Source organism: Canis lupus, chromosome 14 (genome assembly GCF_011100685.1).
Source record: "Canis lupus familiaris isolate Mischka breed German Shepherd chromosome 14, alternate assembly UU_Cfam_GSD_1.0, whole genome shotgun sequence".
In the NCBI taxonomy this organism is placed as follows: Eukaryota; Metazoa; Chordata; class Mammalia; order Carnivora; family Canidae; genus Canis; species Canis lupus.
This window is the reverse complement of record NC_049235.1, coordinates 19,693,187-19,765,275: the sequence shown is the minus strand read 5'-3', so window position 1 is coordinate 19,765,275 and position 72,089 is coordinate 19,693,187. Positions and strand designations below refer to the sequence as shown.

The 72,089-nt window shown below is 38.6% G+C and overlaps 1 long non-coding RNA gene across 3 annotated transcripts; it reads right to left on the bottom strand.

The window, feature by feature from the left end:
* Positions 1-35,483: 35,483 nt before the first annotated feature.
* On the bottom strand, positions 35,484-63,508 carry LOC111098759. 3 transcript variants are annotated; one of them, XR_005369384.1, is made up of 3 exons: positions 63,398-63,508; positions 62,800-62,973; positions 35,484-35,556 (listed from the first exon to the last, which is right to left on the bottom strand). It is a non-coding gene; the product is annotated as an uncharacterized LOC111098759 (long non-coding RNA). The 3 variants fall into 3 exon arrangements; XR_005369386.1 differs by lacking the exon at positions 35,484-35,556 and adding an exon at positions 47,471-47,624; XR_005369385.1 differs by lacking the exon at positions 35,484-35,556 and adding an exon at positions 59,862-60,036.
* Between the last annotated feature and the right edge of the window lie 8,581 nt (positions 63,509-72,089).

Sequence of the window (72,089 nt, the reverse complement as noted above, 5' to 3'; positions counted from 1 at the left end):
TCAGAGTAATTATGGTGTAATTTCTCTCATTAAAAAAATAATGAAAGGAAAGAAGGGAAGGAATGAGGGAAAGAAACGCCTCTCTTGACTCCACTGTATCCTAAATTGCAGTAAATGGCAACTCTATCTCTCCATTGCTCAGGCCAAGAACCTTGGGATCTTCTTTCTTTCTTTCTCTCACTGTCCCCGGTCCCGCCTCCCCCACTTCCATACTTTGCACCAATCTATCCATTGAATCTTGGCAGCTCTATCTTCAAGGTACATCATTACCTATTACCACTTTTTTTTTTTACCACTGCTATCTTAATCTATTCTACACAAAGCAGCCAGATGATCTTTTAAAATAGTTAAGGTTATGCCTCTTTTTTGTCAGAGCCATCTAAAATCTTCCCATCTTATCTAGAGCAAAATCCAAAGTCCATTTATTTGGTGACAGGCTGTGGGATGTGCCCTGTCTCCACTTTGGCCTTCTTACCTCATACTTCTCCACCACCGCCCCCACCCCTTCAATTACGCTGCTCTAAGCCTCACAGGTCCTCTAGCCTCACAGGTCCTCTAGCCTCTATGTTCCTGAAACATACCAGACATAGCTCAGGACCTTTGCACTTGCTGTTCTCTCTGCCTGAGATAGTCTTCCTCTAGTTATTCACATGACTCATTCATTCACTCCCTTCATGTCTCTGCTCAAATATCATTGCTGTGAGAGCTTTTAAAACTAACTTATTTAAAGGAAGAGCTCCTACCCTCTTAGCACGTATCACCATCTGCCATACTAGTTACCTGTTTATTTCTCTCTTCTGTCTTCTTCCACTAGAAGATAAGTTTAAGGACGGCAGTACTTTGTCTTCTTCTTTGCCATGTCTTCAGAATCCACACAGTGCCTCGAATATTATAAGCATTGATGAATGAATATATAAAAGCATAGAGGATAGACAGAGAAATATACTACATTTTATGAGGAAGATACCACACCTGTCACCTGGCTCTATTCTCTAGCTTTGGATATAACCCTGTGACACCCTTGACACTGGTGAGGACCAGCAAAACCTATAAACTCTCAGGGGCAGTCACTGCCATTTCATTCTGACCCCCTCCCTCTCTACCTTGAACCAAATGTACTCACTTATAATTCTAGATCAAGCATTTTCCTTTTCATTTTTGAAAGGTTGAGAATAGTCTTTGATTTGTTTTCTTAATTTACTTCTGAGAAAAAACATGAAACAGTTAATACTGATGAAAAAGAATATCTTAATCCATGAAATGTCCTGATTTCAAGTAAATGTCTCTAAGTCTTGGTGGTTGTTTGATTAAGATTATGAAAACTGAACTCCAAGTTCTGAATTTTAGGCGGAAAAATCTAGACTTCTGAAACACATTGATTTATATCTAGTAGGAGATGTGCATTGAATACTTTGGTTGTGTTTGAGTGATTATTCCTGAATTATTCTGATATCCATTAGGGCTAGGGGTGTGTGCCAAAGTGACTGTGCTCTCTACTCACACCCCTACCTTCCCCCTCTGGGATGCACAGTGAGAAGTCGGGAATGAAAGGGTGCAGGGAGAGAGAAAGCAAGAAAGAGCAATAACAGAGAAGAAAAGTATGCCTGAAGGCGGGGAGAGAGGTTGAAAAAAAGGCACTGGAAAAAATCTGAGAGGCCAGCTTTAGGGGTAGAGAACAGCTGTACTGCATATTGCTTTCTGACAAATCAGTTGAAATGCTTCATAAAAGTCCTCAACCCTTTCAGCAAATAGAGGATTTTTTTTTTCTTTTGAACAGCATATAATGCAGTTGAGAAGGCAATGTTTAATTAAGGGGAAAACAGTTCAGTTTCTGTGAGTAAATTAATATCTACCTTTAGGCAACTTGGTAGAGTGTTTCATAAGCCAAATGGAAGACTCTTGAAAATAAAAAAGAGTTCAAGTAGCTGATCCTACAAAAACAGATTAAGGTCTAAGATTTTTAGAGGAATAGACAAGAACATTTTCAAAAGGTCCTTGTAGGAAACCTGTTTTGTATTGATTAGGCAAACCAAATCAGACAAATGGACACATTTGGTCAATTCAATTTTCAGAATCACATCCCATAGTTGTATAGGTATGGTGGTGATCTGGAGACCCAGGGTGAGGAGGATTTCTGGGAATCCAGCTCGATATGATGATTCAAGTTGCTCATTTTACTTGACAGGTCTGTGTGGTTGAGACCTTAAGTTTGGCTTTGTTTATATTGCAATGATATCTGTATGTACTAAAGAAAACTCCATGTTAGCAGATCATAGAGGATTATTGAAAAAAATTTAAGTTGTTGCTCTGGTGCTTTCTGTCTTGCTCATTGTAAGGTGGTGGAGGAATTAGCATTTTTTTTTTAAACATGGGGGTTATGCCAAGTATAGTTGAGAGGGGCATGACTATGACAAAGAATAGGACAGAGAAAATGTCTCCTATTGAGAGGTATAAGAAATATAAGCAGCCACAATGGAGGACATACATCAACCCTCTATATATGAAATTCCAGTTGGAAGAATTGAAACAGATGGCAGTATTTGTTAGACTTTGGAGGATGAGCAGAATTGAAATGGGCAGGGTGTAGGGGATAGAGAAGCATTCCAGGAAAAGGAAATAGCATGATAAAAGCTATGGGACATAAGAGATAGATCCAAGTTCATAAGGATATTAATAAAAGAAAAAAGAGAAAGGAAAAGAAGGAAGGAAGAAGGGTGGGAAGGAGGGAAGGAGGAAGGAAGGGATGAAGAAAGAAAGAAAGAAAGAAAGAAAGAAAGAAAGAAAGAAAGAAAGAAGAAAGAAAGAAGAAAGAAGAAAGAAAAAAAAGAGAAAGAAAAGAAAGAAAGAGAGAGAGAAAGAGAGAAGGAAGGAAGGAAGGAAGGAAGGAAGGAAGGAAGGAAGGAAGGAAGGAAGGAAGGAAAATAATCAGATTATTAAAAGGCTCTGGATTCCAGGCTAAAGAATTGGTTGGAGAAAGGAAACCCATGGGAATCTCTTCAGGAGGGAAAGAAAATCAATAGTACATTGCAATGGTTTCTGACTCTTTTCACATTATTATCTAATATATTTGATCAGTGGATAAATTTGTTGCTACGCTAACAAGATTAACTAAAGAAGGTTGTGCTGTTACAAAAAAAAAAAAACCTAAGTTGTTAAAAGTTGCATCTTCTCGGATTGCATTTTTAGATTAAGACTAAATTATTAGCAGATCTTTAATCTCCACTTTAGTGTTTCAAACTTAAATCAAAATACCATTACAGAACAAGAACCAAGCAAATATCAGCATCAGTTTATAAGCTAGTACTGCACTCAACTATTGCAAAGGAGAGTTTAAGTAAACTGTAATTTCTGCTTTTAGGAAAAAGTTTTCCTTATATAAATCATCTATCCCATTCCTCAATTTGGATGTAAAATATGCTCCTACTTCACTTAATCTGTGCTGACATCAAATGGGTCTTTGTACTTTTAAAAAAGTCGTTTCCTTTTGGTTTCTTCCTGATACCATAATGCACATTTGAACAAACAGGACAGGACCATTTATAAACAAAAGTCTGTCATGGTTTCCCCAGCCAGGGTAGGGGTGGTGAGCTGGATTCCAGGGACCCCCTGGCTGGTGGCTTGGGTGAATATGGCCCAGGCAACTGCACTACTTCTCTGTAGGGGCTCAGGAGGGAGCCGGGTAGCTCCAGGTGCTATGGAGTTCTTCCTAAGAGCAGCCTTCACAGGCAACTCCTCCGTGGCCCAGGTTTACAGCCGCCATCCAAGACTCAGGAAGTTTCTAGTGTGTCCACGTACTGAGTTTTGTGGGCCTCACTAGCATGTCTTTAAAACTTGCTCTTGCGAATGTTAGCAAGGTTGAAAGCTGCCAAAAAAAATCTGCAAGTGTGGGAGGAAGGGAGAAGAAACTTTGTTTTGATTGTTCTTTCAGTTTATCATCTCGCTGCCTCTCCAGCTCCCTCGTCCTTGTCCCTCCCCACTTGCTTTCCCCCTCCTCTTTCCCTCCTCTTCCTCCTCCTCCTTCTCCTCAACTATCTCTAAATCTTTTCATCCAAGTTGTTAAAAGTTACTGCTTTTAGATTGCAACTCTCATCCTTCCCCTCTTCTTCCCCCCCCCCCCCACATTTTGGGGTAAGATCTGTAGTCTCTCACAGAATTTCTCTTTCATCCCTTTCTTGAAGCATTGTGTGTGTGTGTGTGTGTGTGTGTGTGTGTGTGTGTGTAGTGTAGGTACTATGGAAAGACTGAAAAGAAAGTTGGCTGTGGTTCTACTCCCTCAGCTCTGAATCTGGCATTAGCCCATTTCTATATTTTCCGCAGGTGGTCCTAGATGACAAGGGGAGAAAAGGTTTTGCTTGTGTCATGAATTACACTTTTTAATTTTCACAGGCTTGGAGGACATTCTGGCCCTCTCGGTAAAGAATACTCTGCGCTTGGAGGTCGGGTCGGAGGGGGGAAATATTCCCCTCAGGCCCTCTGATGTCTTTTCGCCCCGCAGAATGCTCTGGGCTCTCGCAGGGGGAGATTCCATTTGTCTGAGCCTGCGGAGTCTGACTCACTGGCCGCCCAGGGCAGAGTTCAGCCCCGAGCTGGAAGCAGACCCCCCCCCCCGCCCCCCCGCCTTAAAGGCACAGCACGGGGACTCTGGATTAAGGGAGAAGAGTGCTAAGGAGTAACTGGGCTGCCTGATGTGGCCATGACTGATAAACACAAATTCCCTCAAAAAGGTAATCGTTGACTTAAAATCTTCTTCACCTTGGGAATGGAAAAATACATATTGGATTTTACATGCCCTGGTGATTTGAGATCACCTTCACCAACCACATGAAGAATAAGAATATTTATTGTATGATTAAGGTTCTGATCCATAGGGGGAGGAAAATCATTTGCATGTCACGATTTATCCGCCTCCTTAATTCTCAGCCCACTCACTTCATAAATTAACAACAGGTAGCATCAATCTCCCTTCAAAATATGTAAGACACATGTAACTGGGGGGTTCAGGCTTTGGGAGCTGGTGGAAATAGGTGTTGTCATTAATTCGAACACCCACATCTTAAAGCTCAAGACCCCACTTGCTTATCTGCAAGAAGCTCAGTGTTTTAGAGAATCCTCTTGCAAGTGCATTTCCGCAGGGTAAGCACATGTATTTATGAATCGCCACTTGTCCTTTCCAGCTGAGATGACCAATAAGCTAGAACTCACCAGTCTCAAGCCTTGACACTTTCAGAAATGGCTTTTGAATCTGGCATTCTAACCATGTGCTGGGCACCGCCACTTGGGTTGGGACGTGCTGCAGCCCTGCTGTGATCCCTGCTAGAAGGCCCGAATGCAGTGACACTCCCACACAGCTGGAATTATGATGCTGCCACTCTGCTCTGGGGCCACTCCTGGGAGGTGGAAAGATGCCAATTACTTCTGTGATCTGTTCAGTTAATGGGTGGGGGTGAGACAGATTATTTTCCCTTGTACTTGACAGGTTTTAGATGTGTATGAAGAAGTAACTTATATTTAACATTTTTATTTGAGAAACTTTGATGTGTACTTCAATTTACTAGCTATCACCTTTAAAACTCTTTGACACGCAGAAATTATCTGGTTGATTTATCATTGTCTTTTGAAGGTTGACTCATTTAGGAATGACATGACATTTGCATTTGAAATCAGTACTGTATTTATTTCATTGTTCTGAGCCTTACTAAATAAATCTGTGGGGTTTTTTTTTTTTTGGATAATTGTGAGAAAAATAATAATGTAACAACCATTTTGGAATATATGGGTTATCCATAGTTCACAGCTCTTTCAACTTCAATCTTCACAAACTTTGCTCAGAATAGCAAAATGACCACGTTCCACCACAGGGAAAATTATGTTCCGGTACTGTGGCTGGAGCAAGAGTAACAATAGTAACAATAAAAACCTTAAGAACAAGCAATGTGATTTTGTCAATGTTTCTTCATTTCTAAAGAGAAAGAAACATTTCTTCACTCCTTAAAGAAGAAAGTAATAAAACTGATCTTAAAGGTAGGGAAATCAAAATCTTACGCATGAGGGTAAGATAGAAAAGTCAAGACTGGCTGAAATTGGTTGAAGTCCGTTGATTTGTGGCTTAGGATCAGCATAAGAACACATAATACACTGTGCTTTTTAGAAGATGCTATTAGTCATATTCTTGATAAATTGGATGGATATTATATCTAGGGCTTTTAAGAAAACAACTATTTTCCTTATACTTGACACCCAGTTAGTTATATTGCTATGTCATTGATCAGAAAAAGTTTGAAAAAAAACCCTGGAATTCTGTTCAAAAGTCCCAAATAGCAGTTACTTTTACTTATCTAAATTTAAAGTATGGGAATAAAAAAAATAAAATTAAATATGGGAATAAAAGGCAGTCATATAGTGAACTTTTATTGAGTGCCTACTCTTCTTTATCCCACATTTTTCTGATTCTTTACATGAATGGAGCCACTTGCTCATCCCAACAACTCCCTGAGATAGTACTATTATTACTTCCATTTTCAAGATAAAGAAACAGGCTTAGGGAGATTGAGGAGCCTCTCCCCAAACCCAGGGCTAGTTAGTAGAAGGGCTGGGATACAAACCCAAGCAGTGGGCTTGGAGCCAGCATACTGAATCACTACGGGGTGCCTTTTTGATGTGAAATATGCCAGAGATGATGAAAATTCAGCAGAGAAAAGAACTGGAGGTCACAATAATCTCCTGACTGAGAAAGAGTAACTTAGAGAACCAAAGTCTTTGTACTACAAACACTTTGTTTTACAGATGAAGAAACTAGCTAAAGCAATTCAGATGACTTGCTGGAGGTTACTTACAGCTTTTTGTGGCAGAGTTGAAACTGGAAACTAAGTAGGTTTTCCTGCCTTTCATTAATTCAACCAATGTTTGTTGTACCAAGCATATTTTAAAGTATTGAAGATACAGAACAACACAACATGAGGTCCCTGACTGTAGGAAGATTACATTATGACCGAGCAGAGATTTGACATTTGACTGGATTATCAAGGAAGACTGTGAGAATACTCTTGTGAAAACATTAGAAAAGTGAAGACAGACCATATCGGAGAGGGGTGGGCTTACTATCAGTTCCACCTCATTTTATAGATGAACTTACTAAGACTCATACACGGTATTACATCAGAGTCCTAAGTGTCAGAGGCAAGCATGATCCAAACCCATCTCAAAAAAAAAAAAAAAAAAAAAAAAAAACCCAAAAAACAAAAGCAAAAACCCATCTCGATTCCCCTTCACAATAAAGAGGGGGAGATAGAGAGAGAGAAGGAGAGAGAGAGAGGGAGAGAGATGGAGAGAGAGTGTGTATCTCTGTGCCTACGTGTATGTAAAAAAGACATTACAGCCTCCTGGTTAGAGTAGCACTTTACACTTTACACGAATCAGTAAAGCTGGTTAGAACAAGACACCTGTAGTCCAATTGCCTGGAACCAATGAGATCCATTTTTCTTGCAGAACCCACACAGTCTAACAAAGCCTCACCTTTTTTTCTTCACACTTAATTTCATTAGAAATTCAAACTTGGGGTGCCTGGTGGCTCAGTCAGTTAAGCATCCAACTCTTGGTTTTGGCTCCAGTCATGATCTCAGGGTCATGAGACTGAACCAATGTTGGGCTCTGTGCTTAACATGGAGTCTGCTTGTTCCCTCCCACCCCATGCTCTCTCTCTCTCTCTCTCTCTCTCAAGTAAATAAAATCTTAAAGAAAATTCAAGCTCACTGATGTTTACTGGTTCAAGATCTCTGAACTTTGCAGCCTGATAGCTGCAAAGGAGATGGCTTAAACACTGGAGCAGGGGACAGGCATGCTATCTCCCAAAATTAAAAAAGAAAGAAAGGAAGAAAGAAGAAAGAAAGAAAAGAAAGAGGAAGGAAGAAAGAAGGAGGAAGAAAGGAAGGAAAGGAGGAAGGAAGGAAAAAAGGAAGAAAGGAAGGAAAGAATGAAAGGAAGGAAGAAAGAAAAAGGAATTCTGTCTGGATGGGGTTGCTCAGGGCTTAGATAGGTGGGTCACAGCCTTGCAAACAGTCTTCGTGCCTCAAACTTTTTGAGACGCTCAGATGGGAGTGAAGTCTGAAGAACTCACTTAGTTGTTACTGTTCTACAGGGGGCAGGGGTAGGAACTAGCCGGTGGGCGCTTTTTGCCAGGCAGTTACTGTTGATCTTGTGGTGGGTTTCTCAGCGTGGGAGACCCCATCACTCTGGCCTTCCTGAACCCACAGCTCACCCACCTCTCTGTCAGAGCTAACGTGGCAGAGGTGGCTGGGCAGTGGTTACTGGCTCAGGGCCCTGAAACGCTGAGTAATTCCTAGGATGGCTAGCACTGAAGGCACCATTCCAGACACTTCCACGTTGTCTAAAAGTATAAAAAAAAAACCCTACCACTATACAGCCCAAACTGTTGGAGGCAGATCCCTTGGCTCTGACACAAGACCCATCCCTTTTATGAAAGGACATTGCTGGAAAGTTCCATAATGTAGGAAAGCCAGAGTTCTTTTTCTATTTTTTTTTTTTTCAGAGCAGTGTGCAACCAAATCAGGAGTAAGAAATGAAGAGGGACGGCTGAAGGGGATCACAGCGATTTCCAGAAATTTTTGAATTTGCATGATCACTCTTGGCTTGTGAAAACAAAGACCTAAGAGCTTCCTTTCAGATCTCCTGTGAAAGAGCTGACCACTTTTCTGAAGCCCCCCACCCCCATGCCATGGACTTATTGAGGAATCAAAAAGCATGGAGTTTCTGATTTCAGAAGAAACGAGATATATTGCACATCAAATCCTATAAATGACAACCTGGCACGACAAACAAAAGTAGGCCTGTGCGGCTGCGCTCTAGCTGAGTGTTTATTTATTGGAGAAGAGGAAGGTACAATCAAGAAAAAGGGGAATCGTGTCAAGATGTTATTGGAGTCAAGCAGATTGACTGCCTGGAGTGACATCCCCAGCTGTGTAGAGCAGGGAGGCCAGCGGTTGGGTCAGAGACACGAGGACAGTTGAGACATGGACTCAGAGCCCCCAAATCGATTTTAAATTGAATTCCAGGTTTTAGCGCAATTAAAAGCCACTGCTAAGTTTTGAGAAGAGAAATGGTAGGGTCAAATTATTAGAGCAGTATAGTTTTTATTTTAATTAGAACAAACCACAGGGATGGGGGGTGGGGGAGGCAAGAGGATTAGCAAGTAGTTCACTAACTAGATCGGTGTGGGAGCTGACAAGGTCTTTCTTCCTGAAACGATAGATTAAAGCTACAGAGTGACACTATAGACAAGAAGGGTGTTTTTCCCCTTTAATTTTATCTGATTCAGTTACTGCGTTAGTTCTGACAGACTTAGATCACCAGCTTGATTAGTTCTCTTATGCATCCATAAACACTAAAATTATACTGTTTCATTCGTTTATGTCTTTATTCAGATCCACAATTTAGGCGAAGTGAAGAGGAAAAATGTCCAGATTAAGGATGACTGAATTATTTCTCTATCCTATTTTGAAAAAAAAAAAAAAAAAGGAATTCATGATTTTCTTACTTTGTCATTATCAGCCCTACTCCTTTTGGAGATTTATTTAGTTTGAAATCTGAATGTGTTTACCAGCTGGGAAAAATTTGACATTTACTTGATTTTGTCCCTTGGAAGTAAAAAAAAAAAAAAAAAAAAAAAAAAATTGGCAGCCTTATTAAACAACAAGTCTGCTTATTTATTCCTTCAATCCCTCTCCAGGTTTCAAGTTCTTTTCAAAGCTCCGACAGACCTCTAACCAGTTTTCTAAAGGTAATTTCTTAAAGTGCTGCCTCTAGCCATAGAAAATGCCACGTAGTTTTCTGCGTTTCTAAAGGCTGAGAAAGTCATTTTGGTTACATTTGCAGCTTTTTGTGTGGTTCTGGGTGGTAACACCCTACTGCCAACATTATTCTTTCCCTCTTCTGGGAAGAGCCATAATTGTACTTGGCTTGGTTAACACAAAGGCCTCTGAAAAATATGAAGCTGATCCCTCTAGTGTTCTTTTGTGAAGACTACAGTACAGGACGCAGAAAAGAGGAAAACAGCAGCAAAATGGCACAGACAATAGCTCCTGAAGTCAATCCGTTTTTCAAATGACATTAGTAAAATGACTTGCCGTGACAATTCTGTGTGCCGTGTGAGAGTATTTATAAAAGAAAACGCTGGCATTTTTCTGCAATCTATCTATGTGGTGCAAGGATGCACAGTCCCGAGAATTATCTGAACGAATAGTAAACAATTTAAATAACACCGGTCAGAGTTATCAGGGGTGCAGAGACAATATAAACTTGCCTCGTTTTCAGAAATGAATTTACCACACTGGTTAGGATTATCTGACTCTATTCACAGACTTTTTGGGTCATACAAAGAGGAGAAGAGATCTCCTGCATCTTTTTTTTTTTTTTACATTCTTTTCCTGATGCTCCCTGATGTTCAATAAAAGGAGTATGCTATCCTCATGTTTTTCTTTGACATTTTCTTCTACATTCAGACATTTATTAAACAACTATTCTATTCCAGTCACTGAAGATAACAAAAATGATAAGATAGAGTCACTTTCCTCAATAAACTGCGTAATCTCACTAGTAGACAGCCTCTTAAACAACAACAGTAAGGATGTAGACAAAGCACCTGAGACTCATGGAAAGCGGTATTAATTATTAGTAGTAGTAAGGAGGATGAGATATTTAAACTGAGTTTTGAAGAAGGAGCAGGATTTAGGATCCTCACATTGCAAGCAGTTCATGGTTCATTGGTCTTTGATTGACCCCCCCAATTCACTCGTGATTTACAAGGAAAGCCACAGCACACTAGGCAGCTAGTCCTTGGAGCTGTGCAATCATAGTTTCTTGTGCAAATCGCCTCTAGGTTAGTCCAGTTTCTGTTCTGGTGGCTCCCATTCTTCCCATTAAACAAAAAGAGCTATGCCACAGGAATGCTAGCTATCAATTTAAAGAACAAGAAATACAATTTGAAGCATCAAAAGGGTAGGTATTCGGACTGCTGCTATTGCTCTGGATTCTTTTTTTTTTAAGATTTTTAAATTTATTTATGATAGACATAGACATAGAGAGAGAGAGAGAGAGAGGCAGAGAGAGAAGCAGGCCCGTGCTGGGAGCCTGACGTGGGACTGGATCCCGGGCCTCCAGGATGGCGCCCCTAGACCAAAGGCAGGCGCCAAACCGCTGAGCCACCCAGGGATCCCTATCTCTGGATTCTGAGCAGGAAGAGGTACTGCAGAAGCAGAGCCAAGTGAAATACTGAGGGTAGGACCAGATCCATTGTGTGTCTAGAAACAGGTCCCAATTGAGGAAGTTTGGCTATACTAGATGATCTCTAAGAGCCTTTCCCGTTGTAAGAGCCCATGAATCAATTTTCAGAATTATTATCAAAAGGGCTGATTGCCCCAGAGAGTCTAGGTAACCGCATAGCCACTCGAGGCCCTACTACAATGATATTTGCATCAGACATTGTCTAACAAGTTCTTCTGTAAAAGGGCCCCCAACTGACAAGATGGTATTAACAGTGATGTTGATAAGAAAGTTCACTGGCTGGAAAATACTGAGGTAGTTTTCAAACATTTTTGACTTTCTTGGCTTGTAGAGATCATTTGATTCACTACATAGAACATATGATCTGCAGTCATTGTATTTACATTTTATGTATACAGTTAAAATGAAATCATAGTCATAGAGCTAAAGGCATATTGAGGGTCTTAAGAAATTGTACAATGCAAAATTGTGCTGTAATTCAATATGAATGTCACTATAGTAAGCAAATTGTATTTTACAAGCAGTTAAAGTAACAGTATTATTATTTTGTAAAGAATGAACTCTAGTATTTCAGTAGTTCCCTAATATTATAACAACACTATGGTGTCAGAGTATGCATGTGTGTGTGTTTATATATATATATATATAATATTTTTAATATATATGTGTATATATATATATATATATATATATATATATAATAAAATTACTCAATTGTAAAATGCCATGAGAGGCAGTGTTGAACCACAAACTAAATAGGAGAATTGAAAACTATAGATTTAAGCCAGGCATGCTTATTTCTAGTAGTCCTTAGAACATAGAGTGTTTCTTTTTTTTTTTTTTAGGATCGTATTTATTTATTCATGAGAGACACACAGAGAGAGAGAGAGGCAGAGACATAGGCAGAGGGAGAAGCAGGCTCCCTGATAGGAACCCTATGTGGAATTCAATCCCAGGACCCCAGGATCATGATCTGAGCCAAAGGTAGACACTCAACCACTGAGCCACCCAGGCACCCAGTGTGTTTCTCTTATAAAACCTTTTTTCTAGATTCTGAGTTGACATTGGTATATTGAGATTATCCCTATGTCTTCAGCCTTTTTATTCCTGCATTTATCACAATGCACATTGTTCCATTCATCCTGCCAGTGTAAGATAATTTTCATATGTGCTCTCAGAAGAAATGGAGTCCCAAATTAATTTGGGAACCAAAACTCAAATATTTAGGAAGAAATATGTGTTTTGTAGTGAACAAATCCATTAATTACAGAAGGGGTGTGGCAAATGGAGAACACAATTACTAAATTGGGCACAAATATATTAGGCCCTTGAAATCTAAGAATATCTAAACACCTGACATTCCCTGGGCTCTATAACACTTTGCAGATGAATGAGGTCATATCAGTGGTCATGGCTCAAATTTCATAGGTTCATTTTATTTATATGAGTGATACTGGATTCGAGCAGTTCAGTATGTTCATTCTTCTACCAAATATTTGAAAAGTATCTCAAAGGGATTTTTCGTATGTGTGCAGGGATACGCAACTTCCCTTGAAGCTGCTACACTTCTGTACACCACAGCCTCTGTTTTGCCTGGCATTACATTTCCCCATCCAGAGATGCTTATGTTATCCCAGGTGCATTAGCTACTGTGTCTGGCGTGGCTAATTTTTAGTGGGCACTGACACAGGTTCTAGGCATGCCAAATTTGGGTAGGGAAGGAAGGGAGGGAGGGAGGATGAAAGGAAGGAAGACAACATTTTTCTCTCTGATTTTGTTTTAGGGTTAAAAGTGCTGCTTCCACCTCGGTGTGTCACAAAGCAAAGCAGCCATTGAAGAAGGCTTTAGTTAGAGCTCTTTCTCCTTGAGATTCAGGCATATCTATATACATAGGGGAAAAGATCCACAGGTAGGAAATCTGGGAGTCTAAGTTATTTTTTCTTCCCAATACTTGATATTTTTCTTTAAAAAAATTGGATAGGTGTTAATTTTACTTAAGAAAGAAAGAGAAACATCTATAACTCAGGGTTCTAGGCTTTAGCATTATGTCCAAAGACTGCAATGCAGCAAGGAAAACCGGAGTTCACAATTTTATCAATTATTTATTGATTCATATCCCGTTTATGTATAAAGAAGATTTGATGGCACCTCAGATAATTAGAGAAAAGCCAAGGTTAAAAATGAAAGACTAAATCCAAAGAAAAAGATGGTAGAGAGAGTGCTTGGAGAAGAAATGAAGGAAATTTACTCTGATAAAAAGGAATTTAAAAAGACTAATTGAAAAAGACCTTGCCACTGAGGAGAATAAGGAGGGAGGGACTGTTTATATCAATAGGTAGTTCTCTGTCTTTATTTTCCATGGCACTAGACTGTTAAATCCTGCTAGCTCTTTGATAGCTCACCTCGAGGGCTAAACTAAGAAATCCAATTACTTTTCTAGAATCTGTAGTGATGACCAACTAAACTGTGGCCCTTGGGGACAGTATTTGTATCCTTTGACAGCAATTAATGAAACCAATAAATCAATTAGTTAAATTAAATTAAGGTCCACCCAGCTGTTTCCACAGCCCATCCATGTGTAACTAAATGTGATTATAAGGGTGCCCTTGACGTGAAACGGATACAATTCAAGTGATCTTTGCTGTCTTTATGTCCTTAACGTCTCCCCTTTACAAAATTATAGTTATTCTACCTTTGTCTTGACTCTATATTGGATGAACTTTGCTTGGGGGAGAGTTCTTGATAGAAGCAACGGAAATACTCTTTGTACTGCTGAGTGAAAATGAATAACACTGGGGACTGCAGTTCTTTCTATTTATTCTTTTCTTGGATTTAAGAAATCTCATTTTTCTTCCAAAATAATCGTTCTATCCAGACCCATTTCCTATTTCTCTTTCTTGACAATTCTAACCCCTCCAACTTCCGCCTTCTTCTGTAGGACCATTCTGATTTCACTTCTTGCCTTACTGGACTAGACTGTTCCTTGCGGTCAACCTCATCTCATTTTCCTACTACCCAAAGAAGTAAACTGTTTCTCTGTCTTCTGCTTCATTCCCTCCTCCTCACATAGCAGCATTTTAACCTCTCTAGCCACTCTTCTTCACATTATGAATATATCATAACAATTGCATCATTATTGAATTCAATGAGGTTTCCCCACCCTTGATTCTTTTTCTTTCTTTCTTTCTTCTTTCTTTCTTTCTTTCTTTCTTTCTTTCTTTCTTTCTTTCTTTCTTTCTTTCTTTCTTCTTTCTTTCTTCCTTTTCTTTCTTTCTTTCTTTTTTTTCTTCACTTCTGTCCAGTCTTGGATACTGTTGACCAAATCCTCCTTCTTGGAATGTTTTGAGATTAACCATGTTACATACCAGGTCCTCTCTATACCTCTCACCCAATGTCTTCTTTATTGTTTTCAGTAATTCTTACATTCACCAAATCCTCTGCATATTAATTAAATATTTACCAAGTATCCACTTTTGGAAGGCACTGTGTTAGGTCCTAAATATTAAGATAAAGAAATAAGACATAATCTTGAGTAGCTTATAGAATAGAAGGGAAGTAGAGGTGAGCAAATAGCTATACTGTGTTGAAATGTAATAGAAGGCTCTGCTGCAAGAAAACAGGATGGAGAGAGCAGTTTTGCCTGGATAGAGCAGGGAAGGACAACAGATGATACCTATGTTGAATGATCAGAGTAAAAAGAAAAAAAATATATCATTTCAAACAAAGAGGGCAATGTGTGTAAAGACCTGGAGTCCAAGACATGATCTGAAATGGAGTCTGGTCACTTTGAGTGTATTATCTGTGATTGATAATGTTGGAAAGGTAGATTGTGGTCAGACTCTGAAAAGCTTTGAATGCTGGACTGGAGAGTTTAGATTTTTTCACTAGAAATGTGTGCGCTATGAGTTTTGAGCTGATGCATATGATCTTATACAAGTTGCAAATGATGCTTGTCAGCCATGTGAGGAATGGATTAGAGGCTGAAGTTAGCTCATTTCAGTGGTCATGAGAAGAACGATTAAGACCTGAATGGCTTCAGTGGGAATGGCTTCAGTGGGAATGGATACTAGACATCCTGGGCAGATAAAATGGATAAATTTTGATTTAATGTCGAAGACTAGAGATAGAGAAAAAAATGTAAAGACAACTCTGATGTTTCTGAAATAAATTTTAGATAACGTCATGTTTCTGTGCAAACATTTCAAGACTTTCGCACTGCCTCATTTCAGTGTTTGAAATACAGTTTCTATATCAAGGTTCTTTCAGTTACAATGAATGAAATCAACTCTGGCTAGCCAATCAAAAAAAAGACAAAAAAGGGTATTGTAAGGATACTGAGGTTTATCTCACAGAATTCAAGAAAAATTTGAACAATTTAGTGCCATGAAAAGCAGAAATCAAAGTAGTGATAGATACCTGAAAATAAGGAATTCATGAATATTTTGTCTAGAGTTCTAATTCCCATACCCCTGCCTCTGGTTTTCTCAGTTCACATCTGTATACTCTTCCGATCTGATTGTGTCAGCCTGGATCAGTTGTTTGCCTAGCTTCCTTCAACTGTGACCATTGTGGCAAGGTCAGATTATATAGCTCTGGCCACTAGAGGCCATATCCTTGTATGTCAAGGTCAGTATCCAGAAAAAGAGAAGACTTTGTAAGCTGGGCAGATACCCTAATAGAGATGTCTTCTCTATGTTCTCAGTTGTTTTGAGCTATGGATTCACTTGAGAATCCGATTTAACAAACAAACAAACAAACAAACACCAAAACACCAAGAAAACTAATGCCTCTCTTCATACACACAAAAAGCACAAACAGCGTGATACAAATGGAGTTTTGTGGGCCTCCTTAAAAGTTATGCACAAACCCAGATTTAAGAACTTTTGTTTGTAAAACAAAGTCTACACCTCTTAGCCTGACTTTCCAAGGCCTCCATGATTTGGTTTCTAAGAGCCTCTCACCAGTCAGACATCCTACTCCTTCTCTCCTCAAGCACTCACAGTAAAAACAAATTATTTTCCCAACTCTGAACCTTTAATCATGTCATTTCTTCTTTCTATGAAGAATGCCCAAATCCTTTTATTGAAATCCTACTCATCCTTTAAGGGTCAAACTGAAAATCTGTCCCTCTTATGAGGTCTTCCTTGATATATCCATCAACACAGGTACAACTCCCCTTCTTCTTGTCATGTGTAATACTTGATACCCATTTCTGTCACAACATTTATTACTTTCTTCTCTACATTATAATTTCCATATGGTGTATTTCTGCTCTTAGATATGAAGATTCCTGGAAAACGGACCTGGTGCCATTCAGCTCTGTGCCTGTACTTCTAGTGCTCTCTGTAAGTGCAAGGCGCTCAAGAAAAGCTTGTCAAATGACTGAAAGGCTACTTACTGGGTGAGAAAGGGTCCCTGTATAATTTTATCCTGCTTGTATTTTTACAAGCACTTCTTTTCGGCGGAACGAGTCCTTTCCTTATTTTCCTTTTTATTATACTCATTTTCTTAGGCTTTATGTTCTATCTCTGCTTCCCTCCTGGCACATTCCATCTCCTTTTTCTTTTTTTTCATTTTCCCTTGGAGATAGATTTTCCCCTTCAGCTTTTTATTATTATTGTTGTTGTTAATTTGAATGACTGTCTTGTTTCCATTTGTTCTCAGCCCCTAGTCTTTACTTTGGCCTCATTATTCACCAGAGGAAAAGTTCTGATCAAGTCAAGAAGCACCCTCCCTTCATTGAGATGCATTGTTTTCAGATTCACTAATGGGAGCTAGAAATTCACAGAAGAGAAAACAGTGGCTGATATTTATATTTTAGGCAGCCGCATTTACTTCATTTCCACTTCCCTCCATTATTTTCATTTTCTTACGAATGACAGATATAGAAATCACCGCTAAAATATTTAAATTAACTTTAGCAGAGTGAAAGATTCTCTTCTCTTTGTTTGAAGTGCAAAACCACAGTTACAAAATGGCAGGCTAGGAATCTCTTCCTGTGTGGAAGGTTTTCCAGATGGAATTGGGATGAAGAATGGGGGGGCTTGCTTTGTATGGAAGAACAGCATCCTCTACTGGTGAGAGGGCCTCTGAGGCTTAAGAAGCCTTCTGAGTGTCGATAGCCAATGAAGCTTTGGAAAATTCTTGGCTGGGATATTCACTAAAGATTGAGAATCGATTCAAGATTTCTCATACTCATCACTCATGATGTAACTGAAACTTACTTAACTTCATACCTTTGAAAATCAGCACTAAATCTTCTATTCCTTCTCTCCCTTCTCCCATAGGACTCTTCTAACTATTAAGAATTGCTCTTATTCTTATTTCCTTGAAAATGATTATGCAAAGTTCTTATTATGGTTCCATAACAATGTATGTTGGTTCAAATGGCAATACTTGATGTCATCATTATTGTCAAATATTTCACTAGAAGCCAGCTCTGGTGGTGTTCTTGGGGTCTCTGTGTGGCTGCTTTATTAGTGAGGCCATCATATACAATAATGTCTTCTTGGTATTTACAAGCCCTTGGCCAGGGTCCACAACCAGCCATCATGAAATGAAATTTCCATCTGCAGCAAATATGTGTGAAAATGAATATGTCTTGTGTTTACTTTAAAAACATGGTACTTGACATTTTCTTCTATCTAAGAAAGATCATGTTGGCTCAGTCTGTCCTCTTCCACCTTGGATGCCTAATGGTGAGCTAATTCACCCCAAGTTATCAGCTTTCTCATGCTATTCATAGAATTTTTACAAAATGGTATCTTTCTGGGACAGAAGGAAGAGTAAGGTGAGAGTTCAAGACAAATAATCACTGGACAAGTATGCTGACTTTTTATAATAAGATTTATGAATTGCAAAATCTCACCTATCCATCTCCATAATTATTAAGCACATATATTTCATTGTCCTCATAAGACTGACAAGTTCCCTAGAGCTTGTAGGAATAGACATGAAAAGAGGAGAGTGCTTTAGGAGTCTTTTCAATAGAAATGCCCTCCAGGAAGTTGCATTTGTAGGTAGTTTTATATGATCTTGATGGAGGGGCAGTTTATTTCATTAGTGGACTTAAAGAATTATGGTCCTTTCTCTAGCCCACTTGAAATTAAAGAAGGTTTCAATATCTCATCAAGACATTCCCGAAATCTCAAATCAGTCTCAGTGTTAATATATTTAGTTTCAAGAATGATTTTTTCCTCAGGAGACCTAAAGCAGATCTGAACCAAGTCTGGATTCACCAAAATTTTTCTTTGCTCCAGTTTCCTGGAGAAGGCTAATATCTAGTAACTAATATCCATATACATTCTTTTGCATTACAATCATAAGTATATTCACTTAGAGTTCTATATTCTCATTTCTTTATGATGGAGTAATTAGCATTAAACTATCCTCGAGGTTATTATGATTACAATGACTACTATAATCACAGTTAGTCATAACTATAATTATCATCACAAATATAGTGGCTATTAAACTAAATTTTAATAACTCGCTCTATTATTAATGTAATTTTTATTGTTAACTTCATGCCCTCTTAGAAGCTGTGTAATAATGAATAATTGACAGAGAAGTGGAAATACAAATCACAAAGAACAGAACAAGAATTCCTATTTCCTGTGTTAATGGATGAAATACTGAAGTTTACTTATAAATGTGTAGTTTGAAACTCAACACATTTTTCTCAATACTGATAGTTTTATGAATGATGCTGTTTTCCAACTAGCTTCTGCCTCCAAATCTCTTTAAACCATAATATAGCTGAATACAAAACTAATAGGACAAGCAAGAATTGGAGGTTCAGGGCAGAATTGATGCATGCGGTGCAAGAGGGGAGATAGTGAGTTTTCTTTTCTTTCTTGAAAGACAGGCTGATTACAGAGAAAATTTAGTAATAATGAAGTTTTCTCTCACCTCCAACCTTTGGCATAATGCTTATACTATCTTCAACTAAGTCCTCTGTGGTGGAATCCCACCTAAAAGTAATGCCAGGATGATGGGAAAATGGCTATTTGATGACCACATGGGATCACTGGGCAGAGGAGATGAATGTAAATGTTGTGAACATGCTTCTACTCAAATGTCTGCAGCCTGTCCCTGCCTATAGGTGGCCTCTTCCTCATCTGTCTCACAGTATCTGAGACTGCCAGGAGCTTGCGATGTACTTCTTCCAGTTGTTTTAAAAAACTTCAGGGTGTCAGAGAAGAAATCTGGAGGTTAGTAACCTTTTGTGCTTCTGTTGATGCTTCTTCACCTACTTGCCATCAACAATTCTGTTTCTACAGCCCCTCCTATAGCTTCCCTCTACTGGCCATTCTTAGTACCACAGTTTAGCACATGCTCTCTACCGAACTAGTGCCACGGATTCCCATACTTCCATACTTTCCCCTTGACCTTCCCAGTCTGTCACCCATATTGATTTTGCTTTTGTTTTCCCGGACACATTTATTAATCATATACTGTATCTCCATCATTGTGTTTACAGCTTTCTTTTGTCCATAAAATAAATTCCAAGCTTCTTAACAAGAATCTACAAGATCCAGCCTTAAACTACTCTGCCAGGATCATCTCCCACTGTGCTTCATCATTTACCCTGCACCTCACTGACATAGTTCTGGTTCTGTAAACATAACACACATTTCCACATCTTTTTATATTTGCTTATGCTGTTCCCTCTGCTAAGAATGTTTCCCTGTTATTTTTCTGTCGAATTCTTACTAATCCTTCAAAACCAAATTAAAATTTTTTCTCATGAAGTAATTAATGAAGAATTGCCCCCACCCCCATCTTAAATTTGGGATTAGTGACCCTTTTCAATGTCCTTTATGTATAACTCTATAGCAGTACCTCACTCTGCATGCATTTGTCAGTTCCCCTCTATATGCCAGGCACTGTTGTAGATGTGCAAGGTAAACTGTACAAAGACCCTGCCCCCAAGGAGCTTATACACTTACCTTTTGGCCTGAGTAACTAGAATAACAGATTTGCCATTTACTGGACAATGACAGTGAGATGAGTAAGTTTGAGAATAAAATCAATAATTTGGTTTTGGATTTGTTGGGTTTGAAACACTATTGGATATATACATGGAGGCATGTTGTAAGTAAATGAATATATGAGTCTAATATACAGAGGGAAATGTATATATTGGAAATTGCCACCTTAAATTAAGACACCTTAAATTCCTTAATATGGAGTGAGACCAGAAAAGGGAAGAGGTTTAAGAACTGACCCCTGGGGATACTTGATGTTGCAGAGATGAGAAACTAGCACATGAGACTGGAGGAGCAACCAGTGAGAGGGAAGGAAACCCAAAAGTCAGAGCTAAATGAATAGGATGTTTCAGGAAGGAAGGTATTATCCAACTATGCCAATGTTGCAGACTAAGAATTTGCCTTTGGATCAGCAATGATCTGATCACTGGAGACTCCACCACTGGTGGATTCATGGGTTCAAAAGCATGACAGGAGTGAGATGAATGAGAGGAGAAGAATTGGAGGCAGCAAATACAGACAAATTTTTCTAATGTCGTAGGATATGGAGAGGCAGAGAACTCAGAAAGTGGCAAGAAGAGATGTGAGTGGGCGTTTCGTGATGATGCACTGACCCAGTAGAGACAGAAACCATGATGTCACATATGAGAAAGAGGACAACTACAGTAGTGGTGTCGTCAACAGGTAAGAGGGGGCTGGTCTTAGATAGGACCATTTATCCACTGTAATGGGAAGAAAGTCAGAGTAGATGGGCCCAGATGCCAGTATCTTGGTAGATGGTGATAAAAAGGTGGCGGTGTTAGTGCTTGTGGAAATTTGATTCTCATTTCCTGTTATTTTTTCCACCTGAATGAAATGAGAAGTTAGTTCAGTTGAGAGTGAGAGATTGGGAAGGTAGGTAGAGAGTTGAGGAAAAGGCAGAAAGAATGAAATAGTGATCTAGGAAAAAAGAAGGAATTCTTCTTGCTTCTATTCTTCTATTGGTTTTTGTTGATCTTTTCCAAATGAACTCCTTTCATTGACCTTCCAGCAGGAGGTCTTCCCCAGAGAAAGGGCTTGAAAAATGTTGGCCTCATTAATTGACTGGAAACTCTTTTCTTTATAGCCTTGGCAAAGGAGGTCATGGCTCAAGGCCATTTCAGAGGTTTTAACTAATGAGACTACTCTCCCTTTTCAAATTTACCCACAACCCCTTCCATTTCTCTGTATTTTAAACTAGGAATTCAGCATACTTGCACATGAGCCACATTCTGCAAAAATATGTTTCTGTTGACATCAGATAAAAGTTGAGTTGTGAAATACATCTCTTTAGAGGATTAACCAAGCTTCCAAAAAGGCTCTTTGTTGTGGGATTTGCTACCAGATGGGAAACTCTAGGCTCTGGATGTTAACAGTATTCCGGTGATTGCAGAAAAATAGCTTCATTTTGTGTAAGCAAAATGAACATATATATGTAAAACACGATGACATTGTAAGTAGATATGCAAATAAGAGTGGAAAAACATAGTTAAATTGCTTATGGTTTAGAGAAATGGAAATGGAAAAAGATTGCTTGTTAATTAACCACAGCATACCTAGAAAATACTCTCTACTACTTACTTTTGTCAAATGGTTTTGGGCACTGGGCTGGCACGTATAAGAATATTTGATGCAGACCCAACTCTCAAAGATGTTAGTCTTGAAGAGAAGTAGTCTTTGTTTTAAAGCATTGGAAAACTGCTAAGTGAATAAGGTGTGGCAACAAGAAGGAAAGCAATACAAACCCAGTTTGGACTAGATCAGTTAGGGAAGGCTTGCTGGAGGAGGCAAGCCTTGTACTCCAGAGAATTCATTTCTCTGAGTGTGACTTTTGCTTTGAGGGCTTAGATTAAGTGGGGAGGCTCTGGTTTTCAACTCCTTTCACGCTGGGCTGGCTCTCCAGTTGATTTTATATGTGTGTTAATCATGTCTATGTGTGTAAATAATTGACTAGAAGCTCTTTTCTTTATAGCCTTGGCCAAGGGGGTCGTGGTTCAAGGCCATTTCAAAGGCTTTAACTAATGAGACTACTTTCCCTTTGGTTGACCTTGCCTAATGATTTCAGTCAAGATTCTGGTGGGTAAAAGTAGGCAAGCAATATCCTTAAAGAACTCTACCTTACAAAGTGTTATTTCTGTCTGGGTTCTACATTCTATCTTCCAGGTTTGAGCAATTGACCTATTTCTATTCCAACGGAGAGGAATAATCTGGTTCAGAATATTTTTATTTTAATGTCTAACTCTAGTATGTCTGAATGAATTAATGCAGACCCACTGTGGAATTGCTTGGGGAAAAGGTACTGGCATTTTGAAGCTGTGAGACTCAGATTTTGTTTAAACGAAGCATTGTTCAGACATTCATCATATGACAATATGAGGAATGATTGCTGCAGCCTCTGCTGTCAGGTGGCCTGATTCCTGATTCACTGAGATATGAAGGGGGGTGGGGAAGGCTACACCTATGCGGAAAGAATTGAACTATGAATGCACTGGTTTCTCTAGAATCAGGTGAAAAAATGAACTCTGATTTTGTGTTTATTCAGTCACTGAGAAAGAAGACAGCTGTAACATAATCCATTAGAGATAGACATTTGACTTGAATACTTTCTCACTTCTGTGAGCTGTGACTCGAAGGGAGGACTTCTCTCTGGTCTGTCTCCTTGCCCCAGGCCTCTTTCCCTTTGGAGGTGGGGGGGGGTCAATTGACTGGCAGGTGCCCAGGCTTTCACCAGCAGAGATGGGAGAGGAACAGAGCCCAGGAGAAGACGGTGGTCTGCTTTAAAAGTATGTGAGAGGAAACAAATTGCAATTCATCTTTCAATTATCCTATTGACAGGAAAAATTGCTACATTAGAAAATCACCTGTTTGTAAATACCAAGATGAATGTAAAATAACTTATGAAGACAAGCAGAGCTTCTGTTTCAGTGCAGGTAAATAGCTACGCAGAGAACACAGATATCGTCAACTGTAACTCTTTCGCCTGCATATTATAAAGATGAGAACAGCCATTTAATCAGCTCTAGGAAAAAACTACAACAACAAACAATAATAGAAGCCACAGGATCTGATTCTTTCTTTCTTTCTTTCTTTCTTTCTTTCTTTCTTTCTTTCTTTCTTTCTTTCTTTCTTCTTTCTTTCTTTCTTTTTCTTTCTTTCTTTCTTTTTCTTTCTTTCTCTTTTTTTCTTTCTTTTTGAGTGAAAGCTCTTCAGCTTCTCACTACTCTTGCCAAATGGTGTTTAAGCTTAAATGAAAGTTTTGTCATTATCATAGCTCAATTTTTGTTAACCCTAGGGCCTTCCCTCCTCATCTATTGCTGTAGATTACTGTACTATCTGATATGGTAGCCAGTGGCCACATGTGGCTATTTAAATTTAAATTAATTAAAATTTAATAGAATTAAAAATTCATTTGCTTTTAACACTATCCCCATTGTAAGTGCACTAGAGCCCCAAATGGCTACTGGCTATTGTACTGAACAAGGCAGATACAGAATATTTCTGTTATCACTAAAAATTTTATTGGAGTGGCACTGCTTGAGAAACTAAGGGCATATGTTGGAAGGAAGTGTAATATAGAAGACTTTTTCAATGTTTTTTTTTTTTTAGCAAAAAAATAATTTCTTAAACCAAGCTATGTATGAAATGTCAATATATACAAATGATCGTTGTATAGAGCTGTTCTTGCTGAAGCTAGAGTGGAAGGTTCTAGATCCCTACTCATTTGCCATTTCCATCTCCACCCCAATACCTTGCAGGTGACCACAGAGCACAGGTTGAAAATCATTAGTACAGAATGTTAACCTTGATGGTGAGCTGAACTGAATTTTGAATTTTGCCCTCCCCCCCCCCCCCCCCCCCGTTTTTTACTAGCTTTGTGAACTTTGCAGTTCTTGGAACTTTCTGAGAGTTAAATGTTCTTGTCTGTAACATATACTGACTATCTCAGAAGGTTGTGAGAGTAGGTTTAGTTTTCTCATTTTCTGATGGGGAACTGCAACTTGGCAAGGCCACATGCCCACTAGGCGGCTACTCTACCAGCAAAGACCAGACCCAGAGCAAACTCAGTCCCTTCTCAGTGATATTTTACTCTACTGCTGTATAATTTCCTGTCCAGATTGAAAGTTTTCAAGCCAAACCACTTTTTAAAAACCAGTTATCTAGATGTCACTTGTGATTTTTTATTTCTTGGATCAATATGTGTGAATACTTCTGAAAGCATTTAAGCAGAAGTGGCCACCCTTGAACTAGCAAACACTGTTTGAGTAAGTGAGATCTCCTATGATGCCCTTCATACTTCTTTATATGCTTCATGCTCTTCTCTCTGCAGAGGGTGGAAAGTAAAACTAGCAGCCAAATAAAACTCCTTAAGTTTTCACACTCACTAAAAAGAGAAGGGATATTTTTCAAAAATCCTCATTTTTGGTGGTGGAATTAGGAACCAACCTGAATAAAAGTTTGGAGAACAGGCTCCTGTTTCCTAGGGTGGAGAACAAACTGAGGCTGTCTGTGACCTCAACCATCCCTAACCACGGATATCTACGTAGAGGAAGTTTTGACAGATACAGCCTAAAGGTTAGTGGCTTGCTTTCTTTCTTTCTTTCTTTCTTTCTTTCTTTCTTTCTTTCTTTCTTTCTTTTTTTTTTTTTTGTTAGTGGCTTTCAATATTGAAATGATTATGACATGATTTTAGCATAGGATATCCAGGAATTGCAGGAACTTCACGTTATCAGAAAAATCTGTGTAGTAACTGAGACACTGATGGACTACCGCTTGATACCCTTGAGTTCCTCCTTCCCTTATCTGAAGGTGAGAATCTCTGTCCCAAAAGGACGTTAGAAACTTTTGTCACTGGAAAAGTGCAACTTGCTGGCAGGAAGAAGCTCTGGGTGGAAGCCTGAAAATGGCCCTCAAGGGAAGCCAGGAGGCTTAGGCTTCTTGTTCTTTGCATTGTGTGACTTTGGACAAGGCTTTCTATATCTCAGTGACTCAGTTACCTCCTCTGTACTTTGAGGACAATGGCTCAAATAATTGCTTAGGTCTTTCACTTACCATTTTGTCCTTTTGTTCATTATGATCCAATTATGTCACTGTGAGCAGAAATTGGTAAATAGTAAAAAAAAAAAAAAAAAAAAAAAAAAAAAAAAGCTTCTCTGTTGGAGCTGAGATCTTCACATTTCCCATGTGTCTCCTGGGCCTGCTTGGCAATACTTTTGAGGTCTACCTGTTTCTGAGGCAGACCAAGCAAAAATAAGTGCGGGAAACAGAGATAGTAGGAGTAGCAAATACCGGAAGAACACAGATTCAGAGAGATGCCTATATCACACTCATTTCTGCTGTACTCCATAACCACCAATCTGTTCAGGGTTCCATGCTATCTTTGAACCAGGTGGAGAGGGCAGAGGCAAAGCTAACTTGTCTTCCTACTTCCATGCTCCTAAATACAACTCATTTTGTACTCCACTCCTGGATACCTTCCCTAGATTATAACTCTTGGTGATAAACTCTTCTCAACCAAGCCTTCAGCTATTCGCCTGTGACCACAAAATGAAGCTCCAACTGTGTTGTATACATTTAACATGCATTCTACTTTGCTTATGCTTTAAATGCCTAGAATTCTTTGGCTTTTCCTCAATGTGGAAAAAGTCTGTGTTCCTTGCCACATTTCCCCCTCCAAGTCTTCAAGAAGAGGAGGCTAGAATTATAGCCTTCTTTAATTTGATCCAATGCTCCTTTCTCTATACCCTCAGCCTCCAAACAACAACTGTTTTTGAATCAATTAAATAAGTATAAATCTTTACCACCTTAGTATAAAATATTTTATTAAATTATATAGCCTGGCCCCAAAATGTCTCAGGATAGGAGACGGGAACAAGAATCTTTGACAGGGCACTGCCAAGAAGTGTACAGCCAGCAAGACACTTGCGTAGATGGATCCTGTGTGTCCCAGGTATGTGCATATAGTTGGAGGACAGGATGTGGCACTCAATATGAGTAGAATAGTTCAGGAAGGAAAGAAAGGACACAAGCTATGTTTCCTTATGAGATTTTTCTCCTATGTGGAACACTGCATGCCCAAGACATTTTAAATGTTGCTGTTTTGCTGAGTATAGCTAGAAAAGGGAATTTCCAGGTACAGAAGCAGAAGAATTGGGGAAAGTCCTTGCAATCATATATATAAGACAATTTTGATGCAGTGTCATCTGCTGGGGTCCTAAAGGAAAAGAAGTGTCTGTTTCCATGATTAAAATCAAATGAGTCTTTATAAGTTTCTCAGAAGCTTATGTTGGTTCAAAATCTAGAAAGAACAAAGAGCTAGAACTTTCCCAGGACTGAGCAGAGAAATGGGTGCATGGAGTTGCGAGTTATTCTGGGAAAAGATTAGGGAAGTTTACTCTTCTAAAACATAAGGATTATTTAACTTCTTTTTCTATCAGCTGGCTGTGTAGATATTACACATTATATGGAGGGTTATTCTTTATTTTTTTAAGATTTATTTATTTTAGAGATAGAAAAGAGAGAGCACAAGCCAGAGAGGGAGAGAAAATCCCAAGCAAACTCTGCACTGAGCACAGAGCTTGATGCAGGGCTTGATTCCACATCCCCAAGATCACAACCTGAGCCTAAGCCAAGAGTCGGATGCTTAACCAATTGTGCCACCCAGAGATACTTCCCAGTATGGATAGAAGGAGTAAATACTTTTAAAGTCTTTGTTATCTCTGTCATGAGGACTACTCAGGTATAAAAAGGAATTCTTCACAATGTGAATTAGGGGACTTGGGCTTCACAGTATAAGCAAAACAAAAATCAAAGTTCTACCATGAACAAATTGTCCTACCAGTGGGTGGCACCATTATCCACATCCTTTGTTAAGTGATGGGGTTCAGGGCAGTTCATCCTAGAATGTGCCACTTTGGTATGTGGATTATTTTGAGCTGAGGATGATCAAGGCCCAAGAGACTCAAGAAGAGTTTTTTTATCTCCCCATTAACTGCCTAAAAGAATTTAGATGAGGAGACTATATCAGGAAGAGAGCTACTACCAGAAATAACTTTTTTTTTTTTTTAACATAAGAAAGACTCTTCCCTTGGCATAGCAAACATTTGTTTACCAAACATTTACTCTTCCCATCTTCCTATAAATTGGAAGCCCCAGACGACTACCCCCTTCTGTTTCACTCAAGATGCCATATGGACCTCAATTGACTGACTGTCAGGAGCCTCTCATGTCTTTGTGGGGCACATGTACATAGGTAATTAAATTGGCTTTTCTCTCATTAATCTGTTTTATAAAAAATTAATTATTAGGCCAGGCAAAGAACCTAGAAGAGAAGGGAAAATTTGCTTCCCATATATCTCTAGGGCAATATTGATAATAATGCAAAATTTAGTGAAATTTGGTGAAAGTGAATATTTTGGGGCTTTTTAAAAAATATTTATTCATTTGAAACAGAGAGTACATGTGCACAAATGAGTGCATACAAGTGAGGGTGATGGGGGGGCAGAGGGAAAGCAAGACAAGTAGACTCCCTGCTGAATGGGGAGCCTGACATAGAGCTCAATCCCAGGACCCCAAGATCATGACCTGAGCCAAAATCTAGAGTTGGATGTGTAACTGACTGAGCCACTGAGGCCCTCACCCTGTTTTGGGGCTCTTTATAAACTACTCTTACCCTTTAGTTTGTTTTTAGGTCGTAGTAGTCATATAGAGCTTTAAAGCTAAAGAGTTCTTGTCTTCTTACATAATTATTTCCAGTAGTGGTAGTAGTAGTTATCATAGTGGTGGCAGTACTGATAGCAATAACTACTCTTGTACTTCTGCTGTGACTCTACTAAATCTACTATTGCCACTTCCTTCCACTGCTAGTTTTGTTATATCATTGATTGTGCTGGTATGGTATACCAGAGGCTTTAGATACGTACATATGCTTACAAAAATTCCATAAGGTCAGTCTCATTTTGTAGAAGAGGAAACCAGAGCTCAGAAAAGTTTATACACCCAAGCTAGTGAGTTCCTGACTTGAAATTTGATCTTAGATGAATCTGTCTCCAAAACCCACACTTCTGCATCATTCTTTGTCCCTCATTTACTACTCACAGTATGGCCATAGCTCCACAATGCCTACCTATATAGAATATACATTAAGATATGCATAGCGCAGGGAGTGTGAACTTCAAAAAGCTACACAGGAAGTCCAGATGGTTGCCCAAAAATGGTCTGTTTCCTTTGTGTTCACTGACTCTGGCTTGTCTCAAATGCTTCAAAGTTATCTTAATGTCATTTCAAAGGCAATTGAGGGAGCATCCATGGAGATAAATTGCGTCTGCAGCCTGTTGCTGAATGCATATTAAGTTCTATTCATGGATTTCCTAGCAACCAGAGCCTGATGACGCACGGAGTCAGTGAGCTTGCGTTATACTCATCTAGAGAAATTAAATCACTTGGATTTTATTATTAATATTTTTAGAAAGCTTCACTAGATTAGCTGTTTGAAACACATTGTTATCTGAGTTACTATCAGCAGCTGGTCCCAGTCACATCGGAAGTCACTGAGGACTCTGTAATTTTCACAAATGCTCCAGTGAGAGATTATCTCCATTTTAATATTTTTGACAATTAAGAATTTAGTTGGGGAAAGAAGGAAATTAAAAAGAGAAAGGTTGTTCTAGCAGCTTGTGATCTTGGCAAAGTTCTCAAACTCGAGACAAACATATTAGAAATAAGCAGTAGGCCTCCTGGTGAGAAGAGACAAGAGGCTACGTAGTCAGGCTCATTTGCATGAAAGGGACATATTGAAACCAAAGAACATAATTTTAACAAACTTGGCTCTCCACAAGACATTCTATAAGGTTAAGGGCATAATATTTTCATATTAGGGTTCCCTGAATACACTGTTTTGTAGACTCAAGGAACATTTGGGTTTGTTTTTCATAGTTCTAAACAGCCTGGAGTGATGAAGGCTTCCCACAATTTTTTTTTCAAGTTTTAATTTGTGCTCATTGGACCTACAAATCAAATATATATGTGATCTGCTGTAGTGTTGAGAGCATGGCATGCAAAATCATGGTTAGGTTAGATATCCAAATGAGCATGATATATTTTAAAGGAGTCAACGTGAGAGAATAGATACTTAATCCAATGATTCTGTTTTGCTTAGAAATTTTTTTTTCACTAAGACTGTTTTCTAGGGCAGTTTAGGTTCACAGCAAAATGAAGAAAAGGTCCCATATATCACATATTTCCCCCACACATGCATAGCCTCCCCATTATAAACATCCCCTACCAGAGTGGTAGATTTGTTATGATCAATGAACCTACACTGACATATGACAATCACTCAAAGCCCATATTTTACAGTATGCACTATTCTATGGGTTTGGATAAATGAATAATGATGTATACCCATCATTATGGGATCACACAGAGTATTTTCAAAGCCCTGAAGATCCTCTGTGCTCAGCCTATTCATCCTACCCCACTCTCTGAACCCTAGCAACTATTGACTTTTTATTGTCTCCATAGTTTTGCCTTTTCCAGAATGTCATATAGTCATACTCATATAGTATATACCCTTTTAGAGTGGTTTCCTTCACTTAGTAATATGTATTTAAGGCCCCTCCATGTCTTTTCATAGCTCAATAGTTCATTTCTTTTTAGTGCTAAATAATATTCCATTGCCTGGATGCACCACAGTTTATCCATTTCCCTACTGAAGGACATCTTGGTTACTTCCAAGTTTTGGAAATTACAAATAAAGCTGCCATAAAAATCTGTGTGTAGGTTTTTGTGTAGACATAAGTTTTCAACTCCTTTCGATAAATAGCAAGGAGTATGATTGTTAGATTATGAGTAGGTTTAGTTTTGTAAGAGTCTGCCAACCTGTCTTCCAGAGTGGCTGTACCATTTTGCATTTCTGCCAGCAATGAATGAGAGTTCCTGTGGCCCCAGGTCCTCATTAGCATTTGGTGTTGTCAGTGTTCCAGATTTTGGCCATTCTAATAGGTGTATAGTAGTATCTCATTGTTGTTTTAATGTGCATTTCCTTGATGGCATAAGTGGTGGAACATTTTTTCATAGGCTTATTTGTCATCTGCGTATCTCATCTGATGAGGTGTCTGTCTTTGGCCCATTTTTAAAACAGGTTCTTTGTTTTCTTATTGTTGAGTTTCAAGAGTTCTGTGTATATTTTACATAATAGCCCTTGATAAAAATAAGGCATAATGCAAACCAGAATTCAACGAAGGCATAGATCTAAATTCTTCAGGATAATCCCTGATTTCAACTTGTGCCCCTACCCATTTTCAGTTTGAATCATGGTTGGCTAAATATGCTAGATACTTGGACTCATGATGTGTGTAAGAGATGAAGCCACTGTTCATTAGAGCTTTTCTCTCCTATTGAGTTGAGGGTATGAGCTGCCTCCTGCCTAATTTTCCTTGCTACCATATTTAGAAGCCTAGTGAGCCCATAAGGTTTTGTCAGAAGAGTGTCTAATAAAATGTGCCCCAGAGAGCATCCACTAGGGCTACCATCATTGTGGTGGACCATCACAGTGCTTACTCTGCTTTTAACCAGAAGGATTCCAATTCTACATATCACTTTTCCAGGTGATTTAAGTGCTACAAAAGCAAAAAGTTTGTAAACCACTTCATTATAGCTGATGCCTATGGTCATTTTCTGTTTTTGAAGAGTTTGGAATGAAGGCTTGCTTGTTTAAAGCAATGAGCAGTTTTCATACTTTCAAGCACTCCTGCACTCTCCAAAATCACTGATTATGCATGGATTTCATTTCAGTGTTAGTATAACATTTCATATTAATGGCCACCTGTTGCCAGATGGGAAAGCAATGATGATGCCCAATGAAGTATGCCTTTACCAGTGCAGCACATGGCTCATAGGGTTGCTTTGGGAAAACAGACCTCTGAGTGTTTTCAGCAAAAATTAATTATTTTGGAATGAATCTGCCAGTTTTCCTCCAAGTGGCTAAATGTCAATAAACTTAAAATAACTTCTTCTATGGACTTTGATTATTAGTGCAAATCCACATGTATGTTTGTGTGTGTGTGCGTGTAAAATTAGGTTTACATATACAGATTTATATTAGATTTGTATATGTTTATGTATATACTTTCTTTGAGGCTAAAACAAATTATCAAGAATATTAGCCCCTTTCTGGCAATGTGCCAATTCAAAGGAACTTAAAAAAAAAACTCAATGAGAGACTGATCTCACATAAAATGTAATTCTGGATCTGAGCCATCATAGGGGCTATCTCTACAGCTGTCCTGTGGCTTTTATCTGGCAGTATGTATGGGAATAACTAGAATCATGATTCATTGCTGAAAGAAGGAAATCTAGGAGATGGAGTCCACGTGGTCTTGCTGATGGCAAGAGAAACTTGACCAGTGTTTGCTACCCAAAGCTAATGAAAAACTCTAGGGGAAATGGTAAAATCCAGTGTTTATTTGACTTCTAAAAATATATCTAGACATTTTGAAAAATATTTCTGAGTTTCAAAAAATCCTTTAGAATAACTCAGAACTTCAGATCTTAATCTAGACCTTACAAAACTTATTATCATCTTTTCTCTTTATATGTAATACTACCATTCATTTGAATATATAGATTGTTTTATAATTTCCATCCTCTAATCTTCATATTATTGACATACTGAAATTATTTCATTGCTTGTTTTAGCTTGTGAATATACAGAATTATGAGCTCTTAAAAACTTGTCAAGTAAATAATTTAATTAAACATCTAATATTCACACACTGTTATTCTTTTATATCACTAATCCCTTCAATAATCTTTGATAATCCCTACATCTCTATTTAAAATTGTAATTAGGTTATTGTGTTTTGCCATTTCCACCTTATGTTAGTTTTTATAACTCTTTGAATCATTTTGACCCATACATATGAGATTAAAATATCTATAGAGTGTATGTTCAGGTTCAGAAATCTTATTTGCTCAGCCATAATGAGGTTTTCTTAAAACGAGGATTAAATGGTAATATTCATAAAGGGCTGAGTATTTTATCTCTCACAGTAGTGCTAAACAAACATTTATTAATAGATAAACCATCTTATTGTTAATATTTTTTGTTGTTTAATATTTTTGTATTATAAATAGTACTTCACTGCCTTTAAATATTAACGTTAGAGTTAATACTCTAGAATACTTCCTTGGGTTATGATTCTCCCCAAAGAAATACCAGGCAACAGATTTTGGTTGTTTTGACAGTTTCTGCTGGGCATGTTACCTATTTTATAGCAAATTCATAGTGCAATTAGTAATGTCCCTGTTCATAGTCCCATCAACTGTGGGTTATATAATATTTTCTTATTTTGTTAACTTATCAGGCATGTTTTGGGACTATCAAGCAATTTTTCTCAAAACACGGGACATGAAGCTTCTGCATCAGAATCACTTGGGATGCCTGTTAAATATTTCAGAAATCTAGCTTTCTTGCAGATCTTCTCAAAGTGTCTCTTGAGATGGGATCTGGAAATCCCCATGTTGAACAAACTTCCAAGGCAATTCTTAAGCACTCTAAAGCTTCAGAACTACTGCCTTATAATTATCTTAATTTGTATTTCTTTAACTGAGAATAAGGCTGAGCATAATATCCTAGACCTGCAGGTATTGTAGCAGCTGGCAGGTTTTCCTAGCAGTAAACAAATCTCTTAAATCCTTTCTTGCTCCTGCTCTCTGATTTGTTGGTTGTGGTCTGAAACGCAATTTTGAAGAGGGCTGCATGTTAGACAAGTCTAAATGTTAATATTTTAGGGAACACACAGATTGCAGTTGTACCTGCTGTAGCTGTTACAGTCTTCCTGTTATTATGACACTTGCATAAGCTAATGTTGGAAAAGGAAATGGATGGTGTGGTCATGAGTTTGAAAGAACTGATTGGCTGTCTTGGCAGAAGGAATAGTAGTTTCCTGAGAAAGAAAACAGGAACCTACTACCCCAGATAAATAAAGTAACTAAGACAATGAAATTAACAAAAGGCTTCTCATGTTTTTATGTACAATGGTATATTTAACCACTTTGTCCATTTCAATTTGCTTACCTTTAAAATTTACTCTATCTCTGAAACTTTAATTTTTTATTAAGAGATCAGTTAAGGGACACCTCGTTGGCTCAGTGGTTGAGCATATCTCCCTTTGGTGCAGGTTGTGATCCCAGGGTCCTGGGATCAAGTCCCACATCAGGCTTCCTGTGGGGAACCTGCTTCTCCCTCTGCCTATGTCTCTGATTCTCTGTGTCTCTCATGAATAAGTAAATAAAGTCTTTAAAAAAGAGAGTGAGAGATCAGTTAAAAAATTAAAAAGAAAGAAAAATAAAAACAAAGTATAGAAGGACTGAAGACTAAGTGTGTGTATGGGTAAGGGGGAAGTGTTAGAAATACAGTTTAGCAATAAGAAGTAGATTATCAGTGGACTCATAAAAATGCTTAATGACTTCAAGAAATATAGATGAAAAAGTGAGTTATAAAATTAATATATTGAGTAAACCTATTATAGGCACAGCTAAAAAGCAGTGCTTTCCTTCATATCTCATACACTCTTTCTCCCAAAATGTGTCCAGATAGTATATTTGTATTGTTAAACCAAAACAGAGTTAGATAGGCATGGAGTAATAAATTATTGTTTTCTATTTTTAGCCTCTACCATCAGAAGGTAAGTGGATTTATCTGGAAGTCTTCTTCAGAAAGCCATTTTGAGAAAAGAGATTAAATTATGGAGCAAGAATGCAGGATTCCTTTTTTTTTTTTTTTTTTGGCCTACTAAGTAGAGCCTCACACAGACAGAGAGCGGAAGGGAACTAGCTCTCCTTCAACACTTAGTGTGGACAGGCACTGGGCTGGAGGCATTAGTATGTATTTTCTCACTTAGTTTTCTCAGAAAATTGTTGAGCAAGCAATAACTCACATTTACAGCTTTCAAACAAGAAGAATTAGGGAACTCTGCACCTGTAGAGACACACTTACCTAAATCTGTTAGCCTGACCCTCAGAGTTTTTAATGTATTTTCAATTCCTTACTATATCCTCTACCTGATTGAGTCTTTGTGTCCTTCTATCTCAGAAAATGCCATTATTACTAATGTCTGGACTGAGTGTGCATGTGCCTGTGTGTGTGTCCATAATGGATATGTAATATGTTCATTTTGCAACAGTTTTCATCAGTATCTTTATATCTAATTAAAAGTTTTCTACTACATCATTTTAATGAGCCTATTGTATTCCAATGCAGGTACCATAACTTGTTTAACCAGGAGAATTTTAAATGTAGAATTAGTTGAAAATCAGTGGAAGAGCATATTCATGAAATGGGCTTAGGCCTCTCTTTTTCTAAGGCCTCTCTTTTTCTTAGGTCCTCCACCACTGACCTTTGCTGGACTGGGGACTGGTCACACAGAATTTCAGTTTGCCCATCTCTAAAACATCTGTTGACTACTCATCTCCCTCTGAGATATACAACAATGTTTCATATCCATATTCTCAGGCAAGAAAGAAACATTCAGAATGTATAAATAACAGTGACATAACTTATACAATATTAGGCACAGAATCGATTTGAAAAATGATCTAGGCTACCACCTTATTTTCAAGAAAAGATGACAGAGGCCCAGGAAATTTATGTGCTTCGTCTAGGATTAGAATGGTAAAACCAAGATTAGAACTGGTTCTCAGATCTGAGTCTGATGCTCACTCTACTTTGTTACTACTGCTTTCCTAAGAGACTACGTTTTGGACAGTGAAATAGTAGCATTTGTACCTAGCATTTGTATTGTATTTTCACACTCACTATCTTCTCTGAATTTTTTTTACCCCTCTCAGGTAAACCTCATGACCTCCCTTTCTTCCACTGGAAGCCAGGGTAAAGAGGGATAAGAAATGCGTTGAGGCAACATAGATAGAGGTGGGGCAACTCACGGGAGTAGTATCTTTGATGCCAATACTGTGCCACGTCTTTTATGTGCATTACCTCATCCTTTCCTCACCTCAGTGAGATACTGTTACCAAACCCGTTTTACAGATAAGGAAAAGAAATTTCAGTGAGATTGTGGTCACTCACTAGGATATGACCTAACTGGGATTTGAATCTGTGTTGCCTGACCACAAAGCCCACACTCTTAATCGCTTTATCAGGTTGAATTCATATGTTCAGTCTTTTCAGTCAATTTTTTATTTGCTCACCAAACAATTGTGAAGGTCCAGTTTATGTCAGCCTCTGTGTCAGGTGCTAAAAAGAAAAACAACAACAAATGAGACATGTTCTAGGGCCTGGGGGAGAGAATTTTATATGTAAAAATATAATACTATGTTGCAGGAAGTTTGATAGAAAAATGTCCAAGGTCAAGGTGGTAGGGGTAATTCAATTTGTACCACTGCTTCTTTAGCATTGAATGCCTTTCCAGAAATCTATGACTCATAAAGGATGAGTTTGAGTGAGCCTAAAGAAACAAACTTTAACCCCCAAGTTGAAGTCTGTAGTTGGCTGAGTGGCTAATCTGGCATAGTATCATGATATTTCAATAGCCCTGTCTGCATCAAGTTTCTTTACAAAAAGGAGGTGAGACTCTTGACATGTTACTTGTGACACTGGTAAAGACTAATAATGACAATGACCAGTAAACATTTGCTAAATGTAAAAATAAAACACAGTCCTAATCATCTCATCAATAATGGACTAAATACAATTTAGATTTTAAATTAAAATTGTTGGCGCATGGCTGTTATAACAAAATACCATAGACTGGAAGGCATAAGCAACAGACATTTATTTCCTCATGATTCTGGAGGCTGGAAAGTCCAAGATCAAGGTTCGGCCAGTTGGATCCTGGTAAGAGTTCTATTCCTGGCTTGCAGGTGGCAGCCTATTTCCTGTGTCCTCACATGGTGGAGAGAGAGTAGTATCTTTCTCTTCTCATAAAGCCACTAATTGCATCATGAAGATCTGACCCTCATGACCTTATCTAACTGTCTCTCGAAGGCCCCACCCTCAAATGTCACCACAATGGGGGCTAGGGCTTGGACACATGAATTTTTAGGGAACACAGTTCAATTTACATCACTGGGATTCTGCATTCAACACTATAAAACAAATAGTATGAGCGCACATTTATTATTCACTGTATGCCTGAGGAAACCACATTACCTTCCATGTATATGTCTTACACCTTGATGGATTCTTATTTTTACTCTGATATTTCTAAGGGGTTTGAATGAAAAATTCAGTTATTTGTTTATGAGCTAAAATGAGTGATGTGGAGAAAGTGGCAACAATAAAAAAGTAAAGAATCATGTCCCTTTGGTTTGAGTTGCGAATGAGAAATTTCTGCTCTTGGAAACAAATTAAGAATTTGCATGAAAAGTTAAATACCAAAGTCATGCCTTAAAGCTGCTAGTAACACTCAACAATGTTGGTGTAATTTTGGGAAATGTTTGCAGCTAGAGTTCATGTTTCATTACAGTGAGTGGAATACTAATAAAAATTATCAGAAAAAGAGACTGGTAAAGAGGGACGCCTGGGTGTCTCAGTGGTTGAGCATCTGCCTCAGCTCAGGGTGTGATCCTGGAGTCCCGGGGCTCGAGTTCCACATCAGGCTCCCTGCAGGGAGCCAGCTTCTTCTTCTGCCTGTCTCTGCCTCTCTGTCTCTCTGTGACTCTCGTGAATGAATAAATAAAATCTTAAAAAAAAAAAAGACTGGTGGAGAAATGAATACAAATGTTATAAGTGAACAACAATTTGGAGATCACAGATAATAATATCATGATTTTCTAGAAAATGGAAAATTTTATTTTATATACTAGGCAGAGCAAAAGTCATTTTGAGTAATAAAGGATGGTGGATTTAAAGACTCTGGGTTATTCCTGCAGCCCAGTATGCCTTGACAAATCTCCAACTCCTCTGAATTTTCTCATATGTAAAATGAACCTTTGTCTCTCTCCTTTTTTTAATGATTTTATTTATTCATGGGAGACACAGAGAGAGGGGTAGAGACACAGGCAGAGGGAGAAGCAGGCTCCCTGTGGGGAGCCTGATATGGGGCTTGATCCCAGGACCCCGGGATCATGACCTGAGCCAAAGGCAGATGCTCAACCACTGAGCCACCCAGATGCCTCTCTTCCTTTTCTGCCAATGAGTATACTTATTAAGACTCTATTATATACCCACTGAGGGCACCTAAGCTAAGGGAAAACTCTCAAAGCTAAAACAAAAAACAAAAAACCTTTCTCATAAGATAGGTTTAAATAAGACTTTGTATGAGAAAGGCCTGTAAAAATGTTCAACATTTTAAGTATATTAAGTACTTTTCCCTTTGGAGTTGACTTCTGATTTCAGGATTAATGAGCCAGGGGAGTTTTGTTCATGCCCTTATTAAAGGAAATAAGATTAGTGACTTAGATAAGTTGAAAACCGAGTTCATTAAACCAAATAATTTTGTATAGTTCCTCAAGTCCTCTATAGTTTCAGAACAATTAAAGTAAGCAAGGTAATACTAATTATACATTCTGAATTTTAGAAAAAGTTGAAAGCTAGCTCCTTCAGCCTTATCATGTATTCTGAAAGTTAACCATAAAAATCAACTGAGCCTCAGAGGGTTTGATGATTTGGCGGGTCAATAGCAAAATGATCAAAACGACACACATTTCGTTTTCTTACTCACCAGCACCGCATCACATTAATTGCGTGCCTCCCAGGCATTGCAGTGCCAGTCACTGGACTTTTGGTTTCAGGGTACTGAGTCTTCAGGGAGGGTGTGATCACGGTGCTGCGCAAAGCCCATGTCTTTTCCAACCCTGCCCCTGTTTTTCTCCTTGCAGTTATGTGATTTAGCATATTGGATGTGAAAAGAGAGCATGATGGAATGACTGAAAGAAATCATACCTTCCAGTTTCCTCCAAGAAACCTCTTGGGAAATGGAGGGAGAGAGAGACTCTTTGCTTATTAATATGTATTTCCTATAAATGCCTTAGAAATGAATGCTGTTTCTGAATCACTGAAGCCAATTACATCAATCTATCACAAAAAAGTTCTAAAACACATCTCTTCTTCAGAAACACAAAGGGACACATCCCAAATGTATACTAGAAAAGCCTCTCCCTCATGGCAGAGTTGCTTAGAATGAAGAGCCTCATAAATTGAATTTCAAATTAAATAGGCCTACTAGTAATTGCTCAAAATGGGTTTCTAGGCTTGAGGTTGGCAATGCTATGGCATATTTACAAGGTCCGAGCTTGTCCTTGACATTTGACTACTGTTTTCTTTTAGGAGATCAAAGGGCCAAAAATATGTTATAAAATCTATGTCTATTTCATTCAGGTTTTGACAGTTCAGAGGGAACAAACATTTCTAATAGGATAGGACTACTTAGCCCAATATTCAAAATTGTAAGACTGGCTTATTTACTAATAGGGATTTGGATCATTTTTGGAACTTTGCTGGGAGAAGAGAGGCTTGAATAAACTAAGTTCAGTTTAAGTGGGAAAACTGCAAAATAAGGGTTTTGGTTTATTAGCTCTTTATATCAAGCTTTTGATTAAAGAAAACAGTTGTATAAAAGAATTCCATTTTAAGCAAACACCTTCATTATTGATAGCAGTCTCAGGAGAATGAATCAGTGTGTTTCTTTGAGCAATTGGTTTGTTTTTATCTCAATGGACCCTGTATATTTTATAACTGATGTTTCCTTCTGCATTTTATCTGCTAGAAAGATTAGAGTCCAAATTCATAGCTCATTTTTTGCAAATGTATCAGACTTTATAGCAAGTACTTTGAATACAAACATCACTCCTAATTCTATCTTTTCTCCTTTTACTTTTATCTGGTTCATCCCACATACACCAAATATATTTTATCTTACTGCACGGTATCTTTTTATGAATTTTCCTAAGCATTTTTCTTGAAACAAGGCGGAGTGCACATAGATAACAATTATTCATAATAATGTTTGCAGGGTCAGTGAATGCATAGAAAATGACAAATATTAATATTCAAAACGAAGTGCCATTCTGTAATACTAGAATAAATTACTCCAAGCTGTAGTTTAGAAACAAAGTCCTGGTGATTTCAACTAATTCTAAAGTACCTATAAATTCTGGCTACACAAAGCTAGGCAAAAGGATGGAGAGTTCTATTTTTTTTTTAAACCTCCACATATAAGAGGGTGGCTTATATGTGGTTCAGCGGTTTAGCGCTGCCTTTGGCCCAGGGTGTGATCCTGGAGACCTAGGATCGAGTCCCACATGGGGCTCCCTGCATGGAGCCCGCTTCTCCTTCTGCCTGTGTCTCTGCCTCTCTCTCTTTCTCTCATGAATAAATAAATAAAATCTTAAAAAAAAAAAAACTGGACTGGATTCCCTGCAAACTCTGCTTGATAGTTGTTTATTTTCCCTGCTTACAATTGTTGCTTTTGAAGATTTTAGGGCCAGGCCAAGGTTGGTAATTATTAGTTTGCACCATTCTAACAATACTAGTTGTTAAGCTATTAAAAACTATTAAACTACTTTCCATATCTGTTGGTAAAGAGACCTTGCCCTGCTAGTTATCCTCCAATTGTTCTGGCCATTTTGGCCATCCCCTTACACAGCTGAGCCCTGCCTGTAATTCGTCAACTAAAGGGTTAATGCCAGACACAACAGGTGGCCTCTGATAAACTGCTTCATTCTGATTGGTCTGTACCCCAACATAATGATTTTAAATATTTTGAATATCATCCTTGCTCTACATGTACAAACCAAGGTAAAATCTTGTACAACTAATGAGTAAATTGGAAAGCCAAAATGGTAAAGGAAAAAACCCAGATCATCTCTGTAAAGAAGAAAGATTGGAGGTTGGAAGAAATATTTAAAATGATTTTGGATAAAACCTTCAACCAATTGATTATCTAATCAGTAAGTATTTTTGAGTTCTTACTATGTCTTTATCACTGTGCTAGGCATTTTAGAGGATATAAAGAAATTTAATACCTGGTTGAGGAGGTGACAATATGTCTTTGACAAGATAATTGCCAACCCAGGCAAGTACTATATGTTATAGACTTCAGAGGATGAAGAGAACACTGATTGAGTATAATTAAGAAGATTTGTTTGGGGGAGGTAGAACTTGAGCTGAGTCTCAAAGAACGAGAAAGATTCACAGAGGTGAAGATTAAAACTTAATTCCATTCTGCAGAATCAAAGCTAAGAATGCTGTGCCACTGTCTTTACATGTGGCTAATGTATTTCTTATCAGATTAAGAACATTAATGATTGCTTTCAGCTTGCATCCTTGTGGGACATCAGGTGTAGGTCCATGGACACAGGAGTCTCCAGACTGGTCATGGTAGCCTAATGTGTCAGTAACAACTCTTAGGGAAAGCAACAACTGCCCTCCAGTTTAGGTTGGCTTTGAATTCATAGGCTACTCATATAAGATTCCATTTTTGCTTAAATGAAGAGATGTAACTAGCAACCCACTTTTTTTTGAGAGAGAGCACATAAATGGGGATGGGGGAGTGGAGTGGGGGAAAGGAAGGGGCGCAGATAGAGGGAGAGAGAGAATCTTAAGCAGGCTCCATGCCTAGAACAGAGTCTGACATGGGGGTAAACCTCATGACCCTGAGATCACAACCTGTGCTAAAATCAAGAGATGGATACTTAACCAACTGAACCACCCAGGTGCCCCTCTAGCAACGCATATTCATAACAAATCTGTGGAGGTGCTGATTATATTCCCTCATTTTGCATTTAGCTATATTCTGCTTTTGGTATGCAGACTTGACTTCTTGACTGAGGTCTCCCAAATCAGAATGTGGTGCTCTCAGGGCGCCTGGGTGGCTTAGGTGGTCAAGCGTCTGCCTTCCACTCAGGTCATGATCCTGGGTCCAGGGATTGAGCCGTGCATCGGGCTCCCTGCTAAACGAAGAGCCTGCTTCTCCCTCTCTCTCTGCCGCTCCCCCTGCTTATGTTCTCTCTCCTTCTCTTTCTCTGTCAAATAAATAAATAAAATCTTTTTTTAAAAAGTCGCTTTTTTTTTTTCACGCTTTCTAGGCAAGTTTAAGGGAAACTCAAACCTGAAGCCCACTGTGTTAATAAGCAAAACAAAACCAAATCAAAACAAAACTTCAAAGAGCCACCATAGGCAATTATAGAGATGTAGAAGAATCTGTTTCCCAAAGATGAAGAAGCTGTGAGACTTCTTTGTAACACACAATATGTCAAGAAACAGCTGTTCAGAAGTGACAGTATAATGCTGATTCTTGGGATGGGTCTTGTTACATTTGCATTAGTAAATACTTTTTGGGTGAAAAGTATGGTTAAAATTGCACAGAGCAGGGCACCTGGGTGGCTCAGTGGTTGAGAGTTTGCCTTCTGCTCAGGGCATGATCCCGGGGTCCTGGGATCGAGTCCTGCATCAGGCTCTCCACAGGAAGCCTGTTTCTCCCTCTGTCTATATCTCTGTTTCTCTCTGTGTGTCCCTCATGAATAAATAAATAAAATAAAACAAAAATCACACAGAGCTTTATCCTTACGCTCTGGGGTTTTTCAACTTTAGCTGTTTCCCATTACACTTTTTTCCCCCATTGGCTCCTGACTGTGAAAACTGAAACTTCCCAAGAGTTTTTCAGGGGGTAGAAATGTTTCCCAAAATCAAATGAAAGGCCTATGATGAGCATATATTCTAAAAATCACAGCACTTAGAGAGGACTTTAAGGGGACGATAAGAGAAAGACAAAATGGAAAGAAGGCAAGATGTGTGACTTTTTCCTTCCCCTTGTATCTGTGTTAATTACCTACATTCAGAAACTTACCAAGAGGCAAACATATGACATACAGGTAGTCCTGAAACATTGAAAATACTGTTATTGGGGCTTTTATAACTAATTACTTTTGCTTCGAAAGCCCACTGTTACTTGGGATACTCTGAGAATTTTCTGGGCTAAGAGGAAAAAGCCAATCAAACTTGTATCATAGGACTTAAATGTTAGATTCAGAACACTGCATGGATTTGGGGAGAAGAAATGTACGGAAATGAGAAGTAAGTGTGGTATACATATACACAATGGAATGTTACTCAGCTATCATAAAGAATGAAATCTTGCCATTTACAATGACAGGGGTGGAACTAGTGGGTATTGTGCTAAAGCAAAATAAGTCAATCAGAGAAAGGCAAATACCATATGATCTCACTCATATGTGGAATTTAAGAAACAAAACAGATGGACATAGGGGAAGGAAGGGAAAAATAAAATAAGATGGAAACAGAGAGGGAGGCAAGCCATAAAAGAACTCTAGGAAACAAACTGAGGGTTGCTCGGAGGGGAGGTGGGGGGAGGGAGTAACTGGGTGATGGACATTAAGGAGGGCACTTGATGGAATTTGCACTGGGGGTTATATGCAACTGATAAATAACTAAATTCTACCCCTGAAACTAATAATACACTATATGTTAATTAAATTGAATTTAAATAAAATATTAACAAACAGAAAAGGAGCAGCATGCAGGAATACCTGCTGACTAAAAGGTCTCTGTATTTCCATTTTCACTTTTCTGTTCTATTATAAACTTGATCAGAGAGTTAGTCTCCCTCAGCTACCTTTGGATATTCCAGACTGGAAGTTTACATAAATGCAATATCGAGCAAAGAAATCTCAGAATGGTGTTAGACTAGAATATTAGGAGAATATTTTTTAAAGAATTGTGCTTCCAGTTTCCAGAGTCTTTGATATCACATATTGGCTAGTTCACCTCCCTGATGACACTCCACTATGGAAACAGTTGGTGCCTCAACCCTGCATTAATTAATTCTTAAAATTACTTACTTCTCACGTTGCTTTTGGCATATCACCTAGGAGGCCACTACATTAGTCAATTATAACTTGTATCTTTTTTCCAGGCATTTTAGAGATCAATTTCTGGGTAATCAATTTGATCTCACAGGCAATGGGGTTGGTCTCTGTTGCTTCTGGACTCTAAGATTAAACCTAGCATGAGGATGCTCCAATGCACAGCTCTCTTTTACCTTTCTATTTATTGCCAGCTGTTGCTAGAAGCATTGAATCTTGGTATTTGCAGAATACTAAATCGAATCTCTTCTACAATAGTCCTTTTTCACTAACCATCCTAGCGAAGGATTCTGCTAATTGTAAGAAAGTTCTTTGCCACGGAAAATGAAGTTCGGCTTTGCCATGCTGTCATGTTCTGGACCGCTTAGTTCTACCCTCTTGGTAACTACTAGTAGTATAGACTCTCTACCACATGGTAGCTCTTGGAAGACTCAAGACAGTTGCATTTAAGAAAATGAGATATTTCTTCCCTCATTTTCTCATTAGACTTAAAGTAATAGTCATAAGCTTTGTGCTTTAGTTTTCCTCATTCCAGTTTCTTTAGGCCACCAACTTTACCTATTTCTCCACACGTGCTCTCATTTTTACTTTGATGTCAGGGTATAGTTAGGAAAACCAAAAACACAGTAAGGCCTTCCTTCCCTTCCTTCCTTCCTTCCTTCCTTCCTTCCTTCCTTCCTTCCTTCCTTCCTTCTTTCCTTCCTTCCTTTTCTTTCTTTCTTTTTTTAAGATTTTATTTATTTATTTGAGAGAGAGACCACATGAGCCTAAGCAGAAGGAGAGGCAGAGGGAGAGAAAAAGGGAGAAGCAGGCTCCCCATTAAGCAGGGAGCAGATGTGGGGCTGGATTCTAGGACTCTGGGATCATGACCTAAGCTGAAGGCAGACATTTAACCCACTGAGCCATCCAGGGGCCCCAGGCTAAGGTATTTCACAGATAATTTAATACAGGGAACTGGTTAAACCGGAGTTGGAGGATTACAAAAAGCAAAAAGCAAACACACTGAGGTAATGACAGCAGGATGCAGCTATCATTCTAGGGCTGGTACCCTCAGGGGAATCCAGTGTTTGGGAGCTGGGATTGAAGAGAAGATGCTGTCTGGACTCCTGGTTTCTCAGGAGCCTGAAGAGGAACTTCAAGGAGTAGACCTCAGACTTCTGAAGAGAGACGCTAGGCTGCTGCTACACCTCATTGGCTCGAAAGAGCCCTGTGACGCTGGTGATCAGACAACTGGGAAGGCAGTGATGCCCACTGGTGCTGGCCTCCCTGCAGCTTGGAGGAGGGCCTCTGTTAAGCTGGGGCTCAGCGCTTGAGTTTGGGGAACTGCCTGCCTCGTGGCCTTATCCCCGAGGAGAAGGTAATAACCCTGGTTCTGAGAGTGCCAGAGGAAGTCTGAGACTGAACCCAACAGGAAGAGGAAATAACGGCTCCCCTTCTCCGGGGAAGGGGAGGAAGCCAACTGGCCAAGAAGAAATACATTTTGCAGACCTCCAGCCCCACTTTTTGCAGACAGAGCAAAGAATAAAGAAGGATGCATTTGGAAGTGAGAAACTGGCCCAGAAAAATTACTTTTAGAAACTCCTTTTTCTTAACTTTGCTTAGAAACTCAAATAAAGATGGATCAATTTCAATTACATTTTCAAAGTAGAAGTAAATTTCTAATATGAATGTTAGCCTATTTATTCATATGTAGCCATACAGGCAGAGTTGCTCCTGTCATCCCTATTTATTTTACTTGGGTTTTTTGTTGCTGTTGTTTAACTTTCTTATAAATCAAATCTTCTCTAGCTTGAAGATTATGAATTTCTTCTTTGGAGACTTCTTCATGTCTCAAATGTATTCCATCTAGTGTTTAATTTCATGGAATACAGAATATCAGAGTACAACTTAACTGCTAAAACTCAAAATTACCAAAATAGAAACTCTACAGACTAACTCACTTGGGAAGGTAAATTGAAGTAAAATTAACACCACTGACCTCATTCAAAACTTTCCTTGTCAGAGAGCTAAGGATGAAAAAAAAAAAAATATTGATGTCAAAATATAGCCTGCTCTGAAAAGTGACACATCTTCTCATGTAATAGCTTTGATTTTCTCTGTCCTGGGGGAAAGCACTAACTGTAAATTCATGCTCTGGGTGTACAAAGAAAGAGAACTTTGCCATTCTCCAAATTATTCTAAGACTTTCTGGAGTGAGGACCATGGAACCAGGTGAAAAATGAAAAAATGCTTTCATTTTTTTGGTATGAAATTAAGAGCATTGGTCTGGGAATGTGTACTATTTCTAGCCCTAGTTCTGCCATGAGAGACTGAGACCATTTATAAGCAGCTCTTTGGGCCTCAGTTTTCTCTATTTGAAAGAGGAATATGGGCAATGATCTTCAAGGTTTTTCAGTTCTAGTAGTCTGAGCAGAAGTCATTCATTCTAGAATGTTCTTAATTTTGTTTTCTCTTTTAGAAGTTGGGGTTTGGGGAAAGAGAAGGAAGGACTTCAATGCCTGATTATCAGTAGTATTACCATTTCAGTATTGGTCTTCTCTCTTCTTTCCAAGTTACAATGGACTCTGGAGTTGAAAGTCTTTGTGATGTTTTAGAGTCAGACTTTGGTTTTAATTCCAATTCTGTCTTATTAGTTGTGGTCTTCACTATTACCTGACGTTACTGAGCCAAAGTGTCCCCTCTCTGAAAGAGGGATAATAAAATCCGTCCCAAATCTTTTTGGGGAAAACATCAGATGATAAATGAAAGGTCACCAACGTCATCCTTCATACCAATACTATTAATAAATGGTTGATAGCAATGACCAACTGATTGTCTTGCCTGTGCTTCTCTGGTATACTGGCACAGTACTATCAAAGCTATTCTTTGCCTACTTATTTCCATGCTGACATGTGGCCAACTCATACAGACCGCAGGCCACAGCGTGCATAGGTGCTGCTACATTTACATCAGCCTCGACTTCTGTTCACATCTCTGTGTGCGGGCATGTGTGCACAGGTGCGTGCCCACAGTGGAGAACTGGCAAGGTGGTCTTCCCACTCTGTTGTCTTTCATCTTCTAATATGAAAGAATTTGATGACAAAACTGGTCTTTTTCTCATGTCGAACAGAAGATAAGTCCAAATGCTTCTTAAATCAGACTAGCTCTCCACATGTAAGGATAGAGGAAAAATATTATTGACATTGTCATTTTGGAGATTGGTGGGGCTATGGGATAAGTTATGGGAGTTTAAGAGTAAAAGGTTCACTCTACCTCTTGTCAATGACATCTGCAAACAACACAAAATTCTAGGATGATTTACTGATGAAGCTTCATTAGGAGGCAGCTTCTTTTTCTTTTCTTTTCTTTTTTTTTTTTAAGATTTTATTTATTTATTCATGAGAGACACAGAGAAAGAGAGAGAGAGGCAGAGAAACACAGACAGAGGGAGAAGCAGGCTCCATGCAGGGAGCCCGACGGGGGACTCGATCCCTGGACCTCGGGATCACGCCCTGGGCTGAAGGAAGATGCTCAACCACTCAGCCACCCAGGCTTCTTCTCCCCCCCCCTTTCAATTAACATCTAGAAATAGCATTACATAAATATTTAGGAAACCACGACCAAGAAAGTTGAAGTGTCCTATTCCCGGACTCTAGCGAGTTTAGGGGACACTCAGAACGGAGAGTACTTCTGGGGTTGTTTTTCAGGTCCCAAGGGCTTAACCTTTTCGAGAGCTGTGGGCTCTGTCCCAGCCACTTCTGCCCCGGGCCCCAGGCTCCCAGCCTCCTGTGTCTGGGCGCAGCAGGTGGCCCCCAACATGCGCCTTCGGGGCGCACCCCCTTCCCCTGCGGGTGCCGGGCTCCAGAAGAGTGGTGCAGCCGGGCTCCTGGTTTCCTTCAGGCGCAAGGTCTCTTGTCCCCACCCCCCATTTATTCTGAACCCTTCAGCAGCTCAGCACAGCAAGCTTGACAGGACCTGTCTTCCTCGACTGTTAATTTCACAGCCGGATGAGTAGAAAGGTAATTTATATGGGTCAGTCAGATTTAAAATGCTGCTGTGTCTCCTGACGAGGTGGAATGAGAGGATTTAAAAGAATTATTAGTGTGGTCCAGAGCGGCAGTCTGTGGTTTCTTCGACACAGTCCTATACCTTTTCCATTTGGTAAATGCCCCACGTGGCCTCCACATGTTGACTGTGGATTACAACCAAGATGAGAAGCGAGCCACTGGGGGAAGATTTTTGTTTTCATTTATTTTTAATTAATTGCAAACTTCCTCTTTCATTTGGCTTGCCACGCTCTGCAGATCCTGGTGACACAGGAGCTCTGCCAGCATTAGGAGCCACTGTGCCGAACTGTGAGCGGCTTAAAAGTACCAGCCAGCTGCTTTGCACTCAATCCTCAGGGAAGGTTTGAAATAAATTTGCATGCTTGGAATTCACCTTCAAAAATGATCCACTTGATGTTGTTGAAATCCATGCTTCTCTTTCCTTCATCCGCTCCTTAAATTATAATATTAATGATTATAAATTATTATTATTTAAACATAGTTATTAAATTTTAGGGGATAAAGGGAGTGTCTAGGAGGCACTTTAAGGCAAAAATCAGAAAGAGTTTTTCCTGCCCTTCAGATTTTTACTGAAATCCCTGGAACTAGCAGGTTTGTATAAGGAAGGGGTGATGCTTAACAACAGAAGAGCTAAAAAAAAAGCAACCCAAGGGGGGAGAAAAACCCAGGGGCTTGAGAATCAGTTACATCTCTTTTGAGGTCAGACAGATGTGAGTTGAATAACTGTGTGAACTTGGGTGAAATGATTTAACAATCCCAATCCTCAGCTCTTTCACCTGTAAAACAGTTGTTTCAAAAAGTAAATATAACGATCAAGATGAAGCATCTTGCACCCACATTGCATGTTCTATAGATGGTAGCACTTATTAATACAATCTAACAGAAAAACGGAAGCATGAGTTCTTTAAATATTGAATTCATGGTCTTAAAATGTAAATTGAAAACTTCCTGTTTCAATAAGCTGGTCAACTAGGGTAACAGACATACTCCCTTGAGTTAAACAGTTAGAAAACGGGAAGAGATAAAATAATGACAACAAAATTATTGGATATCTGAACCCCCAAAACAGAAGTGGAATTCTCCCCCCATGAGTTACAACTGAAGAAAGAACTAGAAATTTGAATGGCAACTGAAGGAGGCTAATCCTGCCTCAGGGAGGGGCCTACGAGGCCCTGGGAATCCCCATGTTTGGGTTCTAACACCTAGCTGGAGTCAGGAGAGAGGGCCTTGGGTCCAGACAAGGAAGGGAAGGTAACACTGAGAATGCTGCCTAAAGTCCAGTGCCTTGGAAAAATGAAAAGGTGGCCTTAAAAAAACTCACCCAGGCAGCATGGAGAGATAACAAGAAAATGCAGAAGCTGAGTGAAAATGAAGACATCTCCCCTGGAAATCACAAGCCCTTGCCTTTGCTTCACTGGAGCTTAGATATGACTTTACAAAATTCTGTTTGGGAAACTCCAAGCCTAGAAATTTGTATATAATTTGTCCCCCAAATGAGTAAAATGCAGTGAATAATGAAGAAAATGGGGGAAAGGAAAAAAAAATAAGGAAACAGTATTGCTGATAAAGCCAAAGAGCGGCAAAGAACCAAATTAGGAAGATTTTGATCAACAGTAATAAAGAAATAAAGAGTGTTTATAAACAGATAAATCATATTTGGAATAAAAAGGACAATTGCAGATCGAATGTGTGTATGTATGTGTACGTATGTATTCAGAAACTGTATGGAGATAAATTTGAAAGCTTTAGTCAAAAAATAAAACTTTTTAGAAAAATTACCAAATTTACCAAATGACTACAAAAAAGATGAATAATTTTATAACTGTTAAAGAAATTGAATCAAAAAAAAAGAAATTGAATCAGTAGTTACAAATAAATCCAAATGAAGTCATTCAGAGGGTTTTAAAGCCAAGTTCTCCACATTTAAGAAAGATAAGTAATTATTTTTTCATAAAACTCTTCCAGAGTAGAAAGAAGAAAATACTTTACGCATTCATTTCTTGAGTGCAGGAAAATCTGAAACTCCAACTTGTCAGAACTGTAGTACCACAAAGGAATACTGTTGGTTAATATCATTTATGACAATGATGCAAAATCATAAATAAAATACTCATAAAACAAATCCAACAGTGTATTAAAATTTATAGCATGACCAAGTGGGTTTCTTTTTAGAAATACCAAGAGGGTTTAAATTAAACAAATCTACTAATTTTATTCATTCTATAAAGAAATTGAAGATGAAAACATAATTATCCCAATAGATTAAAAAAGTGATTTGATAAAATTCAACACCCATTCAGGGTAGCAACAAAAGAAGAGCAACCCACATGTTTATGCTAAAATTAGAACAGGAGAAGAATTCCTTAATCTGCTTCAGAATATCAACCAAAATCTTAACAGCAAAATCATATTCAATGGGGAAACATTAGAGGCTCCATTTAAATCCCTTGTAAATGATGCTTGCAATCACAACTTCATTTTAATTTTGAACTGCAGATTTTAGCTAGTGCAGCAAGAGAAATTAATTAATTAAAACTTTTAAAATGTGAACAAATCAGAAAGAAAAATAAGACATGGCTGATGATATGATGGTCTCATAGAAAAATGTAGGAAAATCTATAAACTATTAGTACCAATAATAGTTCAGCTAGATCTCCAGATGCAAGACCAATGTACAAAATCAGTAGTGTATCTTAATATCCTCCATAAAATGTAGCAAATGTACCTAAAGGTAAATATAACAAAAGAAGTGTGATACTTTATGAAGATAGTCACAAAATTCTATGAAGGACCTAAAGAGTTAAATACATGGGGAGAAGGCATGTCCAAAGATTGGAAGACTTTTTTTTTTTAAAGATTTATTTATTTATCCATGATAGACAGAGAGAGAGAGAGAGAGAGACAGAGAGAGAGAGAGAGAGGCAGAGACACAGGCAGAGGGAGAAGCAGGCTCCATGCACCGGGAGCCCGACGCGGGAATCGATCCCCGGACTCCAGGATCCCGCCCTGGGCCAAAGGCAGGCGCCAAACCGCTGAGCCACCCAGGGATCCCCTGGAAGACTTAGTATTAAAAGGATGGCAATTTTCTAATTAATTTACAAGGTAAATTTAATTTCACAGGACTGTATAAGATGACCTAAATGTCATACAAAAGTAAAAAGCACTAAGGATGAACTAAAATAATTTTTTGGAAAGAGATGAAGAATAAGGCTCAGGAAGAAAAGAAGGAGAATAAAAAGCGGAGACAGATTCCACGAGGAGTAAACTTTGATATAATCATATTAAGTAAGGCAGTGTTATTGACATGGGGAGAGACAGAAAGGTCAACAGAAGAGAACAGAGAACCCAAAGACAGACCCATCTCTATGTAGGAACTTTGTGTAAAGTGGAGTGGCCTTACAAATGCATGAGGGAAAGTTGGTCTGGTCGGCAACTGGTGCTATGACATCAGGCTAATCCATAGAGAAGAGAATGGCAGACTCTTACTTATTACCATACACAAAAACAAACTGCAGATGGATTGAATACTAAGTGTAAAACTTGAAAATTTAAAAATTTCAAGAAAGAGGGATGCCTTGGTGGCTCAGCGGTTGAGCATCTGCCTCTGACTCAGGGTGTGATCCCCGGGTCCGGGATAGAGTCCCACATCAGGCTCCTGCGGGGAGCTTGCTTCTCCCTCTGCCTGTGTCTCTGCCTCTTTCTCTGTATCTCATGAATAAATAAATAAAATCTTTAAAAAAAAATCCAAGAAAGAATACGGATAATATTATATGACTTCAAGTGAGAGGTATTACCTAAAAAAAAAAAAAACAAAAAAAAGCAAAATGAAAGAAAATGCTGATCAATTTGACTTCATTAAATTAAAAACTGTGCATGCACAAAATATACCATAACAAGAGCATAAAACAAAGTAAAACAGAACAATTGACTCTGAGAAAAGATATTTTCCATCTATATAAGTGCCAGAGGAATAGTATTCAGAATACAGAAAGTCTTCTATAAATCAGTAAGGAAAAGAAAAACAACATTTTAGAAAATCGATAAAGGATATTAAAAAGCAGTTCACAGAAGGGGAGACTGAAGTATTTCATACATATATGAACATACACCCAACTTTGTTGTTATACAGGGAATGCAAATCAAAATAATAAGAGAAACCATTTCATCCTCAACAGATAAGAAAGACAAGTGTGATATCAGGAAATGTTGATGAGGATGTGGGGAAATAGGACTCAGGGAATGTTACCAGTAGAACAAATTGGCACAACCATTAATGAAATATTGAAAGCAATATTCAATATTTCAAACATTGCTTTCAATATTTCATTAATTAGGATGCATGGAAACACATATCTTAAAATTCTATCTCTAGTTATACATCTTAGAAAAACTTTCACACGTGCACAAGGGGCCATATGTCAAGATTTTCATTGTAGCACTGTTCACAACACAGTCAAAACAATGTAAGTGTCTCTTAGCAAGGGACTGGGCAGGTAAGTTGGGTTTACTTATACAGCAAGTCAAATGAATTAACTAGATCTACATATATCGATATGAAAAAACCCTCATGAATAGTATATGTAACGAGAAAAACAAGTTGCAAAAAATATAGGCACTAGTAGTATCTTTTGAATAAAATTTAAAAATATATCAAACAATAATATACATTATTTATGCATCCATGCATATGTGGTAAAAGAGAAGGCAAAAATATTTACATACTTGATCAGGGTGCTTGTTGCTCAGAAAGAAGGAAAGGAAGGCACACTGTTGCTGGATTTTTATCTGAGTCTGTACATATTACTTCTTTCAAAAGGTTAAACAATAAAGAGATGTATTAAGCAGATGTGATAGAACAATGTGTTATAAACACGGTGGGGAGGAATGTGAAGTTATGCTTTTTCTGTATTTTTTTTTTATCTTTGAAACATTTCATAACCGGAACCAACATTTTCAAAAGATAAATAGCCAAAATATCTTCCATATTTCAGATAAAGCTAGGTGCCTCGTTCTTCCTGCGGAGGGCCTGATGTGCCCCCAGGGCCTCCCCCCACCATCAGTCTTTGAGAATCACTGACATGGACAGGATGGAATTGCTACCTGCCGGTATCGTGTTACAAGTTACTACTGGTAATTCTTGCTATCAAAGCAATTGCATTTTCATTTCCCCAATTTGGAAGTATATTCTAATATTTTTTTGCTTCTTAAATCTGAACATGCCTTTTGGAAACACTTATATATGCTCTTTCCAACCCCATCTCACCTCATCCCACTGGAAATCACAGATAGAAAGAATTAGCAGTGCACGTATATTTTTCTGGAAAGCTCATTAACAGAGTCTAAGAGATAAGGGGACAAGTGTCAGAACTGGAGCCAGGAGTCCTGGCTTCTCTCTCTGTTCAGTAACTGCGGGATGGTTTTCTTAACTTTTCTGTGCTTTAGTTTCTTTATCTTTGCAGTAGAAGTGTTGACTTACCTCTAAATCCTTTCCAGCTCTAAGGTTTTGTAATTTTATGAAATATGAGAGTGAAGTCAGTTATAAAACTAAGTGGTAGGTGGAATATATGAACTGAGGAAGAGCCAAAGGGCTCCTCAGTGTCACAGTATCTCTTCCTCTGTCTTTGCCAGAGTGTCACTGTTTCAGATTAAGGTATTAAAGGCTGAAATTTAGCAGCAAATGTTTTCTGAGAAAGATATGCCACTGTTGTTCATGAAAGCCTTAGTAGAAATACATTTTAAAATAAGCATGTCAAATGGCTGGCTTCCTGAAAGATTCTGGGACACAGGGCATGTAGTTTTGTTGAAAAAATGATCCGGGATTGGGCTAGACTGTTGAAAGGACTGCCTTAGGAGAGGATCCTTGTTCCTTCAGAAGGATGCATGGGGCACCATACGCTTGGGAATAATGGACCCTAAAGAGGGGAAGGAATGGACAGAGGAGGGCACCTAGGTGGCTCAGTGGTTGAGCGTCTGTCTTTGGCTCAGGTTGTGATTCTGGAGTCCTGGGATCAAGTCCCGCATCAGGTTCCCCATAGGGACACTGCTTCTCCTTCTGCCTATGTCTCTGCCTCTCTCTGTGTGTCTCTCATGAATAAATAAATAAGATCTTAAAAAAAAAAAAAAAAGAATGGACAGACGAAGGTGGAGTAGAATTAAAGACTGAGCATTGTCACAAGTTCACAAGGGCAGTTCCCAGAATCACCTTTTAAGTTCCAGTTGATGAAAGAAGTGCTTCTTGGAGGCAGGTGGAGTTTACAAGACCACCCCCAAAAATACTGGCTTTACTGGAGTTGCAGGAGGCCCTAGCATTGGCAGGGCAGCTGGAAGAGGGGTGCCAGCTGACTGTCCAACTCCCCAAGTTCCTGCTGGATTAGCAGGCCTTGTCCAAGGGGTGGGAGGGCCACCCCAATAGGTAATGACCCCACACAGAAGAGGCAGTAGCTGCTGCGGTTGCTGCTACTGCCAGCATTGCTGGAGCCTCAACTCAATACCCACCGGGAGGAGGGACCCCACCCAGTCCTGTGGGCTGGGCAATACCAGTCCAGGCATTATGACTCCTCCACCTGGTAGGAGACCACCCATGAACCTCCCAGTTGTGTCCCCTTACTCAAAGGATGCCAATAGGCATGCCCCTCCAAGAATGAGACCCCCTCCGCCAGGAATTAGAGGTCCACCTCTCCAGGAATGCATACCCCAAGGGATGTAGGATACTGTTGATCCTTCTTAAGTCACTTTTCCTCCTACAATGTGTCTTGTGAAACTGTGTAGAGTGTACGTTTTTGTTTCCTCTTTGCTACACTAATATTAGCCAGTAAACATACAGCTGTTTAGAAAACCCAAGGTGTTTGTTTGTTTGTTTGTTTGTTTGTTTGTTTTATGTAACGAAGCAGGATGTTTTAAAATCTTTGGATCAGTGATGGGGTAGATTCTTATTTTAGGATGAAGTTGAAATGGAGTCATTATTCATCAAACTGCCAAAGGAAATGCCACAGTGGGTGTGCCTCTTCACCAGTTCAGCGATCCTGGAACCACACCTAACCACTTAATGCTCATTAGAGTTATGTTTAAGGCAGGTTAGATTTAATAAAAAGGTGGAGAAAAAGGAAATTCAAAAACTTTAACGATGAACAATCTATTCTTTTATCATATGGGAACTTCTGAATTGGTGTGGAAGTTTTCAAGGATGCTATGGGAGTGATTTAAATGTAATTTCCTGGAGTCTTAATTGCTAATTATTTTAACTAAGAGTTCTAAATTAAACTTTCTCTATTTTGAAGGCTTTAAGGAGTTTAAAGCAATTGCTGTCATTGAGAATGTGTTTAGTATCTGTTCTCAGGAGTGGAATCTAATCAGCCACGTAAGCATGGTGACCTCAGAAATACAGCCAGAAGCAGCAGCTTTAATTGTATTGAGAAATCAACATCCACTAGGGTGAGATATCACCTTTGACTGGTGGAAAGTTTTGGAACTTCATGTTCAGTGGATTCAAAAATCGCCTTAAAATTTATTTTTTTGACAGGCTGATCTGGTCTATAGATCAACTCTTAATAAAAAAAATGAGGTTAGTGATTTGGAGTTGACACAGCCACACAAGTCAATTCTTTTTTTTTTTTTTTTTTTGGCCTGATCATATCCTAAATGCCATTCTTATAGTTAGTTATGCCTCTTCTTTGCCAATCCTATATATGTATATGTATATATACATATATACATATATATATAAACTACTATTATGCTAAGCGAAATAAGTCAGTCAGAAAAAGGCAAATACCATATGATCTCACTCATATGTGGAATTTAAGAAACTAAACAGATGAACATAGGGGAAGGGAAGGAAAAATAAAATAAGATAAAAATAGGGAAGGAGGCAGACCGTAAGAGACTCTTAACTATAGGGAACAAACTGAGGGTTGCTGGAGGGTGGTGGTTGGGGGATGTGATAATTGGGTGATGGGCATTAAGGAGGACACTTGATGTAATGAGCACTGGGTGTTATATGCAACTGATGGATTACTAAATTCTACCCCTGAAACCAATCATATACTATATGTTAACTAAATTGAATTTGAATAAAAATTTAAATAAATAAATAAATAAATAAATAAAGTACTTATAATAGTCACTGCTGACTAAGTATACACGTAAAAGCATAAGCATTTCAATACTTAAGACTGTATAGCTCAATTAAATGCTCTCAGAAGGTAGATAGCTAACCCGCCCTGCCATTTTTTTTAAAGTGTACTGCTACAATTTTATATTCCCATATTCAGGACTTTTTAGTCTATAAAAAAGAATTTTATAATAAAAAATTTGAGTTATTATAACAAGAGGTTGAATGGAATTTTAATTTTTGCTCCGAGTAGCCAATCCCACATCTGTGCAGGAATGGTACCAGGTGCCCAAAATTCTGAATGCAAGGAAACAACCATTGCTGAGACCAAACAACTTTCTGCAGAAAATAAACCTTATAAATACAACTCCCTGGTACCCCCAATCTGTAGGAAAGGACTTCTGTGGGGGAGAGAAAGAGTTCCCTTTTGGGAAACTCACTGTTCCTGAAGACGGCTGCACTGCACTTAAATTTTGTTTCCCAGCTGGTCTTCTGCTTAGCCAGTAGACTTGCTACCTGCCTCTGTACTATTGCAAAGAAGGATAAGGCCATATGGGAAAGAAATGATAGAACTCCTAGGTAAAGGAAGGCCTGGGGCTAACGCACAGACACCCTAGTTTTCCCTAATTCAACATTTCCTGATTCTAAGAGTTGTCTGGAAAAAGATGAGATGGGAGCTGTAGGCTTGCCAGAACTGCTGTGCTGTAAGGGGTGAAAGGACTGGATCATGGCCAGTCTATTGGGCATCTGCCAGAAATCAGAGTCCCCCTCTGAGTTTTATGGAGAAATCGACCGGGGACTCACTGATCTTTAGTTGTGAGACACATTGGAACTACCGTGCATTCTCACGGAACCCATAGGCTACAAGCCAAAACAGCAGTCTTGGCCAAACTGGTATGAAATGCAACCTCCTCAGGCAGGTAACAGGGCATTTTCCCTCTCCCAGACATGATATCCTCCTCCTTTTCCATAGCCACTCTCCTAGTTTAATCTCTCTCTCTGTCTCGCTCACAATGCCAACAGATTTCTGATTGGTTTCTGTACATCTAGACCAGTTGTTCCATGTGTCATTCTCCAAACAGTGACTAGAATGATCTTAAGGAAGGCAAATCTAATCAAGTCACCTCCCAGATTAAAATTCTTTGATGGTTCTTGATGTCACCTTAATTGAGCTCCTGGTCTCCCCAGCATCATCTCTTAGCTATGGTGAACTTCTTTCCCTGGTTCCATATCACCAAAGTACTCTTTCACTTCTAGGCTCTCATAGTACCTTCTACTCTGCCGGAGACAGTCCTTCCTCAGACATTGTATCCTGCTTCAGACCTGCTAAATCTCATTTGACCTTCACTTGTGAGATGAAATGTTACTTCTCCACAATACACCTGTCATGAATTCTTGCATCATTTGTTGCTCTCTCCAAGGTACAGTTGAAAACCTGCCTGTCTTATTCATCAGCCTATCCTGTCCCAGAGTATATAGTTAATAGATATTTGCTGAAAAAATAAGAGTTAATTAGGGACCATTTAATCCTTGGGCACTAAAAAGAAAAAGTTAGTTACCTTAATCAGATCAAGCCTGGGGGGGAGGGGGGAAAGATCAAGCCTGGGCCTTCTGCCCACGCCATATTAACATCTGACTCTGATCAGATGCTAACATTATATCAAGGTATTAACAAGAGAATAGTGAATATAATCCATCATTTTTTTTTTAGACAATGAGCAAAAGCACAAAACATAATTCTTATAACAGTTTAGCAACTCCTTTCCTCAGGCTGTCCAGGTCTTTCCTAACCAATCACTTCATGCAAATATGTTCCCTTAAGCTCCCCAGGAATATTCATATTTATTTTATTTTTAAAAGATTTTATTTATTTATTCATGAGAGACACACACACACACAGAGAGAGAGAGAGAGAGAGAGGCAGAGACATAGGCAGAGGAAGAAGCAGGCCCCATGCAGGGAGTCCGACATGGGACTCGATCCCAGGTCTCCAGGATCAGGCCCTGGGCTGAAGGCGGCACTAAACTGCTGAGCCACCTGGAATATTCATGTTTAAAAAAGAAAAGTCAAGTTGGGTCTTTTGGTTGCCCCGTTAGTTGGCTAGGGATGTTGTGATCAATTACCACAAACTGGGTGACTTAACAACAGAAACTTATTGTCTCCGTTCTGGAAGCTGGAGGTCTGAGATCAAGATCAGCATCTTGGATTTCTTTGGCCTGCAGAAGCATCACACTGACCTTTGCCTTCATCCTCACATGGCATTCTTTCTGCATGTGTGTTTGTGTCCAAATTTCTCTATTTATAAAGATACCCAGTCATATTGGATTACGGGCATATCCTATTCCAGTCTGACCTCTTCTTTATTATTTTTAATAAAGATTTTATTTATTTACTTGAGAGAGTAAAAGAGAGAGCAGGAGTGGGAGGGGAGGGACAGAGAAAAAGGGAGAAGCAGGCTCCCCACTGAGCAGGGAGCCCATTGTGGGGCTGGGATCATGACCTGAGCCAAAGGCAGATGCTTAACTGACTGAACTACCCAGGCACCCCTGACCTCTTCTTAACTAATGATATCTACAATGATCCTATTTTCCAAATAAGAGCATACTGAGGTCCTGGGGATTATGATTTCAACATACGAGTTTTGGAGGGACATACTTCAACCTGTAACTGTTTCAAATAATGGAAACTTTTACTTAAGTGAAAAACAGAATTTACTGAAAAGGGAGCAGTTTTGAAAGGTCTCAGTGATTGGAATTGCTTGTCTCTATCCCAGTCACTGCAGCTGTGAAGAGTGGACTCTATTTTTTTCTATCTTCGGACAACTTGACTCAGGATTCAAAATCCCAGGAAAGTTCAACTGGCCAATCTTGGGTCATTGACCCACTTCTTGGCTGCATGGTATGGTGGTACAGTGATGAGAGAGTTTTGGCAGGAATCATCTCTTTGGTTTTCATAGCAGGAGAGCAGGTACTTGGGCTGCTGTTCTGCTCACAAAGAAGGCGTGAAGTTAATTCCTCTGAAGAAATCTGAGATCTGGGAATGCCAGAGGGAAAATAGATGCTAGGTAGCCAAAAAGAAAGAGAAAAAAAAAAATGCCTCCAATTTCTTTTCTTTTCTTTTCTTTTTTTTTTTTTTTTTTTTCCAAAAAGAGAAACTCAAGAGGAATGCTTCTTTCTTTCTGGTGTGAATGTTAGACTTGATAATAATCAAGTATGGGGATATTTCTAAGCAAATATGAGTTGGAGCTTTGGAAAGCATTATGATCATACTACATGGTGACTTTTTTTCTGATGATGTCCCTTTAGAACAGATTCTTTTCTATTAGAATAAGTCATCTTTAGTGGGGCTCAGGATATTTCCATCTTTTATGATAAAGATTTCCTGGAAGGGGACAAACATTAGGCTTTTGTAATTCATTTGATTTTTGCCTTTTCTTTTTTCTTTCTTTTTCTTTCTTTCTTTCTTTCTTTCTTTCTTTCTTTCTTTCTTTCTTTCTTTCTTTCTTTCTTTCTTCTTTCTTTCTTTCTTTCTTTCTTTCTTTCTTTCTTCTTTCTTTTCAAGATTTTATTTATTTATTCATGGGAGACACACACACACACACATAGAGAGAGAGAGAGAGAGAGAGAGAGAGAGAGAGAGAGGCAGAGACACAGGCAGAGGGAGAAGCAGGCTCCATGCAGGGAGCCTGATGTGGGACTTGATCCTGGGAGTCCAGGATCACACCCTGGGCTGAAGGCAGACACTAAACCACTTAGCCATCCAGGGATCCCAACTTTTGCCTTTTCATACCAATCATTGGACCTAGACAGTCTCTTGTGTGCTTATATATAGGAAGCAGAACCAATCCTAGGTAAAATGCAATCTGGTTGCCTTTCAGCCCCAGTGACTCAAGGTCTTTACTGTGACTGCTAATTTACCCACACCCTGCTCCCTGAAAGTAAAGGCTCTAGCTCATCTTCTTAAAATAGCAGTGAGATTAAGGGTACAGACTTCAGATTCCCTTGGTTCCATAGGATGGTCCAAGCTGAGTAACATATTTCTTCTCTCTGAACCTCAAAACGCTCTAGTGTGAAATGGCAATGATATCTCCCAGGGGATAATACTCTCACAGGGTTTATGTGAGATTACAGGCAGACATATTTGCCAAGTGTAACTCAATCAACCTGAGAATGTGCATTTCTGTGGTGTCAAGTCAGCGTGTGTTAACATTTATCATTAGATTTTGTTGGCTAGCTACTTGCATCTTAAAAACCACAGTACTTCACACCTTGCTTTCTTCCCTCCAAAAATCCATCCAAGTGTTTCTAGAATTCCCAGGGCAACCTCTCATATGTCCACAACAGCTGCCAGTTTCTTCTTCAAGGATATCTTTTTTTTTTTAAAGATTTTATTTATTTATTCATAGAGACACAGCTAGAGAGAGAGAGGCAGAGACACAGTTAGAGGGAGAAGCAGGCTCCATGCAGGGAGCCTGACGTGGGACTCGATCCCAGGTCTCCAGGATCACACCCTGGGCTGCAGGCGGCGCTTAACCGCTGCGCCACCGGGGCTGCCCTCTTCAAGGATATCTTGATGACATTTGTCTCTCACCTTCTTAAGAAAGACATCTCTCCCTCTGCTGCTTTTGCTGTAAAGACACTGCTTTCACCCTCTACAAATACACTGTCAGTCTGAGCCTTAGAGTCTTTGGACATCTTGAATCTGGCGAAAAGTATTAAATATTCTCCATGGGATTCTGGATTTGGAAAGTGAAATCAAATATGTGGTTACAGCCTCTTGTATTGCCATGCTGACCATGTAATGAACACTGGGGGTTGTTTGATATATCATTGGAGGAGTACCATCAACACCTATAGCTCCCCAAAATGTGACTTGGCAAGATTGGAAGGTTTATTGGATTAGCTCAAGGATCAGTAAATTCGAAAATTTACTTAGGAGATTAAATAATCTTTTATTGTGACTGCTCTTACCTTTCCACTCAAATCTTCTCTAATAAAATTTTGCAGCCAGTGAAAGTAGCAAGGAAGATTATAGTTTTGAGAGTTCTGGAAATGTGTTCACATTAGACATTCACTACACACATCAAAACTCAAGACTTGGTAAATAACAGTGAATGATTTCATGAGGCTCTTGACTTTGCCCAAACAGAAAATCTGTGCCCTCTTTCCTTGTTTGTGCTTTCCCTAACAAAGGCCTGATGAGCCCAGACATGGCCTTTCTTCTCTTTGCCCTCATACTACCATGGCCCTCTCTGCTTATTTAGGCTACCTTCCCTATGTACATACCTCTGTTCTGTACATCTCACTCCTCATCTTGTCTACCCAGTTAGTCACTTTATCTGATAATCTTTGTTAGGAGGACATTAGATGCTCCAGGATAATACTGGAAGCTCTACCCATTCTTTTTAATTTTTATTTTGAAAATCTAACCCCTCACTTCCCAATCATCCCTCATTCACCTACCACTTTCACAATTTTGTCATATCTAAGTAACGCTTGCACCATGTTTCTTTGAACCAACTGTCATTTTAAACTTGTGTCTATTTTAGCTTTTGTCCTCAGCAATAATACCTATGAAAAAATGGCTTTAACCCATAAGTTATATAATTTCTAATACATTAGAAACATTAAATGTATTAACATACATTAACATACATTAAATAACTTAATACATTAAGTTATTTAATTTCTAATTAAAATAATAGCTGTTAAAAAAGATCCATTGTATACCACCTATAATCACATAGCACTAATAGCACCCTCCTTATTCTATATCAGTGCTATCCAACAGAACTTTGTGATGATGGAAATGTTCCATATTGTTACTGTTCAGTATGGTAGCCACTAGCTTCATGTGGGTATCGAACACTTGAAATGTGGCTAGTGCAAATGATGAACTGAATTTTAAAGTTCATTTAACCAATTTATATTTAAATAGCCACATGTGGCTAGTGGCTGCTATATTGGAAAACATGGGTGCATGTTGGGAGGTGGTTGTATTAAATTATCACTCAATTTTCTTTCATAAGTAAAGAATATCCACATATAATAGAAGGGAAGGGCACTGGAACTAAAACTTTTGGGTAAGAGGAACTTTGTCAATATGGCTAGCAAATGTCATAGCACTTGATAAAAAAAAATATCAAGAGGTGGTAGCTTTCATCAACTCTCAAGTCACCTCATCAAGATGGTGGCCTTGATGATAGAAACATAAGATTTAAGGGGCCTTGAGTAATTAAAGTTGGAGTTTTTTTTAGTCCCCTTATCACAACAATTTATCCAGGGCTCCCTGGGTGCAAAGCAGTTTATAAGAAAGTGATGCAGACCTCAGGAGCATAATCCCTGGTATGTGGTCAGGGCCTTCCGGTCAGGGACACACTTTAATGAAAGTTGTAGTTTGTACAGCTTAGAAAACTTTCAAGCACAGTTTTTCCCCCAACTTAGTTTCAACTTGAACAAACACAAGAGCACTTGTAGAGAGAAATTCTCCTCCAAAGTGCACTCTTCTGGTGATTACCAGCAGGTCCACTGGCAGCAGCTGGATTGAGTGTCTGAATCAGACTGGCTGATTACCTTAATCACCTTAATCATAGAATCTACTCTCCCTGGAATGGTCTCAACATGGTGAGTGGCAGAAGAGCCTCTTTAAGCTCAAAACTCCTCGTTAGAACATATTCTGATGCTTTTAATGAAGAGCTTACAATTTATATTAGGGACAAGATAATTTCAAGGCTTTGTCAATCTTTTGCTAGGTCTTTTGTTAGTGATGAAGAGTTTTCCAAGAATGTCTTGCTTAGAATAGTGGGTACAACCTTCAGAGGTGTTGCTGAGGTCACAAGGTGAGTGTCTCTTCCCTGACTGCTCATTAACAGTTTAAAGCAGTACATGGGACCTTTTCTTCTCTAGTCCTACCTTTTGAAGCCCCATTAATCCACATATATTTGGGAATGGGGGTTGGAGCTTGATACCCACTCCCAGAATTAGAACATTCCTTGTCATGAATCCTTCTAAGTAGGTCACTCAAGAGACATCACACTCCAGCGGGTCAGGCTACCTGAATATTCAAAACTGTGCTGGGTTTACTATTTTTTTTTTAAAACATGGTACATAGGGATATAAGGAGTAGTAAGTATAAAACAATATAATACATTCATGCCTGTAACAATATCACTGGAATTTTCATATCTTTTCATGGTTGTATGGTTTTGAGTTTGTGAGAGAAAGCCATCAGGGGCTACTTTCTCTCCTTCTTTTGGTAAAAGTCACCACAAAAATATAGTGACAGGGCTATGCAGCATTGTTCAAACAACTAGACGTCGAGTAGGAATGACAAACATTTGATGATTGCTTATAATAAATGAACTCTTTGCTGAAATAATAAGCAATGTCAACTGATCCTTAATTACTAGTATCCAGACAAAATTTTAAAGAATATTACAAAATAAATTATAAAATGAACAATATTTGAGTTATAGCTAGGACTAATTTACTATACTTACCAGAAAGGTTAATGGCCCATAATGATTAAGGACATTGATCTTGGAGTCGGGAAGGCCTGATCTGGAATTCTGGTGTTTGACTTCCTTCTTCTGCAACCTTAGGTTTCTCAAACTGTGTCTTTCCAGTTTCCTTGTCCATAAATGGGGATAATAATGTATAACTCATCACGTTTTCTGTGAGGATTAAATAAATATATGTAATGTGATAAGGACAGTCTCTAGCACAAGGTGAAAACCAAGTAAATGACTTAACTAATTAGCAGTGTATTATGCTTTTAAAATCAGTCCTCGGGGCACCTGGGTGACTCAGTTGAGTGTCTGTCTTCAGCTCAGGTCATGATCCTGGGGTCCTGGGACCAACCCCTAAGCCCCATGTCAGGCTCTCTGCTAGAGGGAAGTCTGTTCGGCCCTCTGCCTCTGTATCTCTCTCCCCTCCCCCCTGTCCCCAGGGCTTCTAGGCTTGCTCTTTTAATTAAATAAATAAAATCTTTAAATCAGTCATTGGGAATCTCTATTATCCAAAATTGGTTCTAATTTTTAAATTTTAGTCCCCTAAGTTTTCAGAACTAAACACATATATTTAGAACAAAATACTTACAGTGACTTACACAGCACTTCCTATTTGGAAGCCAACTGCTCTGTACCCTTCACATACTTCACTCATTTAATCATTGCAACAATCCAACGATGTAGATACTCTGATCACCCCCATTTTACAGATGAGAAAACTGAAGCACAGAGAGGATAAATAACTTAAGATTACCCAGATAATTTCAACAGAGCCAGAATAGGAACCAATGATGTAGATACTCTGATCATCCCCATTTTACAGATGAGAAAACTGAAGCACAGAGAGGATAGATAACTTAAGATTACCCAGATAATTTCAACAAAGCCAGAATAGGAACCAGACAGTTGGCTCCAGAATTCGTGCTTTTACCCACTCATCTAAATATCCTGTCTTTTAGGGCCAGAAACAGAGATTGATTTATGATTATAATTATATTATAATATATAAATTATATAATATGTAAACATATACAAAATTATATTATAATTTAAACAAAACATATTGTTAAAAAATTTTAAAGCCTATATAAATCAACAATGAAATCCTCAGTACTCCTTCAACAGGGATTACCACAGCACAATTTGCTCCTCCTAGCCCCTTTGAATGAATATTCTTATTTAGTGGATGCTCTGCATTTGAGATTTAAAATTCAACTTTTTCTAAAACTTTTCTAGAACAAATTGAAGTTTGCTTCTTATGAAGAAACTCTTTTTCTTTCCAATCTCTTAGCTTTTATAGAGTAAGAAAGTTCTTGTTTGTTTGTAAAAATCATCCTGAAAAGAAAACAAGCATCCAGTGCCAGGAACATGGAGAGTGGACAGTATGAGAAATTATGGTCATTCATTGGAAAAATAAAATTTTATTTATTTTTTATTGTTTTTTTTTTAGGGGTGGGAGGGGCAGAAGGAGAGAGAGAGAGAGAGAAAGAATCTTATGCTGACTCCATGCCCAGTGCAGAGCCCCATGTGGGGCTTGATCTCACAACTCTGAGATCATGACCTGAGTCTAAATCAAGAGTCAGACACATAACCAACTAAGCCATCCAGACACCTCTGAAAATTAAAATTTAAACCAAACTAAAAATAGACTGGGGAATTTGGCAGTGACTTGACACTGTGATAGAAATGGGTCTAAGAAACCCACCCCTCCTGCCCCCCCCCGCTATGTATATACCAGACTAATGAGTTCTGGATTGTAAAAAATGAATTTGGGGGAAAGTATATGCCATTGTACAATTTAAAAATGTGGGGACTTCCAAAGTATATATTTCTGAAGTAACAGATCTTGTGAGTAAATATATTTATGATCCTATCATTAGGATCATAACTGTAACTGCATATACTGTTTATTTTTTATTTACTTAAACAATATCATATACCGTATTTCTGTTTAAAGCTTATTGTAACAGTTACCCTTAGGAAAATTAGAGTATTTCTGTTTTTCATTATTCCAAATAATTCTATGAGAATTAATTATCCTTGTGAGTGAATCATTTCACATCACTTATTGCCTAGGATAGCATTAACTACTGAGTGGAAAGCTCTGAACTTCAGTGCCTATTACCAAATAATTTTTCACAAAAGTTATGCCCATTTATACTTTTGCTAGACATAAAATTGTTTGCCTATATCACTGTACCTTGGCTGGTCTTAAATATTCTCGAGTAATTATATTTCATTTTTTAACTTGCAAATTATTATAAAATTAAATTGGCCATTCAACCTATTCAAAATTAGTTTTCTTCTGAGGATTATCTGCTTATGCCTATATTTCAATTAGGATGTTAACAATATTTCTCAGTAATTTGTATTAGCTCTTTCTATATTATGGGTATATATATTTTAACTTTGGGAAATATTCTTCTAAGTTTGCCATTTTTTAAAGATTTTATTTATTTATTCATGAGAGACACAGAGAGAGAAAGAGGCAGAGACATAGGCAGAGGGAGAAGCAGGATCCATGCAAGAGCCCCCACGTGGGACTCGATCCTGAGACCCCAGGATCACGCCCTGGGCTGAAGGCAGGCGCTAAACCACCGAGCCACCCAGGCATCCCAAGTTTGCCATTTTTTAAAGATTTTATTTATTTATACATGAGACACACAGAGAGAGAGGCAGAGACACGGGCAGAGGGAGAAGCAGGCTCCCTGCAGGGTGCCCGATGTGGGACTTGATCCCAGGATCCTAGGATCATGCCCTGAGCCAAAGGTAGATGCTCAACCCCTGAGTCACTGAGGTGTCCCACAAGCTTGTCATTTGTTATTTAAGTTTGCTTATGACATTTTTTCACATGTTTCAAAATCAAGGTATATAGTCCTTATTCATAAACATCATAACCAAATATTATATTTGCTTTAACAAGACAGATATTAATTTATTTTAATATATTTGTTTCAATAATGTATTTAATAAATTTAATTTGAGAGAACAGGTATAGTCTTCTAGACTACTATTACCAGCAATTAGCATCAAGGTACTGAAGGAAGAAAACATGGAGTTCTTAGAAGTGGTCAGAAGTTATTATTGTGATAAAGCCATCATATTATGCAAAAGACATATATATTTTTCTTCCCATCACCATTCTTACTAATACCTTATTACTTCTTTCTTTTTTTGTTGCATCTACATTCAAACTGCATTAAAAATCTTTTGTATCTACAATAGAATACTATTCAATCTTAAAAAGAAGAAAATTCTACCATTTGTGACATGAATGGAACCAAAGAGCATTATGCTAAGTGAAATAAGCCAGACAAAGACAAATACTGCATGGTATCACACTTATATGCAGAATTAAAGAAAAAAGTCCAACTCCCAGAAACAGGAAATAAAATGGAAGTTACTAATGGTCAGGGAAGGGGGGAAATAGGGAGAGGTTGGTAGAAAAGTACATGCTTTCAGCTATAAGATGAATGAGGTCTGAGGATCTAATGTAAACCATGGTGACTATAGTTGATAATACTGTATTGTATAATTGAAATTTGCTAAGAGAATTAAATGTTCTCATAAAAAATGATAAATATGTGAGGGGATGGATGTGTTAAGTAACTATATGGGGGAGTCCTTTCACAATGTATGTGTATATCAAATCATCACAATGTACACTTTAAATATCTTACAATTTTATATGTCAATTATACCTTGATAAAGCTGAAATTGAAAAAAAAAGATGAGTAGGTTCTGGGAATGTAATGTACAGCATGATGGCTACAGTTAAGAATAGTGTATTATATATTTGAAAGTCACTAAGAGAGTAGATCCTAAGTGTTCTTACCACAAAAAAAGAAATTATAATTATGTGAGGTGATAGAAGTATTAGCTAATGCTACTTGGTAATCATTTCTCAATATGTAAGTATGTCAAATCAACACATTGACTTAAACTTCAATAAAGCTGAAAAAAATCTTCTCTAGAATATGTCTATATTAGATTGTAATGCTGGAACTTCAATACCCTGCTTTTTCTGTCATTTCATTTCTTCTGTGCTATTTGGGTTAGAAGAAAATACAAAGGGGAAAAAATCCCTCAATGTTTCCATTGCATTTGAAAAGCAAATTAAGTATCCTGAGGGCTCTCCACCGTGGGACAGCATGGGGGTATTGTTAGCAGAGTGCATGTCACTCTGTACATGAACCTTGCATACATAATTCCCCCACGTGCTTAGAGAATAAGAACTTTTGACATGGAAAGGTCTGCAGAGACTGCTCATTATTTTGTTTCTGTTTGAAAATTAGGTAAGGGTCCTGACCAAAAGAAGATAGCACTTTGAAAAAAGAGCAGTCTCAGCAGGACATGATCTGGATCAGCTGGAGAGAGCAAGAGTCGTAGTCTTGACAAATAGGATCTCTGAACACAGATGAGCACTGTGTCCCGCCAGAGATGGCCAGAAGGTGATAGATGTTACTGAGAGTTGTTGCCATCTTGTTCTACTCTCGTCCAATCTTCAAATCCCAACTCAAATGCCCTTCTCTGTCCAGCTCTCTGCTCAGCTGTTACTGGCACACTTAGTCAAGGGAAACTGGGTGGTAAGCTCTCTAGAGAAAAGTGCAAATGACACCAGATTATCCCCTTGTTTTAGACGTGACTCCAAGTGCTTCCTTCAACTTTCCCTTTAGATTGCTTTCATGAAGGCCCAGGATAGATATACTAATGTCACTTCCTAATGGGGAAAACTGGGCTGATTAAAATAATACTGCAGATTAAATTTTATTCCTTTGAGATACTTTGTTTTGCATTGTTCAGAGTTTTAAAGGAGCATTTTTAATGTTGATTCACTTGGTGCATAGCAATATGTTTGGGGCACCTGGGTGGCTCAGTCAGTTAACTGTTCAACTCTTGATTTCGGCTCAGGTCATGATCTCAGGGTTATGAGATCCAGCCCTGAGTCTGTTTGAGATTCACTCTTTTCCTTTGCCTCTCCCCCTGCTCACGCACACTCTGTAAACAAACAAACAAATAAATAAAATCTTAAAAAAAATTTTTTTTTAATTTAAAGTAAAATTTTTTACTTTAAAAAGTAAACCTGGCAGTATCATTATATGTAATATTCATTTCCTCATCCAGATTTTGACCTACTGTAGTCCTTCTCTACTGGGATAGGGCTGAGGAGACAGAAATTCAACTTTAAAAAAAGAGTACTTCTGTAACTGTGTGTCCAGGGCCTCACTGTCATGTTTAGTCTCCAGTCCATCCCCAATGTGGTGATTTTTGCCTACAGAGCCGTTCTCATGCTCTGCAGATTCATCTGCTCTGATTGCATTTATTCTCTCATGCCAATCAGCAAGAACGTACTTCCACTATGCTTTACCAGTTTTCCAGGTAATAACATTCATTAAGTAGCCACCATTAGCCTAATGTACTATTACCATCAGGAACCAAAATAGAAAAATAGTCTAAAAGGCAACTCATTAAACACTCACTTCTTCCATGAAGCCTCTCTCCTGGTATCACCATCTATGGGCTATCCCTTAACACATTTCCGAAACTGCTAGATCATAACCATCATTTGGGGCTCTCTACTGAAAAAACACATAGTTCTACCCCCATCCTGGACAACACTGTTTCAGAGGGTTTGCAGAGGGTTTGCAGTGGGTTTGCCCCGGAATTTATATTTCAAAAAGGCCCAAACACATTAAACATATTGTATTAAAAAACCATCCCAGGTTGGGTCTTATGATCCAGCAAACGTAGGAAACTATTTTAATTATTGCTTCACATGTTCTGCCTTAAGGATCTGATGATTTAATTACATCTTAAATCTCATCACTGAAGTGTGCCTTGTGGAGAGATTTCAAAGAAACAAGAAGGGCAGTTGGATTTTTTTTAAAGGTGGTCATAGGAACTGGAGTGTGAAAAGATAATTAAGTAGGAGAGACGGGAAAAGTGCTTCACAAAAGAAAAAGGGACAAAGTGGGAGCAAGTGGGGAGATGCAGCACTCTAACAGCCAAGCAGCATGATAATGACCTCCTTATTGGTCTGCCTGCCTCAGCCTCTGCACCCTCAAATCCCTCACAGCTGTCACAGTCATCTTCCTCTGGCCTCTCTTTGATTGCATTATTTCCCCTCTCAGAAAGTCCTGTACCAATGCCCAATTACCTCTTAAGCCAAATTAGCACTCTTAATCACAGGTGTCAAGGCCCTTCACCCCCTGGTTTCCTGTAGCTAATGGCCATCCTCACCCCCCACTCACCCCCACCTCCATCCCCCGCTCACACTGTCTCCCAGAGCTCCCAGGCTCTGTTTACCAGTCCTTGGATGAAACTTGTCAGCTTGCTCTTGGCAGAGCCCCATCAGGGCTTCATACCATTTCCCCTTCCTTCTCAGAAGACTATGTGCCTTTCTTATTTGAAGATACTGTTCAAAAGTCACTTTTTCATTGTTAGATTTCCCCTTCTCTTGTTCTGGACCAAGATGGCGTTACAGGTTCCCTCAGCTTGATGGAGCTTTAATCTTCCTGACTCTAGGACCATGATCTCCCTTTTCTTAGAGCATTTACTTTAGAAAACTAAAGTTATAAATTCTTTCTCAACTTCTTTGAAATGATGTAAATTTTCTCCCAGCTTCTTGCTGGTTTTACAACTCAAGAAGTGTCTTTCTTAAAGGACCAGGGAATCATGTCTTTGAAATGTAAACATCAAAGGAGATAGCACCCTTGTCTCCCAGTCTCTGTGTCAGATGAGGAGTAAGGAGTAGGAGCTTAACTTGATGGGCTAACAAACACAGATGGCCTCATCACAGAGGAAAACATTTGTAAGCTCAGCACAGTCCACAAATCCAACTGATCGACCTTCCACTATGTCCTCTAGAACCTTTCGACTAGCTCACCTTGACTCTCAGCAAACTCCCAACTTTTCTTTCTGTAGAATTGAGTTCAATCTCTCTCCCCTATTACAATAACTTGAATAAACTCTCCGTGGCCTGTTTAGCTTTGTCCAGTGCAATTTTTGCTTGACATCACTTAACACCAGAAATGCAATAATTTGTATAAATACATAACCAATACATTTCAGAAAAGACAATGAATGTATGTCTATCACTGTATCTGCATATCAAAGGTGTAAAGCTTTTGAAGTTGGTGACCATCTCTCTCAGTACTACATTCTTCTGAACAGAAATCTCTGTTAAACCAAGGAAAGGGATAATGGAATCTCTCTATATGATTGGACTGTCATAGAAATGATGATAAGTTTTAAAAATTCGGGCAGCCCCGGTGGCTCGGCGATTTAGCGCCGCCTTCAGTCCAGGGCCTGATCCTGGAGACCCGGGATTGATTCCCATGTCAGGCTCCCTGCATGGAGCCTGCTTCTCCCTCTGCCTGTGTCTCTGCCTCTGTCTCTCTCTCTGTCTTTCTCTGTCTCTTTCTCTATCTCTGTCTCTCATGAATAAATAAATAAAATCTTTAAAAAATAAATAAAAATTCTGAAGACATATTAAAACTTTTCTAATAAAAGACCAAAAAAAAAAAAAATCCATTCTCTTCTTTAAGGTCTGGAAAAAATTTCCTAGGCCAGAAAACGCATTTTCTTCTCAAAGCTACATGCTTCTGTGATTCTAAAAGTAGGGAAATTTGGGACGCCTGGGTGGCTCAGCGGTTGCGCACCTGCCTTTGGCTCAGGTCCTGATCTCGGGATCGAGTCCCACATCGGGCTTCCTGCATGGAGCCTGCTTCTCCCTCTGCCTGTGTCTCTGCCTCTCTTTCTCAGTCTGTGTCTCTCCTGAATAAATACATAAATCATAAATAAATAAACAAATAAATAAATAAATGTAGGGAAATTTGCCCCATATGTGTTTTGGTGCACATCTGTTGCCCAGTTAGTAGAACCCCAGATTCTAGGTGTCTTGTTAGGAGAAAGTATTAAACAGAAACAGAATAAGGGTTTTAAAAGAGAAAAAAAATCAATATAACATACATACCTGAACATTTTATATGCAACATATGCACATAAATATAACTGTAGGCTTATATTGATTTTGTTGATTCATCAAGAGAAAAAATAAATAAATAAATAAAAATGCTTCTGTACCCCACAGTTTCTTCAAATAAACTTGGGAGAGGAATGTTATAAGTGTGAAAAATGCCCATCAACAGGAATATATATGTGTTCTTGTAAAAATATCTTTTGTAAGATTGTGTCAAGTTTAAAAATTTTTCATTTTATACCTTATCAATATGGTTTTTCTGTTAAATATGTGGGAAAGTTGTTAGTTAGGTAATTTGACTTAGAATGATGAAGATCCACAGTGTTTCTTTTCTGATATTCAACTTTTCCCGGGCCATCCTTGTTTTCTCCCAGTAGAGGCAAAGGACCACATGACTACATTTGCTATTGAGTTGGGAATGAGGGCTCATTAGTTTGTGGGGGACAGAGATTTTTCTTGGCAGTGCTCAATTGCCTTGGGGATCTCAAGTGCTCTCTGCAGCCAAAGGTGGTTTGAAACTACATTCTCTAAAAACTCCAAAGGGATCTCTGTGCCTGTCTTCCTTTTCCTGGGAATGTGAAGAATCAAACTCTACAAAAAGTATAGCCAATCAATTTATTTTTAACCTGAGAGCCTCTTGGGTTTTTTTGCTTGTTTGTTTTGGTTTTAGTTTTGGTTTTGGTTTTTTTTGTTTGTTTGTTTGTTTTTGAACACAGAACTCCTGGATTTTACATAAGTATAATTTTGGCTTCTAGGTATTGAATTGAAATGAAAAGATTGCCACATGAGTTGAAGAGAACCCTGGGATGTTGATTCAGTATCAGTTAGTTAATTTTCAGGACTTTGGTAAATCTTTAGACCCCGTTCTTAAACTAAAAAAGAAAGAATACTTAAGATCACTAAAAAGCTGTTGATGACATTTAACATTTATTTGCATATGGATGTGAAAGTATACATTTGAAAATCACTTCCAAAACTAGGAAGTGCAGGTCAAATTTGAACCAAACTGCTAATCTCTTGCATCAGGCCAAGATTATACAATTTTCTGTTATCATGTAAAATAGTCCCCCAACAATTTACAGAATAAACTGTTCTATGGCCAAGTTTATTAAACCTCTTAAAAAAAAAATGACCTCTAGTAAAAACTATTTCTGTTCTTTCCATTTCCTACCTAGAAATACAGATGGGAAATTGATTTTGTGGATGCATTTCATATTTTAAAGCTTAGTGAAAATCAAGTGAATCGAACTATTTATGAATAAGCTTAATATAAGAGATTGCAATTTATCACTTTGGGGGG